General features: G+C 33.8%; 1 protein-coding gene across 1 annotated transcript; it reads right to left on the minus strand.

Annotated features, from left to right (window-relative positions):
• Nucleotides 1-15,825: 15,825 nt before the first annotated feature.
• Nucleotides 15,826-18,359, minus strand: LOC107888872 (uncharacterized GPI-anchored protein At3g06035). Its single transcript, XM_016813120.2, has 2 exons — nucleotides 17,931-18,359; nucleotides 15,826-16,523 (listed from the first exon to the last, which is right to left on the minus strand). The coding sequence occupies exons 1-2, from the start codon at nucleotides 18,013-18,015 to the stop codon at nucleotides 16,018-16,020; spliced, it is 591 nt and encodes a 196-aa protein (XP_016668609.1). The 5' UTR covers nucleotides 18,016-18,359; the 3' UTR covers nucleotides 15,826-16,017.
• Between the last annotated feature and the right edge of the window lie 53,730 nt (nucleotides 18,360-72,089).

Consider the following 72,089-nt stretch of genomic DNA (forward strand, 5'->3'; position numbering starts at 1 on the left):
CTCAGCCGTGTGCGACACACGGTCATGTTACCCGGTCGTGTGTCCTCTAGGGTACCCTTTCAAATTAAGGCAGTATATCCTACATTTTGACACAGTCTAGACATAAATGCGTGTCTATTGGCCGTGTGTGGCACACGGGCTGGTACATGGGCGTGTGGTCGGCAGTGTGACCCAAGTCAGTAACCTCCCTAATTTTCCCACGGCCATGGCACACAGGCGTGTCTCCAGCTATGTGGTACAAGTCAGTATGTATACCCTGTTTTCACACAGCCTGTGACACAGGCATGTCTGGTGGCCGTGTGAGGCACACAGCCTGTTCACATGGGTGTGTGACCCTTATATGTTTGAAAATTTTCTAAGTTTCTCAAAGTTTGCAAATATTATTGGTTTAGTCCCGAACCATTTCTAAGCATGTTTTAAGGTCTCGTAAAGCCTCATAAGGGACATTATGAATGTTTTGAATGGATTTTGAGTATGAGTATATAAATGTATGTGAATGAGGTGTTTTATCTGGTAAAGCCTCGTAACCCTATTCCGGTGATGGATACTGGTTAGGGGTGTTACATTGGCCGTGTTACTTCAATTTGTTTTTAGGTGACAAACAGAGAGTTACACGGGTTAGGGACACGGGCATGTGTGATCACATGGCCTGCCCACACGGGCGTGTCCCAAGCCACACAGGCGTTTGACTCCCTGTTTTAGCAAAAATTCTCTAAGTGTCGTAAAATTCTCTAAAGTTCTCGGTTTAGTCCCGAACAGCTTCCAAAGCATATTTTGAGCCTCGTAGGCTCATTTTTCAGACAATGTGATTGATTATTAAAAAGTTTTAATTTGGTGCCAAATTTACAACTGGAATGTATGTTTGCTTGTGTTTACGTCTGGTAATGCCTCGTACCCTGGTCCGGTGTCGAATACGAGTAAGGGATGTTACAAACATCCCCAATTGGAATTGAGCGACTTAAATCATTCCACAAAACCTTCCTCTTCATTTTATCAGGACTCCTATACACAAAAGCAACAAGGATCGACTTAGGAGTTAAAAAAGAATAAATACGAGCCAAAATGAATTGAGAATGGTTGTGTTAGCTTTATTCCCACTAATTCTTGGCTCAAGTAAATTGACTATATTAGGCTTATACTGATTATTATACTCACGAAAAGCTCGCAGAAACTTATCAGACGCACATCCCTCTACATTCCAAGATAAAATAGACAAATTCATATTAATAAAATAAAAAATAAAAGAATAGAAAACTTATCTCATTGAGGAACGGAAGAAGAAAGTTCCACGTCCTCCCCAAGTTGCCTCTACAGATCTTTAGCAGATTTTCCATCAAATTTCGAAGCAATAAGTTTCGCTGCTCTCTTCATAGAATCAGCAAATGAAGCTCGAATATTTTCAAAATTTTTAAAATGACTTCCTGGTCCTTTTAAGGTTTTATTGAGCTCCCAACCTCTTTTAAAACCATCCCCTTTGGAATTTTGACCCTTAGGAGCCTCCTTAGATAAATTAATTCCAACTGATTGACTACCCGTCGATTCCCCAGACACATTCTCCAGCATACTTTTGTTACAAAACACGACTGTTGAATTATTTTTGGCATCCAAAACACCTTCCTTCACCTCCACATTAACAAAAGAGTTTTCTTCAAAAGTAGGATTAAAATGCACAACATGGTCCGTGTAACAGCCCGATTTTGGGCCTAGTCGAAACAGTGGTTTCGGAACCACTAACCTAAGGTCAGATAAATTATTTTTAATATTATTTTATGTTGTATCATGATTATATGAGTGCATGAATATTTTGGTGAAATAATTTTAGTGATTGCATGCTTAATTGCGAAAAAGGACTAAATCGCATAAAGGGAAAAAGTTTTGTTTTTCTAAAAAATGGTGCTAAATAGCTAAAGAATCATAATTAGGGGTCTTTAAAGGGTAAATAGACATATTTCAATAGGGTGGCTGGCCATAGAGACAAGAGGAGTCAAAAAAGTCAAAAAATTTAGTAGGGTTGGTATTTGATAACATTAGCTAATTGAATAAAATAAAGAAAAGCTATCATTTTTTTTCTCTTCTTATCTTCTCCACCAAAATTTTCAGCAAGCAAGGGGTCTTGAAAGCTTGAAATTTTTAGCCATTAATTTCTCTCCTAAGTAAGTGATTTTGATGACTTTTCTTGATAATTTTTGTACTTTTGGGACCCTTGTAGCATAAGCTAACTAAAGAGTGGAATATTTTGCAAAATGGTTGAGAGTCTAAGGTTTTTCCATGAGAGTATTCATGTTGATTTCTAATTTTTTATGGAAGAAAATGAATCTTAGTTGTTAAACAAACAACCTTTGTAAAGTAGTTTTCATGGAAACCCTAACTAAGGATCATTTTGCGTAAGTTATAAATTTTGTGGTAAATGTGTGAAATAATGGGCATTGTGGACTACTTATAGTATAAAAAGAATTCGTCTAGGCTTGATTAGTGAGAAAATTTGATAAAAATTGATTTACGAGCCTAGGGGTAAATTAGTAATTTTGTGAAAGTCCAGGGGCAAAATGGTCATTTTGCCAAAATAAGAATTATGTTATGCATTGATTAAAATGATGATTAAATTAGTGACTTTTTTTTATTATTTTACATCAAGAAATACGAAATTCAGATCTAGACCGGTGGAAGGCCAAGCAAGTAGATTAAATCTAAATAGTCGTCCACTTTTTGTATACCGATGTAAGTTGTACGTAAGTAAGGCAACTTTATCACTATTATGTGTTGAATGATTAATTTTGCATAATATGGTTGAAATTGCTTATGAATAATGCATGATGAAATTCAATGTACTGGAGTCCCGATTGAACCTAGGAATAGATTGGATATCTATGCTATGACATTTGGGTGATATGTGTGCCAGTGTAAGACCATGTCTAGGACATGGCATCGGCCACGATATGAGAGCCAGTGTAAGACCATGTTTGGAACATGGCATCGACTATGTTGTGAGAGCCAGTGTAAGACCATGTCTGGGACATGGCATTAGCATTGATATGTGCGCTAGTGTAAGACCATGTTCGGGACATGGCATCGACAATGAGACAAGAGGTGTAAAACCATGTCTGAGACATTGCATCGGCCTCGACATGTGAGCCAATGTAAGACCATGTTTGGAACATGGCATCTACAAGCCAATGTAAGACCATGTTTGGAACATGGCATCTACAATTCACCCTCTTGTTTAAAGTTTGTCAGATATCCTTTAATATTTTAAATGGTTTCATGGGTTATTTTAAAAAACTTATAACAATGATATGGAATGATATAATCATGTTGTGAGTGGTACAGGTTCTTATTTGAAACTCATGAGATATGAGTCTAGTTATGTTGCCTTGATGGTAAGAATGACATGAGTAAGTTCTAGCTATGAAAATGATCTTGGAACGATATTGAAATATTTGGTTTATACTTGTGATATATATATAAGCATGTAGTGATAGTTACCCATGTTCACTCAAGAATGTTGTGTTGATTTATAATATGCATAGTTGATGTTGTTACTTATTTATATGCAACTTAAGAAACATTATGCTTACTCCCTCTCCTTTCCATTTTCTTATAGTGCCACCAAGCTAGTATCGGGGATCAAGGGATGTCGGAGGCATTGATCACACTATCACCTGAAGTTTTGGTATAGCTAGTTTAACATTTGATTTTGGCATGTATAGGGACTTGAATCTTTTGTTTAGTGTCTTGTTAGTTTGGCCACAAGGGTTGGCTCATATGAAGGATGTGATATTCATTTTGTATAGGCCATTAATGTTGGCTAATATTGAATATTATTAAATGCACTTGATGTAAATTTCTCATGGTTGTGGTTGATTTGGTTATATGTGTTATGCTTGGATTGGTTTTGGTTGATATTGTGTAGGTTTGTGCAAGTAAAGGTGGCAAAAAGGCTTGGTAAATAGCTTTATTTTTGTCCACACAGGCAGACACACGGGTGTGTGTCTAGGCCGTGTGTGACACACGGTCTGCCCCAAGAGCGTGTAGTCTGGCCGTGTGTCCCTTGCACCTCAATTTTACAAGTCAGTATGCATGGTAGTAAACACATGGGTAGAGACACGGCCATGTGTCTCAACCATGTGGAGGACACGGCCTAACACACAGGCGTGTGCCTTGGTCGTGTGCCCTTAATTGGTTGATAACGTCAGAAATAAAATGTCAAGGTTTTTGTACATGAGCTAAGACACGGGCGTGTCATGGCCGTGTGAAGGAAATGGGCCATGGATACGGGCATGTGTCAGGACGTATGAAAACCCCTGTAGATTCGAATCAAAAAATAAATTCGCACGGGATAGGGACACGGGTGAGCCTCTATATGTTCAGGCTGTGTGAGTCACACGGGCCTTCAACATGGCCATATTAATAAGACACATGGGCGTGTCACCCTTCCACATGGGCGTGTGCCCCTGTGAGCTTGAAATTTTACAAAGTTTTTTAGAGTGCACAGATTAGCCCCGAATCAATTCCAAAGTGTATTTCGGGCCTCGTAGGCCTATAGTAGGGACATTAAGGTGTTATGAAAAGTTTAAATTTGGAGCGAAATTTCATATCCAGGAAATGTATGTTTGCATACTTGTGTAATGGGTGTTATAGTCCACTTGTTTATGAAGAGATAATTGAGGTTCCACTTGTATTTGACCTATACCATCAACATTCTATGAATTTAAAATTGATGGAAAAATCGCATTAGAAATACCTGAAATTAAAGGCCTATTATTTTCTTCAGCATTTGGCAAAGAAATAAACGAGGTAATTGAGTCTTTCAAAGGTTCGCTTGCATGTGCTTCCAAATCCTGGACTCCCTACTGTGGCCTACCATAATTTTTATTGGAGGCCTACTTACTGTTGAACAAAAGGGCCAAGTTATTATTAGCCAGATCCAATTGCTGACCCAGGCCCATGTTAGGTCAAACAATGGACTGACTAGCTTGAAGGGAAAAGATCATTGAGTCAAAGGCATGGCCATTAGGCGAATTCATCACCGAAAAATCCATTGTGGATTTCTTAGAACTATTAATCGATCTCTTGCTCGTTGGAGCCTTGATTTAAGAGTTAATTAAAGGGGATTTCCCTTTATTCTTCATAGCCAACTGTTCACTATTAATCACACCTGCTCCTAATGAAATCGCCTCTTAATCAGCTAAATCAGCTAATGAATGGAATCGCGATCCATGAATTTTCTCTCCTTTCAAATTATGTCCTTTTTTGTTTCCTTCCAGATGGACGTGCTTGAACCTCCTCTCCTCCAGCATCTAAGGTCCATACTCCTTTTCTCTAGTGGTCGCAGCAGTGGTAGAAACACACCCCAATGACTCACCCTTCTCAGTCTCCCTTGAGGTCCGTATGTTCGATGAACAGGTTTCTTTAGTATGGCCATAACAACCACATTTAAAACATACCACGGGTAATTTTTCATATTCAATCCTCTGTGGGTTTCCATTAATAGGAATTTTAGGGACCAACAACCACCCTAAATTGACAAAAATAGCCATACGATCATATTGTCCCCTTGCTCTATTGTCTGTGTTCAAATCCAACTTAGTGACCTTGCCTATCATACCCCCGATCTCCATGAGAATCTATTTCTTATAAAAATGACTAGGCAGACTGTAACACCCCTTACCCGTATCCGAGGCCGGGCTAAGGTACAAGGCGTTACCAGACAAACATACAAACATTAAACTAAAATACGAGCCATAAAATTTTATTCATATTTCAAAGCGTTCATTCTCTTACACGTAGTCCCTTATTTGAGTCTACGAAGCCCAAAACATACTTTAGAAAGGGTTTGGGACTAAACTGAGAACTTACAAAAATCTTGGAAATTTCATGCTTTAAGGCTCCACACGCCCGTGTCCCAAAGTCGTGTTCCATACACGGCTGAGACACATGGTCGTGTCTCTGCCTGTGTGGAATATACCTAGGCTATTTTCCAAGTTTTGGTCAACCTTGATCTCTTACACACTTATACAAAATCAAAAGCATATAACATGGTATTCATTTAATGATTAAACATCCTCAATTAAACCACAAACATAGCATTTGTATGTCATCGTGCATGTGTCTCTCATACTCATTTTACCTTGTTTATTATAGTACCACTTATACATTTATACCAAGATTATCATCTTACCAAATATCTTCAGCTTAATCATCAAGCATTCATATTTAAAGCTAGATCATATCTTTATAAAATACCAAGATTCAGATGCGCAGAATAACATGTTTGCCTGAAACATTTCAATTCAATTCCATACCCAACAAGCATTACATTGAGACTAGTCATATATATATATACACATGTCATGATACATAACATTCTCTTTTTGTTTTCTTATAAACACATATCATTTATTTCATTATATCAATATTTCATATACCATAGTTTCCATGTATTCCACATATATTTATTTTCCTCCTCCTCCACTCCATTCCACATCCTTAATGTATATAGCATTCTTGTAAGTACGATTTCACAATTTACTAATAAATGTTCACATCAAACTGTCCACACGAGTCATAGTCACTTAATTATTTATAATTCGAGCTACAGAGCTCCAAATTAAGATCTGTAAATTTCCCCTGAAACTAGACTCACATATCGTTCCACCATAAAATTTTCATAATTTATGGTTTAGCCAATTAGTACATTTTATTCATTAAAATTTCCCCTGTTTCACTTTCTAACAGTTCTAACTTCTCTTCACTAAAAACTAATTATCTCAAAGTACAAAACTCGGATAATGTTCTTGTTGATTTATATTGAAAATAGACTCATTATGGATTTTAAAAATATAATTTCGAGCCTCTAATTATTTTTCTCCAAATTTTTGTGATTTTCCAAAGTCAGAAAAGGGGATCACGTAATCATTCTGAATCAATCTCATGAAAACATAAATATCTAAAAATATAGAACTCTTTTGCTTTCTATGTTTCTTTTATATGAATATAGACTCGTTAAGCTTTAATTTTATATCTCATTCAGTCTCTGATTCAATTTATACTATTTTTGGTGATTTTTCAAAATCACGTCACTTCTACTGTCCAAAACAGTTTTATTGCTAATTCACTCTTTCACACTTTCTTTGTATTAACCTCATTATATCATACATATCACAAATCATTTTCACCACATATCATACATCACAAGTATAGGCCCATGATCACAAGGTCACCATAAAATCATCCTCATGTATAACTTACTTGTTTATAACCTTACCACATCCTGGTCACTTAGTGAACACATCACTCATATTACCAAGTTCCTGCACATATTCATCACAAAACTTACAAAGCAATACATAGAGGGTCTCCCGTTGAACACTTCGGATCAATCCTCGATACTCGGTGGTTTCAGCACATAGCTCCACCCATCATATAGTTCGGCTCTCTTGTACATATGGTGAACACTTAGTACCACCCATGTGACCTAGCCAGTTTATCTCGTAGCTCTCTTGTCTACATGGTGTCCTTCACTTGGAACCACGCATGCGACCTAGCTACATATATCCCGTAGCTCTCTTGTCTACATGGTGTACACATAGTATCACCCATGCGACCTAGCTACATCGTAATGTCTTGTAGCTCTCTTGTACACATGATGTGCACTCAGCACTATACATGTGACCTAGCTACAGACCATCTGTATCATCCAATCTTTCCGAAGGTTCAACCGGGATTTCTCTCTCTTTTCCAACAATTTCACCAATCAAGTAATTATCCACAAACATATTTCTAATATTTTTATAAAATATCATAATACAAGTAATAGTGATGTATTACTTACATAAAAACTTACATCTTATTTAATATCAATGCAATAACATTAAATTACACATTGTCTTATTAAAAATCATATGAACTTACAATTTCCCATAATATCCATAATCATAGAAATCACATTTATGTATGATAATTCAATGCACTTCATGTACCATAGACATATTTTTAAATCAATTCATAAACTTGGCACCATAATCATTTAATTTAACATAATTCAATTAATTCGCTAAATTTAACTTTCAAATATAAATTACAGCATTATTGTTGTATTATTATCATACCAACTTACATACTTTCAACACCTCGGAGATCATAGTAAATATATCAATTTTACATTGAAACATGCATAAATTAATGCATATTATACATATGAACTTACCTTGATATTAAAACGGCCATTTTACCAACTTTCCCAATTTTCAATTTTTCTCTCATTCTAGGTTCAAATCTCGTTTTCCAGGATCTAAAACATCATATTTTACTTATTTAATTAATTTACTATTCAAAACAGTCCTTAACTCAAACTTTGGAAAAATTACAATTTTGCCCTTAAACTTTTGCATATTTACACTTTTTCCCCTAGGCTCGGGAATTAAACTTCATCCCTTATTCTTATTTTTTATGACATGATGATCACTTTTCCCTTCTATGGCAACATCAAATTCTCACTCTAACATATACTTATGACTATTAGGTATTTTTACCGATTAAGCCCTTTCGCTCGTTTTCACTTAAAACCGAGTAGCACAAGTTGTCTAACATAATTTAAAACCTCATATTGTATTATAAAACACCAGAATACACAAATTTTACCTATGGGTATTTTTCCAAATATGAACCCTAGGTTGAATTATTGCTAGCATAAGCTAAATCAAGTTACCGGGACTCCAAAAACGTAAAGAACTTGAAAAACGGGGTTAGAACGGACTTACAATTGAGCTTGGGAAGCTTGAAAACCCTTGACATGGAGTCTCCCTTGGTATACACGTCCATGGTGAAGAAGATGAGAAAAATTGGCTTTTAATTTTGTATTTTAATTCATTTTACCCCTAAATGACCAAAATACCCTTACTACTAAACTTTCCAAAAATTCCATCCATGTCCAATTTTTGTCCATAACTTAGAAATTGGTCAAATTTCTATTTAAGACCTCCTAATTAATATTTCAAATCAATTTCATACTAGAAACTTCTAGAATGCAAGTTTTGCAACTTTTTCAATTTAGTCCCTAACTTCGAATTAAGCACTTTATGCATAGAATTTCTTTACGAAATTTTCACACAATCATGAAATCATATCATAGACCTCAAAATAATCATAAAATAATTATTTATATATCAGATTTTGTGGTCCTGAAACCTCTGTTCCAACTAGACCTAATTTTGGACTATTACAACTCTCCCCCCTTCAGAGATTTTTGTCCTCGAAAATCTTACTGGAGTGAGGTTTAGTATCTTTCTCATAATTTCCAGCATTACTAACTAATTATTTTCAAGACGGTACTTTCAGAAACACTCTGTCATCAATTTAAATCCCAAGATAACTCAGTAAACTCTGATATTTCTCTAACTCTGTCCTTCACTTGTCAACCATTCTCAGACTCTGGTCATATCTATAATTATTTTATCACCGAACTCTTTGATTCCACACTTAGGAACATAGTCAACATGATTCTCATGAATTTCCGTTATATACACCTCATCGGTAAGGGGGTGAGGTCGTACAGTCTCTAACTCGATTCTGACATATATCTATATGACACATTTTTTCATTATCCACATATGTCATTATAATCATACTATCCACTTCAAACAATTTATTATTCATACCTGTCTTACATAAAATTTCCAATTATCTCATTTCAAACAAGTGCACTCACTCATACATTCTATGAATTTTGAATAACTTTAATCATCACATTTACTAATTAATTTAGTCAAGCATGCAACAGCATATGAAGACCAAACAAATATGAATAAATATATCACTATATAAACTTTCATCTCACATATTATCACATATACATATATCATGAATTCTTATTCATACCTTTCCGAGTTTAACACATCATAGTTACACTTTATTCAAATACTTCAATATCGCTATCAAATGGTCAGATGTAGCTCGGTTGGAGAATATTTCATTTTAAACAAAATAGTCCTTATTAGTGTCGGGAGACATCACACTATCACATATTTGTGGCATGTATAACTAAACTCTTACACTTGCTATGCTAGTCCGAGAATCAACTAAACCTGCTCTGATACCACTAAATGTAACACCTCTTACCCGTATCCGAGGTCGAGCTAAGGTACGAGGTGTTACCAGACAAACATACAAACATTAAACTAAAATACGAGCCATAAAATTTTATTCATATTTCAAAGCATTCATTCTCTTACACGTAGTCCCTTATTTGAGTCTACGGAGCCAAAAACATACTTTAGAAAGGGTTTGGGACTAAACTGAGAACTTACGAAAATCTTGGAAATTTCATGCTTTAAGGCTCCACACGCCCGTGTCCCAAAGTCGTGTTCCATACACGGCTGAGACACATGGTCGTGTCTCTGCCTGTGTGGAATATACCTAGGCTATTTTCCAAGTTTTGGTCAACCTTGATCTCTTACACACTTATACAAAATCAAAAGCATATAACATGGTATTCATTTAATGATTAAACATCCTCAATTAAACCACAAACATAGCATTTGTATGTCATCGTACATGTGTCTCTCATACTCATTTTACCTTGTTTATTATAGTACCACTTATACATTTATACCAAGATTATCATCTTACCAAATATCTTCAGCTTAATCATCAAACATTCATATTTAAAGCTAGATCATATCTTTATAAAATACCACGATTCAGATGCGCAGAATAACATGTTTGCCTGAAACATTTCAATTCAATTCCATACCCAACAAGCATTACATTGAGACTAGTCATATATATATATATATGTATACATGTCATGATACATAACATTCTCTTTTTGTTTTCTTATAAACACATATCATTTATTTCATTATATCAATATTTCATATACCATAGTTTCCATGTATTCCACATATATTTATTTTCCTCCTCCTCCTCTCCATTCCACATCCTTAATGTATATAGCATTCTTGTAAGTACGATTTCACAATTTACTAATAAATGTTCACATCAAACTGTCCGCACGAGTCATAGTCACTTAATTATTTATAATTCGAGCTACAGAGCTCCAAATTAAGATCTATAAATTTCCCTGAAACTAGACTCACATATCGTTCCACCATAAAATTTTCATAATTTTTGGTTTAGCCAATTAGTACAGTTTATTCATTAAAATTTCCCCTGTTTCACTTTCTGACAGTTCTGACTTCTCTTCACTAAAAAATAATTATCTCATAGTACAAAACTCGGATAATGTTCTTGTTGATTTATCTTGAAAATAGACTCATTATGGATTTTAAAAATATAATTTTGAGCCTCTAATTATTTTTCTCCAAATTTTTGTGATTTTCCAAAGTCAGAACAGGGGATCACATAATCATTCTGAATCAGTCTCACGAAAACATAAATATCTCAAAATATAGAACTCTTTTGCTTTCTATGTTTCTTTTATATGAATATAGACTCATTAAGCTTTAATTTTATATCTCATTCAGTCTCTGATTCAATTTTTACTATTTTTGGTGATTTTTCAAAATCACGTTACTGCTACTGTCCAAAACAGTTTTATTGCTAATTCACTCTTTCACACTTTCTTTGTATTAACCTCATTTTAACATACATATCACAAATCATTTTCACCACATATCATACATCAAAAGTATAGGCCCATGACTACAAGGTCACCATAAAATCATCCTCATGTATAACTTACTTGTTTATAACCTTACCACATCCTGGTCACTTAGTGAACACATCACTCACTTTACCAAGTTCCTGCACATATTCATCACAAAACTCACAAAGCAATACATAGAGAGTCTCCCGTTGAACACTTCGGATCAATCCTCGATACTTGGTGGTTTCAGCACATAGCTCCACCCATCATATAGTTCGGCTCTCTTGTACACATGGTGAACACTTAGTACCACCCATGTGACCTAGCCAGTTTATCTCGTAGCTCTCTTGTCTACATGGTGTTCTTCACTTGGAACCACGCATACGACCTAGCTACATATATCCCGTAGCTCTCTTGTCTACATGGTGTACACATAGTATCACCCATGCGACCTAGCTACATCATAATGTCTCGTAGCTCTCTTGTACACATGATGTGCACTCAGCACTATACATGTGACCTAGCTACATACCATTTGTATCATCCAATCTTTCCGAAGGTTCAACCGGGATTTCTCTCTCTTTTCCAACAATTTCACCAATCAAGTAATTATCCAAAAACATATTTCCAATATTTTTATAAAATATCATAATACAAGTAATAGTGATGTATTACTTACATATAAACTTACATCTTATTTAATATCAATGCAATAACATTAAATTACACATTGTCTTATTAAAAATCATATGAACTTACAATTTCCCATAATATCCATAATCATAGAAATCACATTTATGTATGATAATTCAATGCACTTCATGTACCATAGACATATTTTTAAATCAATTCATAAACTTGGCACCATAATCATTTAATTTAACATAATTCAATTAATTCACTAAATTTAACTTTCAAATATAAATTACAGCATTATTGTTGTATTATTATCATACCAACTTACATACTTTCAACACCTCGGAGATCATAGTAAATATATCAATTTTACATTGAAACATGCATAAATTAATGCTTATTATACATATAAACTTACCTTGATATTAAAACGGCCATTTTACCAACTTTCCCAATTTTCAATTTTTCTCTCATTCTAGGTTCAAATATCGTTTTCCGGGATCTAAAATATCATATTTTACTTATTTAATTAATGTACTATTCAAAACAGTCCTTAACTCAAACTTTGAAAAAATTACAATTTTGCCCTTAAACTTTTGCATATTTACACTTTTGCCCCTAGGCTCGGGAATTAAACTTCATCCCTTATTCTTATGTTTTATGACATGATGATCACTTTTCCCTTCTATGGCAACATCAAATTCTCACTCTAACATATACTTATGACTATTAGGTATTTTTACCGATTAAGCCCTTTTGCTCGTTTTCACTTAAAACCGAGTAGCACAAGTTGTCTAACATAATTTAAAACCTCATATTGTATCATAAAACACCAGAATACACAAATATTTACCTATGGGTATTTTTCCAAATATGAACCCTAGGTTGAATTATTGCTAGCATAAGCTAAATCAAGTTACCGGGACTCCAAAAACGTAAAGAACTTGAAAAACGAGGTTAGAACGGACTTACAATTGAGCTTGGGAAGCTTGAAAACCCTAGCCATGGAGTCTCCCTTGGTATACACGTCCATGGTGAAGAAGATGAGAAAAATTGGCTTTTAATTTTGTATTTTAATTCATTTTACCCCTAAATGACCAAAATACCCTTACTACTAAACTTCCCAAAAATTCCATCCATGTCCAATTTTTGTCCATAACTTAGAAATTGGTCAAATTTCTATTTAAGACCTCCTAATTAATATTTCAAATCAATTTCATACTAGAAACTTCTAGAATGCGATTTTTGCAGCTTCTTCAATTTAGTCCCTAACTTCGAATTAAGCACTTTATGCATAGAATTTCTTTACGAAATTTTCACACAATCATGCAATCATATCATAGACCTCAAAATAATCATAAAATAATTATTTATATCTCAGATTTTGTGGTCCTGAAACCTCTGTTCCAACTAGACCCAATTTTGGACTATTACATAGACCGGGAAACCGAATCCATGTGAGAACTGAATTTGGATAGGGTAGGTTAGGGTTGAACTCGATGGTCCAAGGTTGGACAGTAAGGTAGTGACCAAAAATAACCCATGGTCCCTGAGAAAGGATTTTGTCATAGTCTTCAGTATTCTGAAACTTTGCAAGAAAAAAGCCATTTTCAACATCCTTTAATTGAAAGGCTTGACGGTCTCCAAATCCTACATAACCTATTTTGCAAGGTCGAGATTCCAAGGTTTTTTCCCAGCATCTTAAGTACCACCGACGTTGACATTTCCTTTTCCAAGAGTTGATAAACTCTTTCCGAAAAATCAATGGAAGGAACCCCATCAATAAAATATTTCTTAACATTCTGCTTCGTAAGGGCGAAACTATCAACAAAGTGCTAGCCATCCTTCTTATTATTCTGATCTAAAGTTTCCTTTCCCACTAACATATCCTTCTATGACAACAAAGGCTCTGATATAGGATCCACAACCATCACATCATCAGAAGACACATTCAAATCCTTGAAGCGAAACTTCTTAGTGCTAGAGTCATCAAGAATAGAGGCATCATCTTCATTCCTATTAGCAATATCAACCGACGAAGACGAGAGCATTTTTTTGAAGATTTTCAACATTCAAGAAAATTTCTTGATATTTCAACTTAAATTCCCTAAGTGATTTGAGAAAAAAAAACTCAAGATTTGATCGACAAAATCTATAGTTGCTAGATTTCCTAATCAATTAACTCAAAGGGATAAAATAAAATAAAATAAAATAAATGTAAAAGGCATCTCTTTGGTTAGGAGTGAGAAAAAAAACACTGAACAGAAACTTGATTCATGCTTGAACGATTTTAGTAAAGCGGAATCATGTTTAAACAATTTTTATTTTACAAATTAAAAAAATTGTAATTACTCGAATTAAATTGATTTTTATTTTTATTTAATTTATAATTAATTTTTATAAGGTAAAAATAAATATTTTATATTTAAAATACTATTTAAAATTTATTGTTCAAAAACATTTTATAAAAGATAAGATAAATTACACCATTAGTTACTAAGCTATATATAAGTTTTTATTTTGGTCACTTAACTAAAATAGTTACAATTTTGTTATTAAATTATTTGAAAGTGTTTCATTTAAGTCGCTAAACTATTCAAAAAAATTTATTTAAATCACTGGGTTGTTAAGTTTTTTTTTCTTAAAGTTCTAAAATCCAAGTTGACCTGACGATTAATGTCGGAGATTGAAAAAAAATTGTTGAATTTTGATTTGCAGGTTCGTGACATTCAAAATCAAATGAGCTGTAGAAGAGAATAAGAAAGAGAGCTTTCGATTGGTGCAAGCAATGCGAGCAAAAAAAGACATATAACATTGTTACTATACTTACTATTACCGACCCGCTACCTGATTACCCGATTAGATCCTAACTCATTCTCTACACGGTTCCCACTTTGGGTTTGCATGGAAGGTGCTCGCACCCTTCTATGAGACAGCACGATGTGGGTTCGCACCATCATATAGGCAAACCCACATCTAGAAAACACATGTTAACCCTAGAGTAGGGTACGTGTCGACATGCATGGGAAGCTACCTATGATATCACATCCATGAACAATAACCATATTATATAAATATACAGTTTAACCCATCACACTCTAAAAGACTCAACAAGGATCAATTTAACAACCTAATGATTTGAAATGAAAACTTTTAAATAGTTTAAAACTAAATTGTAGTTTGTTTTAGTTAAGTGACCAAAACAAAAACTTACCCATAGTTTCGTGATTAATGGTGTAATTTACCCTAAAAGGTATTAATTATTTTCTATTTATTTGAAATTTTAATATTTTAAAAATGTTAATAAAAAAACTTGAAAGCTTAATCTAATAATATCCAAAATTCAACCTATTTTTTGTTAAAATAAAATAAATTAAAAACCCAAAATTTATATGAATAATTGAGAACCAAACTTAATTATTGTAGATGATTCGAGAACTCTAAAAAACACGACTTAACTAACCAAACCGAACTTAGCCATATCTTTGGCTGCTAATATGGAGATGGAAAAGGGAACAAGCATTCCCAGAACTTGAGTAACAAGACAACATACAATAACAACATGATGCAAAGGAAAAACTGAGTAGTACAAGCATATAATATGATGTTGTGTAATCCAATCCAACCATTCAAACTACAAAGGACTGTCTTTATCTAATGAAAGTGCGTATATTGTGGTGATATATATAGTTTCTCTATATGATCAAGTAATGGAGTATGGTCAATTTCTTATCCTCTGCAAATGAATAACAATGTCGTAACCAGAAGCTTGGTGCTTATAACAAGTAAAAAGCCGCCATCACAAGGAATAAAACGTGATAAATTAGACCAATCTTGGAAGCCACACTGGCTGCACCAGTAGCTGGCGAATAGCTTCCTTCAGGTGTGCCTGTTGTGAGAACAACTACTATCCAGTCTCCATCGGAACCAATCCCAACTCCTGTATACTTGGTGTCATTGAGGTTATCATTATACTGAGACTGTGTAAAGTTAGTGAGTACAAGATTTGGAACTAGGTTAGGAACACAAGCAGGCATTACTGCTCCATCCCTTGTGTTGGAGACATTCAAATGGCATTTGGCCAGAAGGTTTGGGTAGTTGGCAAACTGCGGTTCAGTGCCTGGAACGGTGTTGGCACCGGTGGAGTTTGTGCAAGGTTGGTTCTTAAATTGATCTGCTAGTTCATCAGCAAGGCACTCGGCATTGTCATTTTTCTTCAGAATTGTCAAGTTCAATGAAGCCCGGTAATCGTTTATGCCTTTAAGAAGATTATCCTCCTCATCTGTAAATGGTCAAGAATAAAGTCGGTGATTACATATAATATTTGACTGCCATTTCGTATTAGAAAGAATAAACAAAAAAGTTCTATTTTGGGTGTGAACCAAAATGCAAAGAAGATCGATTTTCTTCGCCTCTTGAAACAAAAAGAAAATCATAGTTACATGGCAGAAAATTTCCAGCAAAATAAGTTTATATCCTCCCATGTAGCTAAATTGCTGAACAGCTAAACATCAGAAAGATCCAGTACTGCAACTCATGAAGTTACTCAAAATTCAAACCAAGTAATCCATACAAAAGCCAAATCTCATCAGTCAGCTTAGGATATCAGAGAGAAAACAACATTTTTATTCAAAGGGGAAACCATACAGGCTAATAAAACCCAGATTTCTAGCTATATGACTGCACTCTAGACCCTCCAAACAAAGTCAATCTGAACCCGCATCTAATTCAAATTTGATGGCTCATATTAGCCATAGTTATGATGGTCAGAGCTCAAGGTTAGGTTTAGGACTGTAATACAGCTGAGTCAAAAATCGGATCCAGCTCAGTTAAGTACCATTTTTTGAGATAGAGCTTTGCTCTAGATGAAATCGAACTATTTTTCATACAGGAAGGACAACTTGAAATCTGCATTCTGCTGGAACAGTGAGTCCGAAAATTCTAAGACATATTACATGAAAAATTAGGGAAGTGTTTAGGTTTAGGGTTAACAAAAGGCGAATCCAAAATTCCAAGACATATTACTCCAATTTGGGTGTGAGTATTTCACGAAGATTTTCATGTACTTAAAGAGCTTTTGGTAGAACATATCTACGTACCCATGTCCGGAAATGCTTTAGATATAGATACTTCAAGAGAAAATAAGAGTCAGAGCATGATCTTCTCAACAAGAAACCAAAGATACCAAATAAGCATTATACATGTATATGTTTAAGAATGGGCAGATCAAGTCATTATTTGGAGATCAAACTGCCATATAATTTTTATCAAGAACTAGAGGTGGGATCAACAGCAACTATCCACAAGTAAAAGGATCTGTGAAGTTGAAACTTGAAAAGACACTAAAAAAAACTATAAACAAACAGAATCTTCAATTACATTAAGTTAATTGCTAGCAAAATAAGAATAGAAAATTCTACTACAAGCATCCAATTGAAATCTAAAATGGGTTCATGTACATGGAAGTACCAAGTCCGAAAGAGCAAAAAAAATCTACATTGAATAACCATATAAACAAGCAAAAAAAAATATTTATATCCAATTCCAAAACCCAATTAGCAAATAAGAAGAAATATACAGAAAAGAAACCCCCCCCCACACCCACAAGTTGAAAGCTGAAAACAAAATTTGCTTAAGCAACAAAAAGAAAGGCAGATCCAGAGTTAAAAAAAAAGGAAAGGGAGGTTACCAGTGTCGCAGGAGACAAGGGAGTTGAGGGAGAGAAAGGAAAGGAGGAGCAATGAGAAGAAAAGGGAGAGCTTTGAAAATGCCATTGGGTTGAGGGTGAGATTGATGAATGATGGGAGTTTGAATTAAAAATGGGATATGAGAAAGAAGAATTTGGAAGACCGAATGTAGCTGTCGCACCACTCCTTCAATTCAACAACCGGTAAGTAGAGTGTTTCATGATTTTTTTTTTTAATTATAGGCGCTTGGAACCAATTCTATTTCCGTCGAAGTGGGCATTTAGATAAACTTAGAGAAACTTTTTCCAAGAACCGTAAGTACAAAATAAAAATCTAACATGACATTATTCATTATGATAATATATTTATTAAATTTTAAAAAAATTAAAATAACTAAATTAGAATATAAACACCTATATTGTCCGTGACGTAATTTTGAAAATACGTAGGAGTTGAGAACAAAACCTGTTTTATTATTATAAACTTAAATAAATATTAAAAATTATATTACTTTTTATAGTTAAATTTAAATATAATATTAATTTATTATAAAAATTGTAATTCGAGATGTACTAAACCAAGTCAATTAAAATTCTGTATTGTTAAACTTAAAACAAAGTTTTATATAGTGTAATTCTAGTCCGACATGATTTGGTAGAAATAATTTTTGGGGTAAATTATACCAACAACCACTTAATTTTGGAGTAATTGACAAAATAATTTCATAAGTTTAATTTTAGTCACTCAACTTTAGAAAAATAACAAAACAATCACTAACGTTATCAAAAAGTGATAAATTAGTCACTTATTAACATTTTTCGTTACTTCTTAATTGGACCACTGATGTGGCAAGTTAACTAGCTAATGTGGCCAATTAACTTACCATGTTGGAAATCCAATTAACCCGATTAGTTGACGTGGCAGATTGACATGAAATTTACCCAAAATTTACCTAAAAGAGGGGCCCTGGATGGGAAAAAAATTGGGAAATTTTTTTTGGCAAACGGAACTTGGAAAAGCTCTTGGCTACCATGAAGCTTGGTCTTTTTCTATGGTAGTGAAAATTAAAAATTGACAGCAAAAATGTTGAGGCTGGCATAAAAAAGGTTCCTTGAGGTTGGCATCACAGCCTGTTCATCGGCACCGGTTTGGTCGGAGCTCCTGCTTTTGGCAATGCTATGAAGCTTCAAATCAAAATCAATGACAAAATAATAAAAATCAACAAAAACAAAAATACCGAATATCAAGTATCCAAAATCAAAACAACAAAAAAGGAACAAGAATCCCAAATTGGTATCATCAAAAGAGAGAAGTAAAAAAAAAACAAAAAAACAAAAACTAAAAAAAGGAGAATCAAAACAGAAGAAACCCACACCCATCTCACGTTTTGCAAGTTGGAGAAGTCAAGCCACTTGTTCGATGATCCGAGTGGTCAAGAGTAATGGTTGGTCGAAGAAAAGCTGTGGTCGGAATATAGTGGTGATCAGATGGTGGACAGCGAAGATCTGTTGAAGCCTTGTTTGAAGCTTTAAGGTCTTAATCTTGGGATTTTGAAGGCATTTGGTGATGATGATTGGCCAAAGAAGGCCATGAACGACGACTACTAGAGTTAAGAAAAAGAAAAAGAGAGGAGAAGAAGAGAAGAAAAAAAGGGATCGAGATTCAACAGATAGTAGCGAATTACGTGGTCGCTCCACCTTGAAGGAACAAAATGGTCGTAGCTAGGGTATGTCCATTTCTTCTTCTTCTTTTTCTTCTTCTTATCCTCTCCTTTTTTTTTCCTTCTTTCCTACTGCCCAACTAGGGTTGTAAGACTATTTAAACGATAGCTAACCCTCAGTTAAATGCCATGTCACTTTTTCGTTACGTCTATAACAGAAAATGATTAAAAGGACTGTTTTGTTATTTTTTGAAAATTGAGTAACTAAATTGAAACTAGAGTGACTGTTTTGTCAGCTACATCAAAGTTGAGTGACTGTTGGTGCAATTTACCTTAATTTTTAATGCATAATGATTTTTTTATCTTCCAACTATATAAAAAAAAGTCCTTTTAGTCCATATAATTTTTCCTTCTTTTTTTATTTTATTTTTGAACTTGTATTTTTTGTCAAATCACCGCAAATGAACGAAAATGTTAACATTTGTTAGCTTTGTTGATGTAGCATACACATGTATTGCCACTTAAATGACATGCCATCAATTAATTAATTTTTAAAATTTTTAAAAATATTTAAAAATATTTTTATAAATTTTAATAATTTTAAATAATTTTAATTTTCAAAATATTTTTATAATTTTTTGAATTTTTAAAAAATTAATTAAATGTTGATGTTTCATCCACGTGGCAATTCACATGTATGTAGTGTCAACTAGGGATGAGCAAAATCTAATTCTGTTAGAAAAACTTGATAAAAAATTTAAATTTTGAATTAAATAGTTCAAATTATTTGAGTTAATCAAGTTATTCGGACCAACTCAGATAAAAAGTTAAGTTTTTTGGTTTAACTCGAATATGAATTACACAATTCGAGTTATTGGAAAATCCGATTAAGAAAAGACAAAACTATGTCGTTTTGATAAATGCTTGCTTTTTTTAAGTTAAAAGTCAAAAAAAACAAAACTATGTCGTTTTAATAAATGTTTGCCCATTAAGTTAAAAGGCAAAACTATGTCGTTTTAATAAATGTTTGCCCATTAAGTTAAAAGGCAAAACTATTATATTGTTCATCTAGTTAAATAATCTTATACTTCTCTACTAGTTAAATAATCAGTTTATGTAAACGCAATATTGAGTATAAATAATAAGATTCGTTAACTCGACTCGACTTGACTTGAAATTATTTGACTTGACTCGCTTTGATTCGAAAAAAATTCAAATTAAATTTGATTGCTAAAATAGGATTCGTCAACTCGACTAACTCAAATTTTTTTGACTTGATTCAAATCTACTCGATCGAATACTCACCCCTAGTGTAAGAAAAGTTAACAAAAATTAACGTTTCTACTCATGGCCAGTTCAACAAGAAATACATATTTAAAAATTAAATAAAAAGTTAAAATATATATATTTTTTTATAAAAGTAGAGGGTAAATAAATATTTTGCCTTGTTTTAATAGAAATGTTAGACGTTTGAAAGCATTGTTTCACCAAGCAGTGAATGACACAGATAGCAACGAAACTTGATTAACGACCACGTTTTAATAAAAAAACTCTTTTTTCTTTTGTACTTGTTCTTTTAAAAGTTTGTATTTATGTTTTTTTTCTTTCTTTTATATAATGAATTCTAGGTATAATAATAAATTTCACTGTTTGCATTTTTTTATCATTTGATAATTATTTATTCTTTAACTAAATTTAGTTATTAACCTTTTAAAAAAAATTCAATCATTTTTTAATAAAAATGCTGACAAAACATTAAAATTTTAATGTTATTGACATGATACTTGCACAGTGGCTCACATGTATTTTATGTTAATATGACAATATTTGTTTTATGTGACATATCAACAAATAATTTAAAAATTAAAAAAATATTCAAAAAATAATAATTCATAATTCATAAAAAATAGCATGAAATACTCATGTATTGTCATGTAGACTACCATGTGTTAGTATTTCTATTAAAAAAATCAATTCAACTCTTTTTGAAAGGTAAATAGTCAAATTCAACTCTTTTAAAAAGGTTTGAGCCAAAGTTTGATAAAAAAAGAATAAATGTCAATCTGATAAAAGATATAAATGTTAATGACTAAATTTGTCATTATACTTAATATTTATGCTTAAAGCTATAAAAAGACCTTAAGAAAAATATTAATAAATTAATTACGACATCAACTTAATTGGCATCCAATTGAGCTCTTGTTATTAATAATAAAAAAATTAATTAAGCTCATTTGTTAACAGTTTTTGACTTTGACCACATTTAACATTAAAATCAATTAACATGTAACCCGCCAAAAATTTTCGATAAGCCACGTGGCACTATTCTAGGATCGAGTACAATGAATTTGCAAGAAAGATGGAATAAGAGTTAGATAAAGGATTTTATGAAAGGAAATATTCATGTTAGAGATGGAAATCAAAGAAAAGTATTGTGGATATGAGAATATAATAAAATGGAGATTGCAATTTCGAGAAAGTTAGAGCATTAAAATGCAATTTGACCAAAAATAAATAAGAACTTTTATTGACTATTTGACATGAGAATAAATTATAATATATAATGGTATGGTGAAAATCACTTTTGAAACCAAATTAGATAAGATTTGAAGAAACGAGGACTAAGTTATAAAATTTTCATTTTTTCCAAGAAAAGGGTAAATATATGATTTTCATTACCCAATTATTTTTATTAAGCATTAAATGAGAATTATGGAATTTTGAGTTGATTTATAATTATTTGTTGTGAAGAAATTGTATTTAGAGGCATAAAGGGGAAAAAAGATAATTTGATTCTATAAGATTATTTTATTATTTCTCGAGAATTTTATGTTGAAAATATTATTTGGATGATACTTTTGATATATAAAATTTATTTTGACATTTGGATTTTAACACCCCTAAAATTACCAAGCTATATAAGTTGTACTAAATTGAGAACGTGCATGGTGGATTTCTTGATTAAATAAAATAAAGTATATTAGTGGTAGTAGAGAAAGAAAATTTATATTGAAGAAATTTGAAACAAGTAGTATGCTGTGAGATATTGAGTTGAGGTATGAACTATATAAAGAAGTGAAAAATGAAGGGGTCAAATTGTAACACCTTCTACTTGATCCGAATAACCGGCTCCTGATATCAGATTTACCACTTACAAATATTTAACATAAACTTTAACAAAGCTATGAATAATTATTTTCCAACATATTACTTTCTATTTTATTTTATTACATAAGATATAAATAATAATATCCAAAAGTACCACAAACATTTAAAGGTGATTTAAAACCTTATTTCATGACAATTTATTAATAACAAACTCTCATGGCGTAGAGAGCTATGCGCCCTACTCCTAAGATATTCTGTAACACCTCAAACTCGTCCTAGATGTTATGGTCGAATTTCACAAATTACATTAACGACGCTCAAATTTATTTGCTTATTGAAAATCACTAGGTTTGAGTTGTTTTGAGAAAACCTTAAAATTTAAAAATCAAATAATTTTACTTCTTTGAAAAAAAATTCTTAATAATATATATTTATTTGAAAAAGGTGACATTTATCAAAATATTGTTTTAAGTTATAAAGAATTTTGCATTATAGTTATAAAAATGGTTTTTGGAACAACTTCGTAGCGGATTTCAATAAAACTATTTAGAAATTTTACGAGTTCTTATTTTGTTTAAAAATCAAGTAAAATAATAAATAGTTTAGATGAATTTCATAATTTAAAAATACTTGAAATTTCATAAATTTGCATGCATGTATGATAGTTCTAAAATTGTAAAAAAAAAAAAAACCACAACCCACAATAAAAGTAATGTCCAAAGTCCACAAACCAAAGTCCAAATAGTTTTTAAAATTCATAAAAATGTTCATAAGATAAAAACATCCGAGAGGCTCCACCGAATGCTAAATCCAAGTCCTATATCTAAGTATTACCTGAAAGATTATAACACTAATGGGGTGAGCTTTTTAAACTCAGTGTGAGATTAACATAAACACAATCACATACATATGAACATATACATTATACGTTCATAATAATCATATCAATTTCATATAACTCAATATTTCACATTTATACTATGCATGATCATGTCAATGCACATCTCGTAAAACGATGCAGGTTTTAAGAAAATGGTCCTACCCATTTCCGTTACACACCACAATTGAGTTCTTCAAAACTTGTCCATCCGATAACACACCAAGTTGTGAACAGTGTCACAGTAATGCAGATAAACTACCACATAATCAAATTGTGGACAAGCCATCACTTTTGCATATATACTGTCACATAATAAAATTTGTGGATAAGCCACCACTTTTCTAGATAAACTACCACATTCTTCCACCTTTCACATATCCCACCCCATGCATGTGATATGACCACAAAATCACTTTTTACTTAAAAATCACTTTTCACTTTGGCATGTGAGGCATGCTCATTGTATCACTTTTCACTTAAAATCACATAAGCATGCTTAACATGCAAATCACATATATACACTTTATACCAATATTTTACATTTTATAAATCATATGAAAAGCACATATGTCATAAGATCACATAACATGAGAATGAGATTTTCATACATTTCATATCGATAATAATAATCAAGAAATAACATGTTTTTTCACAACATATATAGTTTGAAATCACTTGACATAGTCCATATCTATTGGTTTTATCTTTCTTAATGGATAACTAAAGTATCCTCATTAAACATAATTTAAATAACAATGATTTTAATCAATATAAAACATAGATTTATTTTAGTTTAATGTTAAAACCCACACCTAATTATAGATTCAATGTGTTACAACTCTCTAAGACGCCTAAACTTGGATCTATCCAATGGATTACAGTCATTCGTTAAAGTTTACCATGATCATCACAAGAGATAAGTTTATTAAACGAATCTCCCATTTGACACTTTCCCTTATGAATTAAAAATCGCGATTCCTTTCACAAGGTTGACAATTTTCTGTGTTGATGTCAATCGGCCTTTATCTCGATCGAAAAGGAGAGATCGATAGATCGTCTTGATTTCGATCTGAGAAAATTGAACGATCTAAAGAATGGGTTGATTAAGAGTAAGTTTACGAAATAAAAGGCTTAGAATTGAAGAAAGTAAGTGAAAAAATAGTGCAGAATTTTATTTACTAAAAGAAATGATGTCGGTTGAAAAATGATGAAGAAAAGAGTAGGAAACACAACCATCGGCGGTAGTGCTACGGCAACAGCGGTGGTCTGGTAATGGAGACGACAGTCTGACGAGGGAGAAAGAAAGGAGGAGGATTTCAGTTACTAGATTAAAGGAGAAAGGAGAAAAGAAAAAACATAAAGAAAAAGAGTGATGTTTCGAGGTGGCGAGCAGTGGTTGTCTCGATGGTGAAGGGCGACGTTAAAGGTGACGATGGAAGAAAAGGAAGAAGAAAATTGGTGGTGCAATGGAGGTTTGGTGGTGGTCAAAGTGGTTCAAAACCAAAGAATGGTAGAGGAGAGGAGGAATTAGAGAGAAAATGGGTGGTTGATGGCTAAACAAAAGAAAGAAAATGAGAGAATAGAGAGGAGCATTAGGAAGGTATGGCAATGAGAGGAGAGTGATAAGATGGATGAAGAGAGTTGTGGTCAATAAGTCTAGGTCCAATAAATCATTCAAATGGAAAAAATGGAGAGAATGGTAAGTTAGGGGGAAAAAGGAGTGAAAATGGGATCATGATCTCCAAAAATAAGGTATGTTGACCAAAAGAAAAAGAAAGAATCTCCCTCCACTATGGCAAGAAAGGTTGGACGGTAAGGGGCTTTAAGCACATAGGAAAAATCACAAAAATTAAATAAAAAGGTGGTAGTGAGGAAACTTGAACCTAGGAACTAAAAAAATTAATTAAAGCTTTTAACCACTCTACCATTCACTTCCTTGTTTTTATTTTACCAAGAAAATAATTAAAACATGGGATGTGACTTTTGCTAAGGTTGGAAGCAAAATTGCACCACATAGAAAAATAATGAAAGGGAAGGGATTTGAACATTGATCATTAAGAAAGCTCCACTATTACTCAATCATTAAAAAAAATTTTAGGCATAACCACTCTCGATTCATTAACTCATTTTCTACTAACCTGATTTTTGGGATGTGGCATATTCCCTGTATACATAATATCCTAACTCGTCGTGTCTCTACTGCGTTCCTGGCTTGACTCTCCTGGTGCACTCATTCATACATCAACACTTAAAATAAGAACAAACATTTGTAAGATCAAAAGAACTTAGTGAGCTTCAATACAATATACATTGGCGAGTACTTTCATATTATTAGATATATGCCTATACACCAGTTTCCATACTTAGCATATCATTTTTGTTTTAGGTGGACATATACATTAGATCAGACTTGCACTTCTATGCCAAATACGATACTTAATGAACTAACTTTCACTTTACTACTTGGCAGACTTCAGAAAGTACTAGACAATATTCTATTAACTTCTTTTTCTTAGAACAAAAAAAGGTACTACTCAGAGGAATATCTCTACAGAGGCCACTTCTTATGAATTTTCTCTTCAAATCAACACTTAATAATTTTCCCAGAATGGTTATTTACAGATACTATTCACGGGAAGATACTTAATATATGAATTCACATTTGGTGGATCTCCAAACTGTGTTTTATACTATCAGTCTACCGACCAAATGATATCCCAGTTTCGACCCAACACATGCTCATACTGATTAGAAGAATTCCACACTTCAATGTTACAATACACAAGAATATCTAAGATATCAACAGTTCAGATTCCATAAAATCCCAAAACAAGACGTAATATTATTCAGATTTGACGGATACTCGATAATTCAAATTTCAACTTTACATAGCACAGACAAACACATGCCAACAAATTATTATATATTTCATAACTACAAATACACCTATATTCTAAACTGACAAATTACCGTGGCAGATACCCTATTTAAATCATGTAGATACATACTACCTTTCAGGAGACCTCCTTTAAGACTCATTTGATTACATCACAAAACTAATCAAACCAAAATAACTCTAGACATACCATGTTCTTATCATAGAATTATTCATCACAGTACTCTCAGACTTGCCCAAATCTTACCACAAAGGCGAATAACCATATTATACCATACAAACCTAATCGAATATGCCAATGAGACGAAACAAAACCTACCACAAAAACTGTATAGTGGACTCCACGAATAGCAGATCATGCCACATAGGCAACATACAGAACCACGTGTTTACTGTCCCGTCAAGCTTTCACGGAAAGTGCCATGGGTTACTCCCTTATGGACTTATACATAACTCCTTTTTACATATTGCCGAAGATATCACCATGAATATTCTTACTATCATATTATGCCATGGGTCTCAGCCACATGGGCTTACACATTCTCATGTTGTGATATACCAATCCAGTCTTTATCTTACTAGAGGCATCACCATGAGTATTTTCATAAAACACAATACCATGGGTCTCACCCACATTGTCATACACTTATTTTCATATCATGATTCACCATTCTGGTTAGCAATATAATTGTCTTACTAGAGGCATCACAAAGGAACTGTAGCACCCCCAAACCCGGCCCAGATGTTAAGGCCGAATCTGACGTGCCACATTGAAGTCAAAAACTCGTGTTCCCTTTTTAGTGTTTTAAAAGCCGACTTTTGTTAAACTAACCAAGTGAATGGAAGCTGGGCACCAGGTAGGTATCCATAATAGAGGAGGTGAGCCATGAAGGCTGCTTAAGTACCAAGCTCTCCGATTGGATCCAATCCTAGACATGTCCACATCCATTGCCACACTTGGTTATAACAAGTTGAAATTTCTTTGAGTGGTTATCTTTGGTAAATCGAGTATTCGTGACGTCGTGTTATTTAAAAAAAAACAAGTATCGTTTTGAAATCACGCCCTAAGTCTAGCCCATTTGAATTATTATCCATCAATTCAAAGTTGTTTAAAATAATATAATCCCAGAAAATCAAAGAAGAAAATAAAGTTAAAATGGCCTTATTACAACCCAAAAATTAAATAGTAATTAAAAATAACTTAAGAAAACCAGTCTCTATTTCAAACCCAAAAGTATTCACCATGGCCACTCTGAATCCCCTCCGGCTCCAAGTCACCTACATCAAGGCTCACCTGCAAGGTTAAAGAAGGGGTGAGTTTGGGGAAACTCAGTGTGTAAGGAAAACCCATTCAAAGCCCAAGTCAGCTCAAGCCCATTGGGCCTAAGCCCATTCAGGTAACAGTGATACTGGGCCAAAGCCCTTTTCAGATTACAATAAACTGGGCCTTAGCCCCTTATTCAGATAACAGTATGGCCCATAGGCCCATTTCAAAATACATGCAACATCAATAACATATACAAGCCCATTTGGGGAGACTACTCAACCTACCAACCACTACACTCCACCCGTACCAGCCATACACTCCATGTGGGGAATAGCTCAACCCACCCAGCCCAACACTCCACAGTTGCAGCCTTGCTGCTCAGTTAATAGTAAATTGAGGCAAAGCCTCCAGTACGTGGATAATCCACTTTCAGTACTTCCTCCGTCAATATCCTAGTCCCATGCATCAGATAATAACAACATGGTATGCAGTAAATAACAACAGTCAAACATGCATTTAGGTCAATTTAACCCTAGGGGTATTTCGGTAATTTATCTCCTAGGGGTAAAACTATAAATTTTCCACTTTTAAAGGTATTTCAGTAATTTATCTATTTTAGGGTTTTTCATGCATATTCCTACCTTTCACGTACTAACAGAATCACTACTGAGAGTTCTTACCGAATTGGGCCCGTTGGCCCATCATTCCAATTTTGGCCCATTAAGCCCAAAAATATCGAGGGCACAGAAATCATGCACTTTGTAGTCCAAACATTGCAGCTTACCAAAAACATTAATCGATTTACCTCACGAGCATTCGCACACTCACAAATCTACAAAATACCGATTTTTGGCATTTCGGCTTTTCAACTTTTGCCGATCTAGACTAAGAAAGAGGGTGTTAGTTACACACCTGTTTGCAACGATATGCTGACGAGATCCACACACGAACCGCCTACAATTGGATTACTAACACGTTAATCTAACTATTCAAATACAAACTACGTATTAACCCCTTACAATATTCGGCCAACCACACCTACAGGTCATAATAAGCTTATAAGAAATCAATAAGCAACTCATTAACAAATTTTTGTCAATGTTTACCACATAATCATAATTTCACTGCAAGCTATCTTCCTAAGCAACAGCCATTAAATCATTTATAACTGGAGCTACGAAACTCCAAATCAAGTGCCGTTAATTTTCCCTGAAAATAGACTCATATATCTTCTATCCATAAAATTTTCAGAATTTTTAGTTTATCCAATCAATACCAGATTTTTCTCAAAGTTTCCCATGTTTCACTGTTTGACTAATCTGACCATTCTTCATTACGAATCAAATTCCTCATTGTACAGAATTCAAAATATGTTCTCATTTATTTCATTTGCAACTAGACTCATTAAGATTTAATTACATAATTTATTCAGCTTCTAATTCATCTCCCACAATTTATGGTGATTTCCAAAGTCACGTTACTGTTGCTGTCCTAAGCAGATTTATTACCAAATCACTCTTTCACACACCTATCTTGCATGCATGTTATTTAAACATGTATATCACCAATCAATCATCACATATCTATGATTTTTACTTAAGCATAATCTCCATTTCATCATTTTAAAGCACAACATGTTAGCCGATTTTTCCCTTTAGAATCTAAGGCACATGCATGATCATTTGTTTTGCTCAACTTCAACTATCTTCCATTTTTCATCAAAAGAACATGAAACAACAACTATTTCCTTCATTTTAATTCATGACCAAATGCTCACAACACACCCAAAAACCAAAATATGCTTCAAGAGTTAAGGTAGAATTAAGAAGAACTCATGAACATCAAGATAGAAGCAAACTACCATGAACTTACCTTCAATTTTCTTCCCCAAGTGACCGAACATTCAAGAGCTTTCTCTTCTCCTTTCTCTTCTCTAACTTTCGGCTATGATGAACAAAGATGGACAAAACTTTGTTCTTTTCACCCCTTTTTCTTTTAATAAAATTTCATATTTCATCCATTTAATTCTTTAATACAAAAGACATGAAATGCCCATCATGGAACATTTACGTAACCCATTATCATGGAACATTTACCTAACCCATTATCAATTTTTATCAATTTCTACCATAAATTATGGATATTAAGTGCACATATTGTCTTCAACAACATGATGGCCGACCACTTCATGTAAAATGGGAGGTTTGTCATGCAAATCCTCCTATTTTGCACTCCTATTTATTTGGCCACTTCAATTTAGCATATAGCATTTTCAAACATTTTCACATAGGTCCTATTTCATAATTTCACCCCCTTTTTCTTATGGAACAAAAATTAACTAAAATTGTCGGGTTCTATCTTAAGCTTGGGCCTTCTAGAGGCCCACTAACATAATTAAACCTATGCCAACATTCACAGAATTACCGAAAATTGGGGCGTTACAGGGACGTTTCCAATCAAGAGTTACTTTCCCAAATCTTATTCACATACCTGATTGATTCTTACCTTCTCATAGAAGATCTTACTTGCTTACTTCTTAATTGAATTCTTATTCAAATAGTATCTCATACGTAATCTCATTATTTTACAATCCTTTCAATATTTCCCATATGCACTTACTAGTTGTCCTAGAGATTTTCTTTATATGTATTCTAATCTGAACAATCCACATGCAAGAGTCAAGATAAAGAGACTCACCTTGTAACATCGCTAACCCGTATCCGTCGTCGGCACAGGGTTTCGAAGCATTACCGAAACTTTTAGAATATTTTACAAATAATTTACGTAAATTACTTTTCATTAACCGAGATCATTAAAAACATCCTTTAATTGGACCCTCGAGGCCCAATATGAGGATTAGAATCGAGTCGGGACTTAATCGGGAACTCTAAGAATTTTTCATGACATTTTAAAAATTTTCCAAGTTATAGGGCTCACACGCCCATGTGGTCCAAAGGACACACCCGTGTGACCTTGGGACACGTCCGTGCTAAGGGCCGTGTTCGACCCCTTGTAACTCTCTGACTTGTGCATGCGGCCATGCCACGTGCCTGTGTGCTAGACCGTGTGGTTAATTAATTCATTTCGAAACTAGGTGTAGGTTTCACATGACCAAAACACACGCCCGTGTTCTAGGCCGTGTAGCACATACGCCTGTGTCTCTACTCGTATGATCAATTCTGAGCATTCTGTTTCTCAAATTTTAGGGTACAGGGGACACACGGCCTAACTACACGCCATGTGTCTGCCCGTGTGGACAAAATAAAGCAGTTTCTAGCTTCATTTCTCACCCAAAATCACACTTATGACCTGCACTTGAAACACACATCCAATACCAACCATTCGAAGCATTCAAATTAAACAAATTCTATCGTTCAACATGGCTTACTAATTACATGCATACATGTTCATATTCTTGCCTTGGTTTAATCCATATGATAGGCATAATTTGATCAACTACTTAACACACATGTAGCTACCATAGTATGACATTACAAATATATCAAAACAAACCATTACTAGCCATTCCAATGGCTAGATTACAAGCATCATTTACATTTACATGCCAACATGGCCAATATAACCTATACATGCCATTACAACGATAATTGATTTACCATATTGTACTGACATGGGTCGATGGATAGTGTGAGTGATCTCCGCCAAGCTTCCAATCCAACGAGCTCCCGATTTACTATAAAACAGGGAAATAAAACTAAGTAAGCATAAAATGCTTAGTAAGTTGGTATAACATGGTACTTAACTTGCCATTCATTCTATTTTGAGGTAACTATGTAAGGCATATTCAATCAATTTGCCCTCAAACCCTACACACATCCTCATTGCCTTTGTTAGTCATATAATCCATAATAACATCACAAACACATACGGGCTCAACAACAATCAAGTTTCCATCCATATATGCTTTCCACAACATGTATTCATTTAACATGTATAAATCATCTCTTTATATTACAAGTATAATTTAATAATAGTTCATCTCAAGTTCAGATCATTTCATATCAGAACTTTACCCATATTACTTGAAATATCAAAATCACGATTAGTACACTCAAGGTGTATAAGTCTATAATCAAGGATGTACGTACTTATCAAATAAATTCCATGTATAATATCATCATTTCATATTTTCATATATCAATTATCATGTATCGTCATTTTCATGTATTTCAAGCCGATATATGTACAACTCATTTCTTATTCATATCTTCTCATGTCGAGAAATTTTACTCATTGAATTTATTTGAAATATCGATGAATACACAGGTAGTACACTCGAGGTGTACAAATCAGAATCCGTCAATTCATGTCCAATGGTACCTATAGGGTACTATATCAGAGAGCACACTCTCGAACTACACATGTATACTATAGGATTACCAGTCTAGGCTAAATCCTTTTTATGACATATGGTTTAAAGAGCTTGATCTGGATTACCCATCCGGGCTAAAGCCAATCCATAACATATGCTCGAGAGGACTCATGTCAAGATTACCCGTCCGGGCTAAATCCCATCTGCAACAATGCAGGACCTCATTCATTTTGGGAAATCACATATCCATCGAATTTTTTATTTATTCAAACGGATTTTAGCATCTTTCAAGCATTATCAAGCATGTGGTCAATCTCATATATTTATGCATTTATGCAATTCAAATGTTTAGATTCAACTCAAGCATAAAATTAACTTTTTTATCATTTATCATTTGTCAGACATTAAAATTGATCGAGCACTTTCATTTATCGGGCTTTATCATTTAATTTAAACATTTTTATTTATCGGGTGTAATCATTTCACATATTTATGACATTTGTACAATTTACATAAACACAATCAATGCAAGCATGTAAATAAACACAATTTAGTTACACGAACTTACTTCGACAATGTTCGTGTACGTAAAATCAACCAATTCGATATTTTCCTCTTTCTTCGTTCTAGCTCCGAGTTTAGTCTATCCGGATCTATACGAGTAAACTTAACATCAATTTACCATATTTCACATTCAAGTGGACTTAATTTTCATCCTAGGTAAAATTACCATTTTGCCTTTAACTTTTCCATAAATTCTCATTTCGTCCTTAGGCTCGGAAAATAAAATTTGTGCAATTTACTCCCTATTACAAGCCTAACCAAAATCCTATTATAAAATTTACAGCACGTGTTCAAAAAAAAATTCAACATTTTTCTTCAATTTCACAACTTTACATTTTAGTCCCTAAATCATGTTTTCATCAAAAATCACTTTGTAAAAGTTGTTTATCTATCAAGAACCTTTCATTTTCTACCATAAATTTCTAATTTTCAGCATATACATCCATGACCCATTTTCCATACTTTGATAACTTCTCAAATCAATTCCCTAAATAGATAGATTAGATTATCCCGATTTCAAAAATATAAAAATTACTAAAAACGGGCCAAGGAAACTTACCCAATTTGGCCATGAAAGTTTCTTCTCTCTCTCCTAGGGTTTCCATGTATTATTTTGGGGAAGAAGATGAGAAAATAAGATGATATCTCTTTTATCATCTTTTAATTAATTAAATATTTTCACTTTCCAATTTAGTCCTTGCCCTTTTTTTTCTAAATTTACATGGATGAGTCACCAAAATGTCTACATACTTTCTTTAAGGGTCTAATTACCATATAAGGACCTCAAGTTTTGAATTCCATAGCTATTTAATCCTTATAGCTACTAGAATTCAACTTTTGCATTTTATGTGATTTGGTCCTTCTCGTAATTAAACACATAATCAATAAAATTTTCTTATCAAAATTTTCACTTGAATTTCTAACATAATACAGACCATATAAGAAAATAAAAATAAATTTTATTTTCGGCTCAAATTTGTGCTCTCGAAACCACTGTTCCAATTTCACTGAAATTAGGCTGTTACACACTTGATACTCACTTTGATTGTAGCTTGAACTCTAAACTCGAACACCCTTCTCGAACCAGCAGCAACAACTACTTAAAGAACATAGATTCACTATGAAAACCTATTTTCATACCAACTATTAACATCTCAATCGTAGGCAACCCTCATGCTAGGCCTTGTATTCATAGCCTTTTGTTTATAAGCTTCTTAACAGTCTTATTCTTTCAAAAACTTAACATATAGAGCTCTTAGACTTACTTGAAGTGGAATATCCACTCATAAATTTGGAATCCTTAGCTTCTAGAAAAGAAAACATATAAGTTATAAGAGGAAGAACTAGAGAGTAGATTTTAGAGAAAGACAAACCATCCAGACTAATCCTTCTCACAATATATATTTAATTTCCCGTTAGTAGCGCTCGAAAAGTGTCAATTAAATCCAGAGTTTTTCCTTCATAATAGCCTACAAATTCCGAGATGAATATAAATGAGAATCTTGTATGTTTAATATTTGACCAGTCAATCCAGTTGGCTCTTAACTAGATCATTTTACAAAGCCCGTTTAGCACAGTGCTCAGGTAATTTGGCGTACCATACTTTTGGCAGTAACCTCACCAGTCTTACTCTTCACTTATCACATCATTTTCTTAAATAGTAGAATAATGTATAAATCCTTAATCATTTTATGGCGAATATACTACGCTAGACTCTAACACACCCGAAGGCTATTAATTGGCTGATTACACTACGCCAAACAGATAACTTCACAACTATACGCCTTTATCTTGGATCCATCAAACTTGGGTTGTGACACAAATAGTAAATATTCGAAAGTTGAGGGGTTAAATTCAAATTTTGAGAAAATTTCAAGGATCAAAGTTGAAATTATACAAAAAATGGGAATAGATTAATTGTAAATATTACAAAGTTTTAAAGGCAAAATGATAATCTTGCAAGTAAGATAATCTTGGATAAAATTACCAAAATACCCTTAGGCATGTATATTAAATTTGAGCCATTGAATTTGCATTATGATGAAAGGTTTAACATAGGCCATTGGACCAAATATAATTACAATTATTATATTAATTAATTCATGAAATGGTGGTACAATATGAGCCATTACATCTTGATGAAAAGTAAGATGAAATTATGTCTATTGAATTGAAATTATGGTGTTGGAATATTTTTATTATTCTTATTAAATACTATTTAAAGAAGAAAATGGAGAATTTTATCCATAATTCTCTATCCAAATGTGCATGAAGGAAAGGAAGAAAAAAACTTTTATTTTCTTACAATTTTGTCCTTCTCCATTAAATTTCAACTTTTCAACCCAAAATATTAGGAATTTTTATAGCAACCAAAGAGGAAAAGTGATGTTGAGACCCTAGTTGTAACACCTCTAATCCGTGTCCATCGCCGGAATGGGATTAAGAGGCATTATCAGAAAGATACAACATTCATACATTCATATAGTCACTCAAATCATATTCGAAGGTATACATTTGTAACTTCAGTTAACAATTCTTGAATCATTTACACATAGTACAAAACAATTTTTATTACACTCACATATAATCAACTTGTTAGCTTATAACCTGAATTACTATTCATATGGTCAATTTCCAATACATTAACTGAATATTAAAACATACTAAATACATATGCATTGTTCAATGTTAACTTTCATTTTTCTTTATTACTATATACGCATATAACATTTCTTATAATCAAAGCATTATGTCAATCATCACATATTAAACAATCCACAAACCATTTCAAAGCATAATTACCAAATCAAACATACCAAAATTTAAATGCCAACATCATGACAAAATTTCAAATATATGATCAATTCATTTGCCCACCTATCCGGCCACCAAGATTAATCATATAAGTAATAAAAATTATGCCATTCAACCACAAGCTTAAATAAAGAATTTTCTAATCAAAACAAAGTTGATCATTTCACAACCAATGATTTCATAAGCCTAATTTATAACTAAACCTATGACCACTCAAATATAAACCTGCATTTAATTCACTTAATAACTAGTCATATAACCACTACAACATGTTTATAATATAATCATGAAATCAAATCAGTTTAAACTAATTTATAAGTACAAATGCCGAATCCAATCATGCTAATTACACATACTATGCATTATCCCAAAATTTAACCCAATACCAACTTACTTTATTTCAATTCGGGTAGTAAAGTTAACCACAAAAATCATACAAATTTTATATACTTTGTAATAAACCAAAACATCACTTAATAAGCTAATATATAAATATACATCATATTGAGCATCTTTATTTTCCGAATCATATGATCAACACTACCACATAGATGCTATATATTAAATTTATCAACATGACTAATTTATAAGTCATACATATCAATACTCGACTAAATCATATAACCAAAACACCATTCAAACATGTCATGGAATATATTTACCATAATATATATTTATCTCATGTCAATTTACTAAATCATCAATCAGCCTAATAAACAAGTTGAACCATATAACTTAATAACACATATATATAAACACCATGAAACACACTTCCACCTTGAAATAAGGCATAGCCACAAACAAACAAACTTTAACCTATCAAACTCAAATATTCACACTTCACTTATTATAAATTCGAATACATGAATCATAATTTCAATTTCAGAAATAATTATACCTGATTAGTCATGTATCATAAAAGAGCACATTTCAAAATTCCAACTAATTCAATTCAAACATACATCAAAACCCAATTGAACATGTTCCATAATTGCTAATTTCGAACCTAACTTACATACATCAAAGCCATGTAAACATATTTAATACTTTCATTATTCAATTCCCTCTATGTAATACAATAATAACATTTTTGTAATTAAACCATTACTATCAAATACAAGATATAACCGAAACATTTTAACCATGAATAACATACCAAGCATAATTCATACTTATGCATATACCATGGCCGATTCCAAACAAACCACATCCAAAATCACAATCAAACATAACCATAATTCAATCAAACCTTGAAACCGAACTTAACAAATAAACATGCCATTTTCGCATGGCTTATATATATACACATACCAAAATCATCATATCTAAAAATAATCTAGACTATACATGCCATAGGTTTGAAATTCAACTTATAAAATATCGAAAATAGTCAATAGTGTGATAAGCTTATCTGATGATTCCCGAGTCCGTAACTAGTCTCCAAAATCTATAAGACAAAAGCAAACACACACACAGAGTAAGCTAACACAGCTCAGTAAGTCATAAGCAAATAAAACATTTAATCACATTTATAATTTAATTTAACTAAACTAAAATAAACCATTATAAATTCACATACAACATATACTTTTATATATAAACTTTATATACAAATACCTATTATCAAAATATCATTCAATTTCAAGCCATAATATTATTATATAACAGAATATATATAAACTTATATGCATATACTCATTAATCATCTCATAAGTATTCACATTTTATAATCATAAAATCGAAAATAACCATTCATATATGTTTGCACATAGATTACAAATATGATATCACTTATATATAACCTTTTGTCGAATCATATACACGTATATTTTCATTTGCATCATATATAATTAGTATCAAATATCAAATAACCAACTTACCTTATTTTCAAATAGATAATCAACTATCTCATACCTGATCACTTTAGCTCAATTTACACATTCGGTCATACTTATCATTGCCCGTTGAACCATTTGGAATTGAATAGGATACTCGGATAATCATAAATATCATACAATGCCAACGTCCCAAACGTGGTCTTACATGTTATCACATATCAATGCCACTGTCCTAAACAGGGTTTTACTCGCACACAAATATTAGAATCACATATCGATGCCAACGTATTAAACATGGTCTTACTCACACACATGTATCGAAATCACATATCGATGCCAACGTATTAAATGTGGTCTTACTCGCACAAATATATCGATCCCATAGTCTTACTCGCACATCACATATCAGAATCCTATGTCATGATATATGTATCCTAGCTATTCCTAAGGTTCATACAGGGCTTTCGGACGTCATAACTCGGTTGAAACGAATTTGTAAATATAGCTCCCTAGCATATACACATTCAACTAACAACATATATACTTCACATAATTCATTTCAGCATAATAAGCTCGTAATTATTTAAAGTAAACAACATCTATTTGCTTATCAACTTACCTTGGACAACGATAATCGAAACAGAACGACTAATCGACGATTTTAGTTTTCCCCCGATCCAAATACGATTTCTTTAGTTCTTGATCTAAATATATTCAAATTATACCCATTCAAACATAATTCTATTCAATTTAGTCCAAAAACACATAAATGGGTCAATTACCATTTACCCCTGACATTTTACATTTTTTACAATTTAGGCTAAATTGCACAAAACACAAAACATGCAAAATTTGAATACACTATGCTTAGGCCGAATGTTCTTTATGTTCATACAAGTCCATAAATGAAATTTTAGTCCCTCAATTTATTATTTTTATAATTTAGTCCTAATTACTCAAAATCATCAAAAATTCCATTACAAAACATGTTAATCCAAAACATATATTTCATATTTCATCAACTAACATCACAAAACTCAAATATTCATCAATGGCATAACTCAAAATATTCAAAAAAAATAAAAAATATTATATCATATATATGTTATTAACTATTTTACATATTTAGCCTTTTAAATTTATTAGAAAACCATATAAAACATGTCCAAAACCGTCCACTCATATATTCAATGGCCTAATTTCATTTTAAATGCTTCATATTAATAAGACAAGTTCAATTCAGCCCCTACATATTTAACTACCAAATTTTTATTTTACGCGATTAAGCGGTTTTTATTAAATCGGCACTCAAACGACAAAATTAAAACACAAAAATTTCATACATATAAATTCACACATAATAAACATAGAAAATAATTTTAAAATATTTTTCTGACTCAGATTCATGGTCCCAAAGCCACCATTCCGAATAGGGTCTAAATCGGGTTGTTACACTAGTGAGCTTATATATCACCTTGGAATCAAAATACTTGAAGGTTGGAAGTGAAGAAAATTAGGAGTGTGAGAAATCATGGTTACAAGGTAAGAGTTTAAGTGTTCATTTATGGATTTTATGTTTAGTTGAAGTAGAAACTTGAGAAAGTGATTCCTAGTATAGATTTTAAATATGTTCTTTATGTGTTCATGAAGAGAAAAAAAAAGAAAAAGAAAAAAAGTGTTGGATCAATAGAAAAGGAAGTGAAATCTAGCATAGATTGGTAAGTACTCAAATAATTCATTTTCTACTTAAAGATTAAGTCTAAAACATGTTAAATTTATTTATGTTAATTATATGAAATATTAATGGATATGATAAATGCTTGAAAGGTTAAATTATATAGAAAGAATATGATTTATTTGTGTTAGTAAATTAATAGTAAACTAAAAAACTAACAAGCTGAGAGTTTCACTAATAAAATATGTGAAAAGTGAATAATTAGAATTATAATATGTGAAAAGTAAATAGCTAGAATCATAACATGTTTCCTGTATTAAGTTTTAATATATCATCAGTGAGATGTCTAAAATAAGACATAACATGAATAAATATATTTATGGTAAATCAATGAATCAATAAATTTTATATTAAATAATTAGATAAGTAAAGAATTCGTATGAGTACTTGCTATGTTTTGTAAAGCTTAATACGCTTGTTGTTTAAACACGTAGTGTGTAGAAAGTATTTGTGAGAAAATGACTTGAACATGGCTTGACAAATCACTCATCAATAGCAAGGTATAGACTAAGAAGTGTATTTAAATTAAGGAACTAGTGTGGCATGTACATAGGGATTTAGTAAGTATAAAAGTGTTGAGTAGTTGACCAACAGAATAAGGTTGTAAAGTGATTTAAATGAAAATGTTTTGTAGAACCTTGTAACATATTGGCTAGTCTTTAAATGTAGCATTTCTTGCTTGAGTCTAGGTTTGGGCTCGGGTAAGGGGTGTTACATGGACAATGAATTAGGGAAATGGCCTAGAAATTTTAAAACTTTGGATTTGGATGGAAGGAATTGGGCCTTGGACCCACTTAGATAATTTTTCCATTGTTTTATCTTGAAATTTCTCAAAAACACAACACTCAAACTTTGAGATTTTGTTAAAAGTACTTGGAAAACGACCTTCTAAACTCATTTCCACGATCAGTCTCTCAAACTCTAGCCTAGAGTTTCATGGGTTCTTAAGAGATAAAATGAAGCTCAAGAGAGAAAGTTTCATAAAGGTAAGAAATGGTGATTTTCTCCTCTCCTAACTTAATATTTGAGTTTAGTTGTTTTGAGAAAACTTGGGAAGCTTGGATATTAATTTTTTATATATTTGTTTAGTGTGAATGAAATACTGAAAGATAATTAATAAGGCATAAGAAAAAAGAGAGAATGAAATTCTATTTCTTATTCACCTTCAAACGATACATATATATATTCGTGTAAGAATATACTCTATAAAGAAAGTGAATAAAAAGAATCAAATCAAAACAAATCCCTAATATCTTTCTAGAATCCCTAATAATCAGCTACATTCCTATTTACATATTCTCAACAATCCCCCTCAAGTTGAAGCATAGATGTTAATCATGCCTTGCTTGTTACAAATATAATAAATTCGAGGTCCACTAAGAGATTTTGTAAAGATATCTCTTAATTGATCTCTTGTTTTGACATAATTGTTGATATAAGCTTTTGTTGAATCTTCTAACAAATGAAGTGATAATTGACTCCAATATGCTTGGTTCACTCATGAAAAAATAGATTGTAAGATATATGAAGAGAAGTTTGATTGGCACACCATAATTTTGTTGGTAACAACTTTTTAAATTCCAATTCATCCAGTAACTTTTGTAACCACATAATCTTACACACAAATTGTAACACCCATCACCGGTATTCAATGTTGGAATAGGGTTACGGAGCATTACCGGACTTACATCCCATTTATACATACTTTTATCAAACATTTAACCAATCCATACAATCATCATTCAATCTCAATCAATTCATACAAAACTTTGAAAATTTTTCTCAAAACAGGGACACAGGCCCGTGTGGCTAGGCCGTGTGTCTTACACTTCCACCAGACACGCCCATGTCACAGGCCGTGTGGACATTTGAAATGGGAACACATGGTCGTGTCTCAACTCGTGTCTGACCCCGTGTAACTCTCTAACTTGGGTCACACGACCAACACACACGCTCGTGTGGCTAGCCCATGTGCCCTAAAAATGGCCATACACTCCCGTGTGCCAAATCATGTGCTAGGCCATGCCAAACCTCTAGGGTATACTAACTTATGCCACACGGCCAAGTCACACGCCTGTGTGTGAGGCTGTGTGGAGCATACTGACTTGATTTCTAAAGCCACACCAAGGGACACACGGCTGTGTAACATGACTGTATGCCACACACGGCTGAGACACACGCCCGTATCTCTACCCGTGTAGATAAATATAGGCTATTTACCAAGTCATTTTGCCATCCAAAATTAGGCACAACTACACAACTCATATGGCACACCTACACAACTCATATGGCACATTACATATCATCAATAGGCATAAAATTCAATTCCAAATCAAGCATGATTTATACCAATTCCAACACCAACCAATACAAAACCTAAATACCACAATATATCATCTAAGTTCATACCAATCTTATTCTTCTCAAATCATCAAAATGACCATTAAAAAATATGCATTATTTGATCTATACTCTCAAGTATTTCAACCATTCATTTACCAAGAAACACAAACATATCAAATCTAAAATTTAACCAATAACTACTCCAACTAATAGTCCACAATCAACCCTTCCACAAGTAATATAAACCATATCATAAAATGGCATTAGCACACCCATATACATACATCACCAACCAAGCCAAATAGGTCAGCTTACATAGCCATACACAACGTTATAAACACAACTTTTATAAGTCAACACAAATGGCCAAATTCATAACAACACCAATAGCAAAAAGACCAAGATCCTATACATGCCATATACTAAAAAAATACTAAAGTTCATAGGTACCAAAAGATAGGTGGATAGTGTGAAATAATCTCTGACGATCCCCGAATCTGAGCTAGATGTAAATACTATAAAACATAGAGAAATACACAAAGTAAACTTTATAACTTTGTAAGCTTGTATGAAATAAACTTAATGCACCACATAAATATAATTCAATAATTTGAATACACCAACATATAGCTTACATTAGCTAATAAACCTTTCAAATACTCAATTGTGAGATTATACACTACCTTCACAAGTTTCTTCAATTTGAAACTTATATAATTTATGTACGTACCTGTATCACTTAACGTCAATCTCATACTCCACCTCTTTCATTTACCCTTTGAACCATTTAAAATAAAAGTAGGATACTCATGGGATTAACACGATAAGTACCTATACCATGGCCCGTAGCCAAATTAAGGTAACTTATATCCAAAGTACTGATATCATGGTCCAAGGCCAAATCAGCCGATATTCATAGCTCGAAGCCAAATCGGTATATCTCGCACCTAAAGTGCTATCTCATGGCCCGAAACCAACTCAATGTATCCCCTAATGACATGTCACTAGTATCCTAAACTATTCCTAAGGTTCAACCGGGATATAAAATGTCGAATTATCATCAAGTAAATGTCGAACTTATCTGAAATCTCGTATTCACAACTTATACAATATCAAAGCATTCATAATACATTTATAATGAAATTTATCGCATACGAACTTACTTCGGGTTTGAAAACGATAAAATTGGTCGATTAATCGAGTACTTTAGTTTTTCTTCGATCTATATCTGAATTCCACTTTTCTTGATCTAAATATATTCAAAATTAACTTATTTAATCATCTCTCTATTCAATTTAATTCAAAACACACATTAGAGCTATTTTACACATTGGTCCCTAACTTTTAAAATTTTACAATTTAGTCCTTATTTCTTAAAATCACAAATTAATACAATTCAAAATAGACCAATACTAGTCAAATTACTATTGTGCCCCTAGCAGCCCTGTTTTTCAATTTTTAACCCATTTAACCACACATTTTCACATTTTCACAAATAAATCCCTATTTTGCATTTTTACTAAAAATATCTTTACAAAATATGTAAATCTAACAACAAGATTTTATATTTCGTAATCAAACATCAAAGAACACATATTTTCATTAATAGCAACTTTCAAAATCTTTAATAGTTTTGCAAAATAGTCCCTAGGCTAGCTAGTACTAGATGCAACGATCACAAAAACATAGGAATCATTAAAAACCAAGTTAAAATTACTCACCAATTTAAGCTTAAAGTTTTTGAATGCTTTAAACCCTAAATTGGTTTCTCCTATCTTCAATTTTTGGCAATTGAGAGAAAGATGGACAAAATTTTGATTTTGTTTTGTTTTATTAACCTTTATTTGTTAATTTACATTTTTAACCTTAATTAATAACCATCAAAACACCTTAATATATGTCCATATATGTCCAATCATGCTATTAATGGTCTAATTATATCATAAGGACCTTTACTTTAAGGTTCTATAGCTATTAGATACTTTTAACTAATAGAACTCTACTTTTACACTTTACGCGATTTAGTCATTTTTTATCAAATTGACCAACCAAACGATAAAATTTCTTAACGAAGTTTTCACACCAACATAGTATCATACTTTAGACATTAAAATAATAATAAAATAAATATTTTGACCTCAAATTTGTGGTCCCAAAACCATTGTTCTTATTGACTAAAAACGAGCTGTTATACAAATTATGTTATAGCTCTGTATTCGAATTTCGCACTAGACCACAAAACTACACTATGCTTCTTACTTTTCCAAGAAATTAGATTTCCTCTCACAAACACAGTAACCATTAGTTGATCTCCTATCCATCTTTGGTCCTACCCAATCTGCATCAATGAAGCATTCAATGCTTGTGTGCCCATTATACTAAAATAGAAGACCACAACCTTTTAGGTAACTTAAGATTTTTTCTAATGCTGACCAATGTTTAATTTTTGGTGAAGACATGAATTGGTTCACAGCACTAACAGAATATGTGATATCAAGAGGAGTAACTTTGAGATAATTCAGTTTCCCAACTAGTCTTCTATACCTCTTAGGATCCTCAAACGAAGTGTTATCATCCTTCATAAGTTGAAAATTAGAATTCATTGGTACTTTCTAGTTTCTTCAAGTAAGTCAAGGGTATAATTCCTTGAAGACAAGAAAATACCCTTCTTACTCCTAGTAACTTCAACTCCAAGAAAATATTTCAACTATCCCAAATATTTCATTTGAAATTGAGTATAAATGAATGATTTCAAAGCAAGAATACATGCATCACCACTCTTAATAATAACAATACCATTAACATAAACTACTAGAAGAATCATGCATACCTCCGAGTGTTTGTAGAAAATTTAGCGATCACAACTATTTTTTTGTAAACCAAAATCATGGATCACTAAAACTTCTAAACCACACTCATGGGCTCTGTTTCATGCCATACAGATACTTTCGAAGATGACACACCTTTGCACTCTCCCTTTGGGTAACAAAACTAGGTGATGGCTCCATATAGACCTTTTCTTGTAGATCACAATATAGAAAAGCATTTTTGATATCAAGTTGGTGCAAGGGCCACCCATATGTAGCCACCATAAAAATGAAAAAACAAGCAAAAGCTATCTTACTATTAGAGAGAAAGTATCTGAGTAATCAACCCCATAGGTCTGAGCATATCTTTTACCAAAAAGATCGACTTTTAGTCGAGCAATGGAACCATCAGGATTAACTTTGATCATAAACACCCATTTACATCTAATAGCCTTCTTTCTGGTCAGCAAATTAACCAATTCCCAAGCACCATTACCATATAAATCATATATCTCCTCAATCATTGCATCTTGCTAGCCAAGATGAGATAAAGCCTCCCTAACATTTTAGGAATGGAAATAGAGTGTAATGAAGGAACGAAAGAGTTAGTAATAAGGGATAAATGATCATAAAAGATAAAATAGGAGATGGGATAAGTGCATTGTTTTTTTACCTTTCTGGAGGGCAATGGAAAGGTTGATAGTAGGATTAGATTGACTAGGGACCGAATCTTTCGACGAAACCGCTGGTGACGGACGTGTTTCTAGGGAATTTTTCCATCTCAAATAAACATTAATGATTGGTGATCAAGTTGTTGCATGTTCTAGTATATCTATTTTAGATGATTTGACAGGACAGCTCACTGTATATAACAACAGATCATCATTTTCAAAGGAAGTACTATACGAACGACACAAGGAAAAAGTGTATTTTCAATAAAGGTAATCAACAGACACAAGATACCTCTTAAGATTAAGAGAGTAATATTTATAACCTTTTTTAAGTTGGCAATAACCAAGGAACACGTTCGAGAGACTTTGGGTCCAATTTTGTAACTTGTGGATGAACGTCATAAACCAAACATATGTTACCAAATATTTTAGGCTTAACAGGGAACAAAGGTTTTAAAGGAAAGATGATATGGTACGAAATGTTACCGTTAAGTATAGAAAATGACATACCATTAATGTAACGCCCCAATATTTTTATTTCTATTTCTATAACTGTTAGACACAACTGTGTGTCTGCTTCAGTGGTTAAGTGTTCTTGGTGTGTGTGTGAGGTCCCAAGTTCAAGCCTTGAATTTAGAAAATCATGTTATTTTTGGGTTTAAGCCCTATCTTTGTTCGGTCAGCTTATATTAATGTACCTATAAATTCATATCAGAATGAACCTGCTGGTTCTAGTGGTAAAGAGTTAAAGTGTTGGAGGTTCTGTCTTTGAATTCTTACGTAAGCGTAGGTACTTATTTTTGAACGGTTCTGGGGGAGAGAGTTCTGATTGAATTAAAAAGCTGTGTGAGTAGGTAGTTATCAATTAGTAGTGGATTTAATGGGATTGAAGGGGATTGTGAAATCTTTTTATTTCCTAAAAATCTTTTCATCTGTTTCTTTCGACATTTTTTTTCCTTCCTTGGCAAAATTACGGCTTGTTTTGCTTCTTTAATTTTTCCATCATTCTTAGTTTCTATCGTCATCTTTAGTATTTTAGGGTTTTTCACTCGGTTAAGGTATATGAGCATAGATTGGTTTGCTCGAGTAAGGGTTCTTTAAATCCGTTACTGTATTTTTGAAATATTTGATTGGAACCTTATTATTTGTTTTGGCAGCAGTGAATCAGGAAGATAGGGGCTCTCCTTATTCAGAATTGTAATCGAATCGTTCGGGGTGTTTGAGTAAGTGTTAAACGTCCGATTTGAAATATTATCGATTTCATTGTTTTAGTTTAATCGAGAATTATAACTGATTTTGAAAGGTTTGTGGTATTGTTTTTAGGTGGTGGCCTATTCAAGAGTATTTTTGCAGCGAAACAATACCAGTTGTGTACCCGAAACATAGAAAGACGAGGTTTGACGAAAGTGAAAAAACCCCACTGTCGATGTCACACGGTTGTGTGCGATGACATGACTGTGTGATTGACGAAGGGCAAGCTGTGCACAAGGCATGACCATGTGATGGCTGGAGTGTGGTTGTGTAGGCCACACGAGCTAGACTGAATTGGGCATGTAGGCTAGACGGGCGTGTGAGCCCATACGTGTGTGTGATAACTGGGCTAAGCCGTGTGATCCACACGGGCTAGTCCAATTTGGGCGTGTGGGCCCATTGTACTAAAATTTTCTGTAGGGTTACATGGGTCGTCCTAATCGGCTGTGGGCTTCCCGTAGGATCGATGCAGACTTACTAAACACTAAAATTATGTGTTCTGTTAGACTGATGTATTGTATAAGCATGCTTATGTTTGTTTATCTGTTATCTGTTTATGAAAACATGTTAAGAATGATTTATTTGTTAATTCTGTATGCATATTCTGTTACTCTGATTGGGGTAGGATAATGTATATTGGAGGAAGTGTTCTGAAAGGCAGATTATGCCTAATATCTGACAGCATAGCTGCATTATATCTAATATGTACTGCATCTGTACAGCATGGTGTGTAGGGTTGGGTGGGTGTTTTAAACCCCACATGGCGTGTAGGGATGGTCAGAGATGGTGTGTAGAGGATGGAGGTAGGATTTTGATATCTGATTTGTATATCTGTAACTATATCCATATCTGAAATAGGTTTAGGCCCGAATCTGTATCTGTATCTAACATGTGCCGATTGTGAATCTGTCTGATTTGTGATATTCTGTATGTGTACCTACTACACTCTGCTGGGTTACACACTGAGTTTTACGTAAACTCACCCTTTTTCTATTTTTCTGTATAAGTAATCCACAGTCTTAGACAGATCGGTGCAACGGAGGACTGGACAGTGACCACCTATTTTACTGTTTTATTTTGCTTTTGGTTTATTAAGTTTTGGCGTTGAGGCTGTATTTTCTGGGACTCTGAACTCTTTAAAAATGTTGACGTTTGTTTTGGGTTTTGGTTTTTACCTATTTATAACTGTGATGGTTTTTTAAAATTTTGAATGGATTTTCTGGACACAACATTTTTTTACAAGCTTCCGCTACAATCATGTTTTATCTCTAAATGATTAAATGAAAGAAAGCTTTGAAATTAATAATAGCTCTAAAAGCTAATGAACTAGAAAGGTTTTAACTTAACGATAATGGTTTGTCAACCCATTTCATGTGACACTTTTGGATTCGACCATGACGTCTAGGTCGGCTTTGGGATGTTACATTTAGTGGTATCAGAGTCAGGTCTCAAAAAACTCTACTATAGATTTTTGGGTTCCAAAATATGTTTTAAAGAATTGGTTTTCAAATGGTTTGAAAATATTCCGATTGAGTATGTAGTTCACCGAGTCTCTGGCGCTGATTCTGTAAGTATTTTTGTCCTTAGTTAAGCTATTCTAAAACTTTGAAGATTGTATTTATTGAGACTGTACTAAAATAGTTAGAGACTGAAATTTTTGAAAATGATTCTGAATTTTTGATAGTTTTTACATAAAACATTTGTGATAATAAACTGAAACTGATGCATAAAATTTTAATGTTGATAAAACTCAAATTGGATAATAAGTGCACGAGGTGTCGTAGGGGGCCAAGGTAAGGGCCGTAGGGGGCTCGAGCTGAGTCCTCATCTCTAGACACATGCCAAATTTGGGCATTAGTGAGACACCTGTGTCACCTGCTACTAAGACTGGGTCTTAAAGTCGTTTAGCTGGGGAAGACGCACTATCCCAAGCCTTGCTGAGGATATTAGAGAAGGTCGCTGGACCCAATTATGGATCTAGGGCCGAGGATCGGTAACTGAGCGACTCCGATCCAATAGAGCTGAGTTGTTTAGGGGTGTCAAAAGAGTTGCCCCTAATGTGGCTGAGTATTGGTTGGAGGCCACTGAGAGGATTATAGATGACTTGGACTGCACTCTCAAGCAGAAATTGAAGGGTGCAGTCTTGCTTCGCGACAAGGCATACCAGTAGTGGTTGACCGTTAAGGAGGGCACTCAGTCTGACCGTCTGACTTGGGAATTCTTTAAGAATTAGAGCAAATATGTAGGGGCCAGTTACATTGATGCTGGCAGGCATGAGTTTTTGAGTCTCACGCAAGGTAATCGATCTGTGGCCGAATATAAGGCTGAAACGCTATGCTCGAGGTATGGTGGCACCAGAATATGATAGGTGTATTTGCTTTGAGGATGGACTGGAGGATAATCTGAAGGTTCTGATTACTCCACAAAGGGAGCGAGAGTTTACTGTACTGGTGGATAAAGCTAAGATCGCTGAGGATGTTAAGCGTGTGGAGCGCTAGAATAGGGATCGAGAGAGAGGCAGGAACAAGAGGGAGTCAGAACCCTTTAGTTCAGTTCCGAGGTCTAAGAAAAAGGCCAGATCTGATGGACCAGTTAGAGTGGGAGGCCCTATTGCTTCTATTATTCCTACTAAGTTACAGGCATGCAGTGATTGCGGGAGACACCATTCGGGCAAATGTTAGAGGAGGATTAGAGCCTGTTTAAGATGTGGATCGTTAGAGCACCGTATCAAAGACTGTCCACAGCGGCCAGATCAGATGCAGGCTCCAGGTTTTGTTCAGCCTCCAAGAGCAGTTCAGCAACCACCTAGGGGCCGTGGGTAGGCTAGGGGTGGTAACGGTTTGGGTTATGACAGAAAGCACTGCGCAGAGGTACTGGTCAAACCGAGGCGAGGCAACCTGTTTTGGTTTATGTTGCACGCTGTCGAGGGGACAAAGATGCTCCTAACATCATTACTAGTATGTTCCTTATATTCAATGTACCTTACTTTGCTCTGATAGACATAGGATCTACTCATTCCTATATGGTCTTTTCTGTTTTTGAAAATTTTGGGTTGTCAGTTGAGAGCACTTCTAATGTTGGGGTAGTCTGTTCAAGTTAGTAAACTGTATAAGGATGTTCCGTTAAAGGTGCAAGGAGAGATATTTCTGGCTGATTTAATAGAGCTTTCGTTTGGGGAGTTCGACCTAATTCTTAGTGTGGACTGGTTGGTTAAGCATCAAGTCAGTTTGGACTGTGCATCTAAGAGGGTCGTTCTGAGGACCAAGGATGATGTGAAGGTGGTTATGATTGGTGAGTGTCCAGACTATCTGTCGCATGTGATCTCCGACCTAGTAGCTAAGAAACTGGTTCGGAAAGGATGTGAGACGTACTTGGCCTATGTAAGTGTTCCTGATTCTGGAGACTCTTCTGTTGGAACATTAGAACAGTAAAGAAATTTCTAGACATCTTTCCTAACGAGTTACCAGGATTACCACTGAATCAAGAAGTGGAATTTGGGATTGAGCTTCTTCCTGGTACAGCTCTAGTGTCCATCGCTCTCTACCGTATGGCAGCGAAAGAGTTTACAAAGCTTAAGTGTCAACTGCAGGAACTTTTAGACCGTGGTTTCATTCGTCCTAGTGTGTCTCCTTGAAGAGCACCAGTTCTGTTTGTTAAGAAGAAAGATGGGACCATGAAGATGTTTACAGATTATCAGTAGTTGAACAAGCTAACCATTAAGAATAAGTCTCTACTTCCGAGGATCGACGACTTATTTGATAAGCTCTGAGGGGCTTTTGTATTCTCTAAGATCGATCTTTGTTCAAGGTATCATCAGTTGAGGGTTAAGGAGGTAGATATGCATAATACTGCATTTAAGACTCATTATGGACATTACGAGTTCCTAGTGATACCTTTCGGCTTGACAAATACACCGACTGCATTTATAGATATGATGAACTGAGTATTTTAGCCCTATCTAGATCAGTTCATTGTGGTCTTTATCGATGACAATCTGGTATACTCTATGACTGAGGATGAGTATGGTGAGCATCTTAGAGTACTGCTTCAGATTCTGCGTGAGAAGCAGCTGTACGTTAAATTCAGCAAGTGTGAGATCTGGCTTCGTGAAGTAACTTTTCTTGGGCACGTAGTTTCTGCTTAAGGGATTCATGTAGATCTAAAGAAGATTGAGGTTGTACTAGATTGGAAATAGCTTAAGAATGTGTCTAAGATCCGCAGCTTTCTAGGTTTAGTGGGATATTATCGATGGTTTGTCGAGGAGTTCTCACTAATTCAGCTTCCTTGACTATGCTTCTATGTAAACGTGTGTTGTTTGTCTGGACTGATGCACAACAATCGATCTTTGAGAAGCTCAAGCCTGTTCTAACTCATCCTCCTATTCTGATACAGCCTAAATTGGGTAAGGAGTTTGTGGTCTATAGCAATGTGTCAAACATTGATTTAGGATGTGTTGTGATACAGGATGGTAAGGTTGTGGCTTATGCGTTCTGTCAGCTTAAGACACACGAAGGAAACTATCCGACGCACGATCTCAAGTTGGCTGTGGTGGTTTTCGCATTAAAGATCTGGAGGCACTATCTGTATGGTGAGAGCTATATTGTCTACACTTATCACAAGAACCTCAAGTACCTTCTTACTCAGAAGGAGTTGAATCTTAGGCAGCAACGATGGATTCAGCTGCTTAAGGATGATGACTGCACAATAGAATATCACCCTGGTAAGACCAATGTGGTGGCTGATGCTCTAAGTCGTAGAGCGGTGACTGATCTGAAGGCAATAGTTGCTCGTCTTAGTCTATTTGATGATGGGGGTCTGTTAGATGAGTTGCAAGCTAAGCCGACTTGGATTGATCAGATTCGAGTTAAACACTTAGGGGATGAGTCTTTGGGCTTGTGGTTCCGTCAGATTGAGAGTGGTACTACTATTGATTTTGGGTTAAACAGTGATGGTGTGTTATGTTTTCGAGGGTGGGTTTGTATGCCGAACGATTCTGATATGAGGCAGTCTATTTTGAGGGAGGTGCATAGTAGCCCTTATGCTATGCATCCCGGTGGTAATAAGATGTACCGCAATCTTTGTGAGTTGTACTGATGGCTAGGTTTGAAGCGTGAGGTTACAGATTCTGTGGCTCAATATCTGACGTGCCAGCAAGTTAAGGCTGAGCACCGGTTGCCTTTCGATTTGTTGCAGCTAGTCAAGATTCCTCTATGGAAATGGGAACGTGTGACGACTGATTTCATTAGTGGGTTGCCCTTGACACCCACTAGGAAGGATTCTATTTGGGTCATTGTAGATCAATTGACCAAGTCTACTCACTTTATTCCAGTTCGGATGGACTTTTCTCTTCAGAAGTTGGAGAAGCTGTATATCTCTGAGATAGTTAGACTGCATAGGGTTCCAGTGTCAATTATTTCTGATAGAGATCCTTACTTCATGTCTCAGTTCTGGAAGAAATTACACGAGGCCCTGGGGTCAAGATTGGGTTTTAGTACTGCGTTCCATCCTTAGACCGATGGTCAATTTGAGAGAGTGATTCAAATACAAAACGATATGTTTTGGAATTGTGTGATCGATTTTCAAAGTAGTTGGGAGGATTATCTGCCGCTAGCTGAGTTTGCCTATAATAATAGTTTCCAGGCTAGTATTCAAATGGAACCTTACGAGGCTCTGTATGGTCGTAAGTGTCGTACTCCACTGTGTTGGACTGAGTTAGGCAAACGTCGAGTGTTAGGTCCTGAATCGTTTTCCGAGTCTGAGGATAAAGTTAGACTGAATTGGGATCATCTGAAAGCAACTTTTGATAGACAGAAATCGTATGCAGATCTGAAGAGGCGTGAGATTGAATATTTTTTTAAGGGACTCTGTTTTCCTTAAGGTCTCTTCGTGGAAGAAGGTTTTAAGGTTCAGTCGTAAGGGCAAGCTAAGCCCTAAATTTATTGGGTCGTATTAAATTTTGAAACGTGTGGGACTAGTTGCCTATCAGTTGGAGTTACCCCTTGAATTGGACCGTATTCATGATGCTTTTCACGTTTCGATGTTGAAACAGTATCGATCTAACCCATCTCACATTGTCTAGATTAAGGATATTGAGGTTAGGCCGGATTTAACCTTTGAGGAGGAGTATGTTCAGATTCTAGAGCGAGATGCTAAGGTTCTGCGGAAAAATTCCATTCCATTAGTGAAAGTGCTGTGGTGGAATCATAGCACTGAGGAGGCTACATGGAAACCTGAAGATTTGATGCGTCAAAAGTATCCTCTTCTATTCTGGTCAGGTAAATTTCGAGGCCAAAATTTCTTTTAGGGGCTAGAGTTGTAATGCCCCCATATTTTTATTTCTGTTTCTGTAACTGTTTGACACAACTGTGTATCTGGTTCAATGGTTAAATGTTCTGGGTGTATGTGAGAGGTCCCAAGTTCAAGCTTTGCCTTTAGCAAATTATGTTATTTTTGGGTTTAAGCCCTATTTTTGTTCGGTGGGCTTATATTAATGTACCTATAAGCTCATATCAGAATGAGCATGTTGGTTTTAGAGGTAAGGAGTTAAAGTGTTAGAGGTCCTATGTTCGAATCCTTGCGTAAGCGTAGGTATTTATTTTTGATCGGTTCTGGGAGAGAGAGTTCTGATTGAAATAAAAGGCTATGTGAGTGGGTAGTTATCAATTAGCAGTGGATTTAGTGGGATTGAAGGGGATTGTGAAATATTTTTATTTCCCAAAAATCTTTTAATCTGTTTCTTTTGACTTTTTTTTTCTCCTTCCTTGGCAAAATTTCGGCTTTTCTTGCTTCTTCAATTTTACCATCATTCATAGTTTCCACTGTCATCTTTAGTATTTTGGGGTTTCTAGCTTGGTTAAGGTATGTGATCATAGATTAGTTTGCTCGAGTAGGGGTTCTTTAAATCCATTACTGTATTTTTGAAATATTCGATTGGAACCTTATTGTCTGTTTTGGCGGCACGAGTTAGGAAGATAGGGGCTCTCCTCGTTCAGAATTGTAATCGAATCGTTCGGGGTGTTTGAGTAAGTGTTAAACGTTTGATTTGAAATATTGTTGGTTTCGTGATTTCCATTTAATCGAGAATTATAACTGATTTTGGAAGGTTTGTAGTATCGTTTTTACATGCTGGTCTATTCGAGAGTGTCTTTGTAGCGAAATAATACCAGGTGAGTACCCGAAACACAGAAAAATGAGATTTGACGAAAGTCGAAAATCCCTACTGTCGACATCTTATGGCCATGTGGTAGGCCGTGTGATCGATGAAGGCAAGGTCGTGAACAAGACATGACCGTATGATGGCTGGAGTGTGGCCATGTGGGCCACACGGGCGAGACCAAATTGGGCATGTGGGCCCACACAGGAACGCCACACGGGCGTGTGATAACTGGGCTAGGCCGTGTGATAACTGGGCCAGGTCGTGTGATCCACACGGGCTAGGCCAATTTGGGCGTGTGGGCCACACGAGCAACCCACACGGGCATGTGGGCGCATTGTACTAAAATTTTCCGTAGGGTCGCACAGGTTGTCCTAATGGACTGTAGGCCTACTATGGGGTTGGTAAAGACTTACTAAACCTAAAATTATGTGTTTTGTTAGACTGATATGCTATATGAGTATGCCTATGTTTGTTTATCCGTTATTTGTTTATGAAAGCATGTTAAGCATGATTTATTTGTTAATTCTGTATGCATGTTCTGTTACTCTGATTGGGGTGGGATAATGTATATTGGAGGAAGTGTTCTGAAAGGCAAATTATGCCTAATATCAAGCAGCACAACTGCATTATATCTAATTTGTACCGCATCGGTATAGCGTAGTGTGCAGGGCTGGGTTGGTGTTTTAAACCCCACATGGTGTGTAGGGATGGTCGAAGATGGTGTGTATAGGATGGGGGTAGGATTCTAATATCTGATTCGCATATCTGTAACTATATTTGTATCTAAAATGGGCTCAGGCCCGAATCTGTATCTATATTTGACATGAGCCCAGGTCTGATTGTGAATCTGTCTGATTTGTGATATTCTGTATTTGGACCTGCTTAACTCTGCTGGGTTACACACTGAGTTTACGTAAGCTCACCCATTTTCTATTTGTCTGTATAGGTAACCCACAGTCTTAGGCAGATCAGTGCAGCAGAGGACTCGATAGTGACCACCTATTTTACTGTTTTATTTTGCTTTTGGTTTATTAAGTTTTGACATTGAGGTTGTATTTTCTAGGACTCTGGACTCTTTTAAAATTTTGATGCTGGTTTTGGGTTTTGGTTTTTACCTTTTTATAACTGTGTTGGTTTTCCAAAATTTTGAATAGATTTTCTGGACACAACATTTTTTTACAAGCTTCCACTACAATCACGTTTTATCTCTAAATGATTAAATGAAAGAAAGCTTTGAAATTAATAATAGCTCTAAAGGCTAATAAACTGGAAAGGTTTGAACTTAACGACAATAGTTTGTCAACCCATTTCATGTGACACTTTCGAATTCGGTCATAATGTCTAGGCCGTGTTTGGGGTGTTACAATTAATAAGAAAAGTGGCTATTGAGATGACATCATCCCAAAAACATTTAGATACACTCATTTGAAAAAGAAGGCCTCGAGCTACTTCAAGAAGGTGTCTGTTTTTTTTCATCTACTCCAATATGAGGAGTATCAACATAAAATGATTGGTGAATAATACCATTCTGAGTCATATAGCAGTTAAAAGTATCAGAAAAATATTCCTTAGCATTATCATATCATAAAATAAGAACACTAGAATTAAATTGTGTCTTTATTTTAGCACAATAGACACAAAAAATAGAAAATAACTTAGAACATTTTTCATTAAATATAACCAAATGGCTCGCAAATAATCATCCATAAAAGTAACAAAATAACAAAACCCAGTTTTGGAAGTAGCAGGACTCCAACCCAAAACATCATAGTGAACTAATTCAAAAGGAAACTCAACTCTTTTATTAACTCTAAAAACAAAAGCTAAACGATGATGTTTAGCAAATTGACATGACTCACAATTTAATGACGACAAACTATGAAGCTGAGGACACAACTCCTTCAAAGATGACAATGAAGGATGACCTAACCAACTATGTACCTCCAAGGGAGACTCCATACTAGAACAAGCAATAGCTTTTAGCATTTGTGCATGAAATACATAATGTCCTCCATACTCATGACCTCTACAAATAATTTTCTTCGTCATAAGATCTTAAAAGAGAATATGAGCAGGAAAAAGAATGAGACATAATAGTTCAGAGCACATGTAAGCTTACTAAAACATAATAAGTTGAAAGAAAATTTGAGTAGACTTAACATAAAATTGAAGGAAATGAATTATGTAAGATTAACGGTGCCAGATCTAAGAACATGAGAGGTGAATCCATCAGTAAAAATGACGTTAGGAGTATGTGTATAAGCTTTGAAGTTTGAAAAGGGATTTGGATTACTTGTCATATGATCTCTAGCACCGGAGTCAATGACCCAATTGAAGAATAAGGAGATGAGGCACTATAAGAGTTACTTGACTCGAAAATAGTAGTGATAGGATTGGATTTTTCATATGAAATGGTCTTAGTACTCGTTGCTACAACATGTGTCATCTCTGTTCTCCTAGCCTTTTCCTGAAGCTTTTGGAAATAACGCTTAATGTAGTCAGGCTCATGGAAATAGAAGCACACCATCTCCCCTATCTTGTGGTTTTCCCCACTTTTGTCACACTAGTTGATCCTCGTGTCTTATTACCATGGCTCAACAATGCATTGTTATGAATCTTAGTAGAATATTTGTTCTCAGTTTGTATTATCCTTGTAAATACATATTATAAAGATAAGATTTCGACACTCAACAAATTATGGTATTTAGCAACCTCAAGTTTTGAAGGAAGAATAAAAAGAAAAATCATGACCACCATTTGTTCCCTATGAGATTATTGCATTTTAACATCTAAACTGAATGGCAACAGCATATAGAGTTCTTCATACACTCTCTTGAAATCCTACTAGTAAGCTGTGAAGGATTTATCTTGCTTCTTCAGACTATAAAATGCCTGGAAAACTTCATACATGTGAGAGATATCACCTTTCTCAGAATACAATAAGTCCAAACACTCATTTAGTTGTTTAACAAATTCGTATTAATTAATAAAGGAAATTACCTCACTATCAATAGAATTGCAAATTTGTAAAAATAGTTTGGCATCGTCCTTTAGCCACACTTGTTTTTCTCATTAATACGTGCATCATTAGTTAGATGATCATCCTTATCAATGTTTCTCAAATAGATTCAGAAAATCTTACTCCAATTAAAGTAATTGGTTCTATTGAGCTTATGCTCCATAATTTTGAACAATACAAGAATCATCTCACTCATCATAACTTTTGTCTCAATCCTTATCATATTCCTCAAATCAAGTTAAGAATCCAACTCAAGCAAAATAGTAGCAAGAAAACAACAACAAGAAAATAGCCTTAAAATGCTTTAGGCTTTATCTAAGGCTAGGCATCCCCAAATCCTAAAATGCTTTAGACTTGGCTTCTTGCTATGCCACAATTGGTATGGATTTTTAGATGCAGCCTTAGCTGGAACATCATTCAGAATATAGAAAATTGTTTATAAAATATATCCCCAAAAAGAGATTGTTAGCTTAACATTGATCAAACTATGTCTAACAAAGTTTGATTCCTTCTTTCTGCCACACCATTCTATTGTGGAGTTCTTAACGTGATTAAACAGGAATTAATTACTGTAAAACAAACTTAATGTTAGAAAATTTATTTTTGGAAGTAGAAACTATATTTAAAATTTTAGAATTATTAGGTAATGAATTGGGCTGTGATAAAAAAGAAATGGAAATAGATGACTATTTTAGTATTGGGACTAATTCAAAAAAAGGAGAAAATAAGAGTTTTAAAAAGTAATAAGCCCAATGGCTTAATGGCCAATTGACCTGTAACATCCCTAACTATTCTCTGTTACCAGGTTAGGGTTATAGAGTATTACAACATGCATTCAATCAAATGACATCATTAAATATTTAAATATTAATTTAAATATCAATATTCAATCCACCTATTAAGCATCATATATATACACTTACAGGCCTTAAATCAAGCTTATGTGTAACGACCTGAACTTTAAGGTCATCGGAAAAGTGAGTTCTCGGGTCTTTGATATTGAAAATTTGATTCGTAAATATTTATTAGAAATATTTACGACGTTAGTAGTGTGCTTAATTATATTTTAACTAAGTAAATTTAGCTTAATTATGGTTAATTAAGTATAAGGATTTAATTGAATAAAGTGTGAAAGTTTAATTATAAACTATAGAAAAGCTAAAGGACTAAATTAGAAAATAAGCCTTAAAGTGACAAATGTGTGGTAAAAATTAATTACATGTGTATAAAGTATAATACATACATGTGTAGTATAAATATATGTTTACTTATATTATAAGTAAATAATAATAATAATAATTACTAAAATATAATAATAATAATCTAATATAATAATATAATAAAAGAATAAAGAAATAAATTAGAAAAAGAAAGAAAGAACAAGACAAAGTGGAACGAAATAGGAAAGAAAAAGAAAGGAGAAAAGAAAAAGGGAAAAATTAGGGTTTTGAAGTTTCAAGCTTGATTGGTAAGTCAATTTGACCTCTTTTCTTGTAATTTTAGTGTCTATGAAATCCTAAGAAGAAATAATATTTGAGCTATGTTGAAATTTAGAAAGTTATTGAATTTTTAGATGTTTATTAAGTTGAATAAATGGAAGAATTAAGTGCAATTTGATGAAAATTTAAGTTAGAAGTGGGAGAAGGATTGAATTGTAAAGATAGATATAAGTTTTGTTATAGTAGGGATTAAATTGTTTAAATTGTAGAATTGATGTTTTATATTGAATATTAAGAGTTGAAACTTGTTAAAAGTACGTATAAAATGAAATATGGAAGGTTATTTGAAGAAAAAGAATGGTTACGGTGGTAGGACCTAATTGGAAATATAGTAAAAGTTATATGGAAATTAAAGAGTGTGTTATTAAATAACATATATTGATAATTTTAAATGATAAATTTTATGTAGCCAACGTAGCATCGAAAACGTCATCGAAAAAGGGAAAGGAGAAAGTGAACAAGGATATCGAATAAATCCAAGAATTTCGGTTTGTATTTCTATAAACTATGCTTAGTGATTTAATACAATGTAATTGTTATTTTAATAGTTTGAATGTATGATAAATGATATGATGGAAACTGTTACTACTTCTGTATTGAAATGAAACAATTTGAATACCCTATTAACAGTGTTGGGCTAGTCGGATACAGTTGGCATGCCATAGGATTGGAAGTGTTCAGGGATATTCCGACTGTGTGTCGATGAGACTGATAAAAGGTGAGAAGGATGAACGCGAAAGCGGATCGTAAAGTTTGTCAAAGTCGCGGATTTAACTTAGGGCTCTAGACGTTTGGAAAGAAACTTGGATTTTTTTTTTGACACAACCTGAAACGAAATTAAATCCAAGTTAGATAAAATAATTAAAACAAATAATAAATCAAAGATTCAGGAAGTGAATAAAAAAGATAAATGGAAAGATAGAACGTGGCGTGTAAAAGTCCTAAGAAGCCTTGGAAACACGAAGAATCTACAACCTCCTTCAAGCGGCTCTAATTTCCCCTCCAAGATAAAAACCTTGGCAAGAAAAAGTTTGAAGATGATCCCCAGAATCTAAAAAGATTGTTAAAACTCTTCTAAAAGAAACTCAAGAGAAATTCTTGAAAAGAAAAACTCAGAGAGAATTTATTAACTCAAAAGAGAAATTGAATAATAATGAATTATCTGTTTTGTGTAAATGCGAAGGCCTATATATAGGCTAGCTAAATAAATCTAAATAAAACTCCTAAGTATGCTAGAACTCTAATTTAATCTAAACAAGAAGTAGTTTTAAATTAAACTTTCTTGTTAACATAAAATTTCTAAATAACTTTAAATACTTAATAATTATCAAAATTTCGGAATAAAACAATAATAAAATAATAAGGGCTGATAAATAAAATATTGGGCTCATATATAATAAAAATTAAGCCTAAAACCCAAACCCAATATGATTTAAACTCGAATTAAAAGCCCGAAACTCGTAATTCCCGTCATAATCCCGTTCAGAAATTCTGCTCGCGCAGTCTTCACTAAAATAGTCATAACTTGAGCTCCCGAACTCAAAATCGAGTGATTCAAAATACGTTTCGAAGTTAATAGAGAGATCTTCAAACGCCATGAGACATCTTAACCCAAAAATGCCAGGATCCCATCCAAAAAGTCGTCGAAAGTCTGCTGATTTCCCAAGCCTGAAAATTGGCAATTTTGATGATTGAAATCTAATAAATTTCACCCCATCTGTGCATGTATCATTCTCCCTTTCCTCAAAAAGATTCATCCTCGAATCTTGTCTTTGATCAAGTCCTGATTTGATTTGCTTAGCCTTTGACATTGTTGTTGAGCCTTGAAATAGTGTGAATCCATCACATCCATGGGTCTGAAATTATGCCTTGAGACCTGCATCAGAGACACTATATGTGTCGACTACAGTGACTGTTCCGGATTCGTTCCGAAGAGGTACTTCGTACCTGACTATGATTGCTACTGTTACTATTACTGTTACCCTATGGTGTATTTCGGTTTCGACCGATGAAACACTGTATATTATCCCCAGTGTGTGGGTTGGATCCGCGTATCCGTTTAGGTCTGAGTCATGTTAATAGGGATAAATGAAAATACTGAAGACTATTTTCTATTGATTGTGTGACTGTGACTGGTATATGATACTGAAAGAATTATGAAATGAATGTAAAAGATTAAGCTGTTAAGATTGTGAATGTAAAAGGATTTAAACTACAATTTATATACATGGTTTATATTGTTCTAAGCATTAGTCTATAGAAATGGTTTATTTCCGTATGGTTTATTTCTGTACGCAGGATTAGGTACGATAGAAAGCTAAGGACTCAGCATCTAAGCCAATCCTGGACTCAAAGTGGTGAATACTTTTCTTTTGGTAAAATGGCATGTACCTAGGTTGTTAAGGTGTTATTTTGTACATGATCGTGAATAAACATGAAAGTTGTTGAAGCATGGTATGAAATATGCATATTTTGGAAGTTAAACTTACATGAGTTTGACTAGTATGATAATGTAGTATAATTTTGATATAAATTGTGGTACATAATCTTTAAAAGGTATTGAAGTGAATGAATGAATATTTGCTAAGTTTGAATGGCATAATGAAGGAAATTTGATTTAAGAACTATTAGTAAATGGTTGGGTATGAATTAGATGTATTTAGCATGTGAAAATAGCTTAAAAATGGTCAAAAATTATGTTTTCACCCGGCCAAGTCACATGGGCATGTGCTTAGGCCATGTGGTTCTCTGTTTATGTCACACGAGCTATCTCCACGGCCATGTGTGCAAGTCAGATCTGCCCACGGCCATGGGAACCCCACGGGCTGGCCACACGGCCATGTCCTAGGCCACACAGGCGTGTGCCCCTATCTTTAGGACTTTATGATGAAATTTGATAAGAATTAATCTAGAATACAAAATTTATAACTTGGTTTTATATAAATGTTAAAGTATAAGTTTGGTAATGCCTCGTAACCCTATTCTGATGACAGACACGGGTTAAGGGTGGGACCTTAAAAATAGTTTGGAAATAATTAAGGACTAATTTGAAACAAAACAAACTAACATGGAAAAAATTGAAAACATTGAAAACAGGGTCACATGGTCGTGTGGACAGGCCGTATGACAGCACTCAGACTGTGTGGCTCAGAAACATGGTCATGTGGCCAAACCGTGTACAATTTGAAATTTGGGTCACAGGGTCGTGTCGCAGACTGTGTGCTAGACCGTATGAGATTCTAAATAATATCACACGGCCATGTCTCTAGGCTGTATAAAAGCCTGATGGCATGTGGAAAAACCTACACTTAAAATCAATATGGCACATTGCCGTGTGAGGAGACCGTGTATGGCATACAGCCATAAGACAGCCCGTGTCTCAGGTTGTGTGCACCTAAAATCACTTCGAAATCAAGCTAAATCATTACCCATTTCTTAGGTACCAAGCCAAACCCAAAATAGGCATTCTTATACCTTTAAAACACATTCAAACAAGCTTAAAACATACCAAAACATACAACCTAAGTGCCTAACCAATATGCCCTTAACGACACCACATTTCATATACCAACCAATTTATATTCAAAGTTTACAAGAACTTATTTTAAACACATACCAAACTTACAATTCATCCATTCCATTCATATCTAATTCTACCATAACCTATTCATTCATAAGTAGCTTAAACAAAATGACCAAAACCTATACATATGGACCTTTACAAGCCAAAAGCCAAAGACATATATACAGGTGAGCCAAAATCAAGGTTAAACAACATCATCCATGTATAAGATAAATCGCAAGTAATAAGTATCCAAAACATATACAAGACACACTTATTACATGCCATATAACCCAAAAGTAAACATGTCAAAATCTACCAAAAGACATCTGGATAGTGTGATCTTCAAGTTGATCCAATCGCCCGATTCCACAAAATGTTATCTACAAAGAAACAAGACAATGACACAAGTAAGCTTCAATAGAGCTTAGTAAGTTTAACGATTGAAACGATAAAACTTACCATTTAAACATAGCAATTATACATTAACATGATTAATAAACAATAATCCTATCAACCACGATCATTCAACAAGTAAGTTATACATATATGAGTTGCATAATCTATTCAATCACACTAGATCATTCGATATCAAGTCACTATAATATCGAAAAACCATGAAAACATTTATATAATACAATAACAAGTCATCTACCACTAGAAATTTCCCCAATGAACGATATAATGAATACGAATACGTAGTTATCCACTCGAAACATGCTAAAAAACTAAAATGAGCCAAACCAATCGAGAACACGCCTTGGCACCAAGTGCCTAGCCTGTAGGCTAACATCCCATCAGAAACACGCCTGGGCACCAAGTGCCAAGCTTGAAGGCTTTACATCCACCGCTGGTAACACGCTAGAATCACCGTAAATATAACATGATAGTCTGCAACGAATACTGAACTCTGGTATATTTAGTGGAAAATAACAAGTTAGGAATCATTGTCTCATCACAAGTCAATTCCGTACAGCGTGTAATATAACCTATTGGCATGTCAATTGTACCATATCCTACATTCATTTAGGCTCAAAACATATCACCATGTTAACAATGTTCAAGTCAATTATTTTCTCAACTCACAATAGTTTATAACAATTCAATTATACCAAAAATATTCAACAACCACAATTCACAATCAATATAAAATTTCAAATTATACTAAACTAAACCAAATCAACTTATCAGGGCTAAACTGTAGAGATAGTAAAAGTTTCAGGGACTAGTCAACAACTTTCTATTTTCCACGATTATCTACTTGTTCTTGATCTATAAAATAGTTTATTTCAATTTATTAGCTTCAACTTCATATAATATTCAATTTAATGCATATGACTTCCTATTTACAATTTCTCACAATCGCCCCAAACTTTTACATTTTATTCAATTTGACCCTTAAGAGCAAAACATGATTATTTTCACAATTAAACCCTATACCTATTAAACCTAATTCATAATCATTCCAAATCAGTCCTCACATGCTAAAATTTCACAAAAAAAAACATGTTATATTTACTTTGTTTTCAATTAAATCCCTAAACTTAAAAATTATACAAAATTACTTTACAAACTAGCTCAAAATCACCATCAAGTTTCCAACCAAAACATTTATAATTAAAGGGCTTTAAAAACAAAAATGATAAAATTTCTAAACTCCGCCACCTTCACAAGATAGTCCTTAAACTAGCTAGATATCATGACAACAATCACAAAAACATAAAATTTATAAGAATCGACTCAAAACGAACTTACTGCAAGAGGAAAAAGTGACTGAACATTTAAGCTATTATTAATGGTGTTTTTGGTGAAGAACAAACAAGAATGAAGAAGATGCCATCATGTTTTCATTTTTTTTACTTTTAATATAATTATTATAATAACATATAACATATAATATTATTTAACTATTATGTATAAACTGTCCATCGTGAAAAATTATGGTTTATTTACCTCATAAACCCATGCATGTTTATTAATTAAACCATCAAAGTAATAAAAATTTAATAATGATTAACTTTTACAACTTGTATGATTTAATCATTTCTTAATTAACTATCTAAATGTTACAATTTTCTAACCAAATTTTAATATAAAATTAACGACCTCGTAAATATTAAATAATTAATATTTACAGACTAACATGTCAAGATTTGTGGTCCAGAAGCCACTGTTCCTGACAGCACTGGAAAATGGGCTATTACATGACCACAACCTTTTTAAAACACGAAATCATGTTCTTTTTCATTGTGGTGTAACCTACCACCAAATGTGGTGGTAGTTTTTGGTACATTCTGGAACTTTAGGAACTTGTTTTCTAAGCATTGTAGGTTTAATTATGTTATTTTCAACATTAGTAGCTTAAGTACACAAATAAGTGTTTTCACACATAAATTGACGTTTATTGATCTATTAGGCCAACTTGGGTCTTAGGTAGTTTTAATGTGTTAAACTGAGTGTACAAGATGATTATTTAGCAACCTAATAGCCTCACGGGCAACACCCGAGTAGAGCACAACTTCCCAAGACGCTACATGCAAAGCCGGAAGACTAGGCATGAGATGACGGTGTCATGTCACAACATAAGCAAGGTGTGTCATGTCACATGGTTAAACAAGAAGAGCAATGACCGAGAAGGCTAAATTCGTTCATATAATCGATATTTTTCGAAACTAGGGCTTCCAATTGACCTAGTTAGGGTTTCTAAATGTTTCTATAAATAGTAAGGTTATTCCTAAGATGAAGGAGGTCGTTAGGAGCCGTAGTTAGTACATTTAGATTTAGGGTTTAAATTTTACGTTTGAACCTAATTCTTTTCTATTAAAGTATTCAATTTTCTTTCATGGTTCTTATTCAAACATCGAAGATCAATTAACGATTACGAGATTACGCAGCTCCAAGCACATCCAATTGAATCAATTAAGCAATTTCTTAATTTTCTCTTATTTAATTTATTTGTGTTCTTTTGCAAGCTTAAATAAAATTTAAGAGCTATGGCATCTAGATCCATGAGAGGCTAAATCTCTAGGAAGATTAATAAGTGTATGTGAGAGTAATTAATGAATGGATTAGGGTTTCCTGAGAGAAATTAACTGGTTTTAAATCATGTGTGCTTAAACCCTAAAAGTGACGACCCTAGGAAGTAATCTAGGATAAGCGAGGTCGGGAGATAAGTTTACTGAGTAAATCACAAATTATCCCAGTAGGGAAAATGAGGTCTAGAGATAAGCGAGTACTTGTCGATTAGTTAGTTAGTAGAGATTGGGAGGTAATACTAGTTAATTAATAGTTAGTTCCACCTAAACCCTAATTCTAAAGTTAGTTATGACCACTAGAACGAGTTAACCTTTTGATTTAGTTGTTTGATTATTTCTGTTTTTTTAATTTAGTTAATCTAGTTATAATTGATTCTATATTTTATTATTCAATCGTAATATAATTTTTAATTAGTACTATTTAGACTTATTATTGTAGAAATATATTTTTAGTTTAATTCGTCCTCCCTTGGGTACGATCCTAGGAATACTTCCTTGTGTTTCGTTATAACACATATATACTATAATTTGACTAATATACTTGCAGACATCGCTGATCTAATTTTGACGTGGTATTTGTACTCTAAACGATAACAAGTTTAGAGGCGGTCATGATGTTGTGTTTATTTTCACTTTATGTTCCCATTAGCTGCAAACCATAAATTCTCTACCACGATTTATCATCATCGTTTGCCTTCAAAAATGGCTTCAATTCACTATAAGGTGTTGCCATCGTTTTCCTTCAACACTACCTATCATATGCCGTCGAAATAGTTGTCACTTATTACCTCCAAAATACTACTGCCGCCTATTTTCGCTTTAGGTAAGTCAAGGTATTTAATTTATTACTAGATTGATGAATCATTTAAGGTAAAGGTTGTTGAGGATTGATGACTTTTAAGCAATGAATGTTTAGAATTACAATTTGTGATCCATATGTTTTAAATTATTTAATGTTGTAAGTAATTTATTAGCTTTGTGATGTTGATATTGTTAGCTCGAAAGACCAACTCAAAACCAGCAAGAGGGAAGGTGGATTGGCCTTTAAGAAAAATGGTAGAAGCAATGAAAGAATATGAAACAATGAACACAACAATTTATAATGGTTCAGACTCAATTACCCACTCCACTACCTTATCTTTTCACAACTAAGGATTTTTCCCAAATTCACTAATGTGACAACCTTTGAGGACAAGGTTTAACCTTAAAATTTCCTTAAGATTTCTACCCAAAATCTTAAGATTGCAACTCCCTTAAGGTTTCTATCCAAACCTTGAGATTCAACCCTCTCAAAGAGATACAAAAAAAGCAAACAAAAAAAATCCTTACAAGATCAAAATGTTTTCCAATTAAGCACAAATAACAAGGATACACTTGAGCTAAAGAGTAACAATGAAAGCTCACAAGTGTGTACAAGAAAAGTATGAAAGAATTAAGCACTAAGGTTGTTTTGATTGATCTTTAAGCTTGAAGATCTCTCTTGTTGTTGTAGGACTTATGAAAGATGGTATTTATACCCTCTAATTCATTTCCAACCATTGGGGTGTTGTGGAAGTTAATAGAGCCATTAGGGATTAAAATATCATATCATTAAATTAACCCGCAACAACGAGTACCGATACTTGCCAACAAGGTATCAATAATTTTTACATTCAATACAAAATTCAGTGATCGTTGGAGCTAAAGATATCAATACCAATGGGCTTTTATCGATACCATATGAAAAGTATCGATATTGGATCAATACTTAGCTAAATTGGTTGAAAGCAGAATATCAATTTAGTATCGATTTTAGAATAAGTATCGATATACTTTTTGGCCTGGAGCAATATTGACTTGTTTTAAAACAATTTTAAGTTGATTGAAAATATTTAACTCAATTGAAACCATTTTAACTTGATTGTATTATTTTGCCTATTTTATTTAACTTTAACTTTTATTCAAAAACATTTTAATTTATTATATCAAAACATATTATCAAATAAAGCTAATTTAACAATCTCCCCTTTTAATATAACAAAACATTTTTAAAATTTGTTCTTGAATAAATGGCTCCCCTATATAAAAGTCATTTTTAATTTAAGGTTAAAAAAATTGAAAAAGATCAAAGTTGACATTCATTTTACTTTGAAAACATGGTCTCTAAATTTTGCATAAAATTAATTTATCGTAATTAATCAACCATTAAATTTACTTTTCTCTTCAACCCTTTTTGTTATATCAACAATAAAGCTTAAGAGAAGCCTGTCTACTGGTAGGAGAGTGTTGAGAAAGCAGCGAAGCGCGTTTAGTGAGAATGTAGTTGAATGATTAATATTTGGAGAAATAAAACAAAGAAAATGATAAAGAATATAATGGAGAAGAGAAATAAATTTTGTATGAAAAAAAATTATTTCAAATAATCTTTTATTTCAAGCACACAAAGTTAATAATTCTTCATCACATACAACTCTTTATATAGGAGTTGTAAGTGACTATTCATCTATATCACTATATGCTAGGAGTTGTGACTATTCATGCATGTGTGTATCTTTTCATATTCAAGCCTCTTAACTTTTCATCTTCAAGTCTCTTCACTATTCATATTCAAGTTTTTTCACTTTTCATATTCAAGTCTCTTCACTCTTCTAACTTTTCATAATTTATTTGTGCAAGGTTAATTTAATTATGTGCCAACAATGCCTCCCTTAAATTAAACTTGCTTTGAACTCCCAACCTTTCAACATTTTTCTTGAAGACTTGTCCACTTAGAGGCTTTGTGAAGATATCAGCCATCTGATCTTCCGTCTTGCAATATTCAACTTGAACATCACCATTATTCACTAGTTCCCTCAAGAAGTGATATCGAATGCGAATGTGTTTTGTCCTTCTATGAAGAACTGGATCTTTTGTGACCGAAATAGTAGAACTATTGTCACAAAACAAAATTGTTGACTTGCTTTGCTTCTGCTTAAGACTTTCCAAAATTCCACGTAACCAAATCAATTGACATCCTGCATAAGATGCAGCGATATATTCAGCTTCTGTAGTCGAAAGCGCCACAATTGATTGTTTCTTTGAACTCCATGAAACTGCACCATTACCAAGGTGAAAAACATAACCAGAAGTGCTTCTGCTATCATCAATGCTTCCTGCTAAATCACTATCCGTATAACCAATGAGATCAACTAATGTATTAGCTTTATAGAAAATTCCATAATCAATGGTTCCCTTCACATATCTCAATATTCTCTTGGCAGCCTCCTAGTGATTGGAGTAAGGTTTCTCTATGAATCTACTTACCAAGCTAACAGCATACACGATATTAGGCCTTGTCGAAGTCAGATACATCAACTTCCCAACCAAACTTCTGAATATGGTGGAATTGACAAGCTTTCCTTCACCCTCTTTAGATAACTTCAGACCTGTAATGCATGGATTAGAGACTGGATTCGCATTTTCCATCATGAATTTTTTTAGAACTTCCTTTGCGTAGCTCTCTTGTGAAATAAAAATTCCTTTCTCGGATTGATGAACTTCAATGCCAAGAAAATGATGAAGTTCTCCCAAATCTGTCATCTTAAATTCTGCCATCATTGAGTGCTGAAATTCTTTCAACATCTTCACATCATTTCCTGTGAAAATAAGATCATCAACGTAGAGACTTACAACCATGAATCTTCCTTGATAATTGCCTTTGATGTAGAGAGTATGCTCATATGGAGATTTCTGGAATCCACACTTCTGAAAATAAGAATCGATGCTGCTGTACGATGCTCTAGGTGATTGCTTCAACCCGTACAAAGCTTTCTTCAACTTGTAAACTTTTTCTTCTTCTCCTTTTTAGACAAACCCTGGTGGTTGATCAACATAGACTTCTTCTTTGAGAACACCATTCAAAAATGCAGATTTTACGTCCATTTGGAACATTTTCCAATTGTTTTGGGCAGCAAGAGAAATAAGTAACCGAACTGTCTCAAGTCTTGAAACTGGAGCAAATACCTCTGTAAAATCTTCTCCTTCCTTTTGCTTGTATCCTTTTGCAACCAGTCTTGCCTTGTACTTGTTGATAGAGCCATTCGGATTCATCTTTGTCTTGTACACCCATTTGACTCCAATTGAATTCTTGTGCGGCGGTAAGTCTGTGAGTTCCCATGTATCATTGTTTTCAATTGAGCAAATGTCTTCTTTCATGGCTTTCCTCCATATTTCTTCTTGATATGCATCATCAAAAGAAATTGGATCTTCTCCTGCAAAGAAGGCAAAAAATACAGCATCATTTTGCACAACTTCATCCGTTACATCATATAACTCTTGGATGCTTCTCGTTTTTCGGATCGGGCTGGATGAAGAAGAATTTGATGAAGAACTTGGGGAAGCAGGAGGATTTTCTACTTGAGCATCATCTTCAGCATTCTCAATTACTGCCTCTTCTTCTTCTTCAAGTTCAAAAGGAAAAATTGGCAAATTTTCCTTTTCAACTTCCATATCTTCAAACATGGAATTTTCATCAAACCGAACATCTCGGCTTATCACAATCTTCTTTGTCACCGGATTATACAACTTGTATGCCTTACTTCTTTCACTATAGCCAATGAAAATGCATTTCTCTGACTTGTCATCCAACTTGCTTCTCATTGCATCTGGAATATGAGAGTAGGCAACACTCCTAAATACTCTAAGATGGCTAACACTAGGCTTTATACCATACCACGCCTCATGTGGTGTGCAATTCTCCAAGCTTCTTGTCGGTGATCTGTTTATAAGATAAACTGCACAGGAAACAGCTTCAGCCCAAAATCTTCTTGATAACCTCTTCTTCTTAAGAAGACATCTAGCCATTTCCATAATTGTTCTGTTCTTTCTTTCACACACACCATTTTGCTGAGGTGTATGGCGGACTGTCATTTCATGCCAGATGCCACTATCTCGGCAATATTTCTCAAATTCTTTTGAAAAATATTCACCTCCACGATCTGTACGCAAGGTGTTAATTTTCAACCCAGTAAAGTTCTCCAGTTCTGCCTTAAAATCTTTGAATCTCTGAAAAGCCTCTGATTTTTCTTTGACACAATACACCCATAACTTTCTTGAGTAATCATCAATGAAAGAGATAAAGTAACGATTACCTCCTAAAGATGAAACTGTCATTGGACCACAAAGATCTGATTGAATAAGTTGCAATAATCTTCTTGCTTTCCACGAGGATTGAGAAGGAAAAGCAATTTTCTGTTGCTTTCCAAGTTGACATGCTTCACAAACATCATCAAGCCGATCGATTTTTGGTAAGCCTCTAACCATCATCTTCCTTGAAAGCATCTCCAAATTTCCATAGTTTAAATGTCCATATCTATCATGCCATAACTTTGAAATTCCTTTATGAGCACCAATAAAACAAGACATATTCTGATTTTGAAGGGTAAGAGAGAAAAGATTATTTGATGCCACTCCAACTCTAGCAACAACCTGATTTTTCTTTGATAAATAGCAAGCCATGTCTCGGAAATGAATATCATACCCCTTCTTCAAGAGATGCCCAACGCTAAGCAGATTATTTTTAAGACCAGGAACAAAATAAACTTCAGACATTTTCTCTACCCTTCCTTGCTTTGTTTTGAACTCCAACTCACCAACACCGCTAACTTTGTAAGCTTTTCCATCTCCTACTTTTACTTTTCCACAATCAGATTCAAAGAACTTCGAAAATAAATTTTTGTTACCTGTCATATGCTTGCTAGCACCACTGTCTATGTACCAGACATCATCAATCTCTCCACCATGAGATACGAGCAACAAAGTTTCTTGCTTTTGCTCTTGATTATTTTGTACTATATTAGCTTCATTTTTCTCTTCTTTTTTGTACCAGCATTCACTTGCCAAATGACCAGGTTTGCGACAATTATAACATTCAAAATAGCCACGACCTCTTCCTCTTTGATTTCCACGTCCACGTCCTCTTTGTGATCCTCTAAAATTTTGACTTTGGTTGGCTTCTTTCCATCCATTCTCCATGCTTACATCTTCACCTCTTTCACGAGCATTTGAGCCTCTTCTTCTAAAATTTCTTCCTCTTCCACGACCACGATCTCTCCTTCTTTGATTTTTAAAATCTCCCTTATTCTCATTTAGAGACAACTTTGACTGGAGTGCTTGATCTAGATCTACTTTTTCTTCTTGTTTAATCTTTCTTCATGGGCTTGCAACGAACCTGTGAGTTCATCAATAGTCATGGTACTCAAGTCCTTTCATTCTTCAATGGCAACCACAATGTAGTCAAATCTGGAATCTAAAGAACGGAGAATTTTCTCAACACCACGAATATCATCCATAGTTTCACCATTTCTTTTTAATTGATTGACTATGGACAAAACCCGTGAACAGTAATCAGAAACTGATTCTGACTCTGTTTTTTGCAATCTTTCAAACTCTCCTCGAAGAGTTTGCAACCGAACTCTTTTCACCTTTTCATCTCCTTTGAATGAATTTTGTAAAAATTCCCATGCTTGTTTTGCCGTGGTGGCACAAGCTATTTTTTCCCAAGCCGCTTCATATGATTGAACTCCTTGATATATCCAAAATAAGGCTTGCTGATTTTTCTTTCTTGATTTTCTTAGACTCTCTTTTTGAACTTGTGTTAATCCTTCCTCCTCTTCAGCCTCAACTTCATTATAACCTTTTTCAACAATCTCCCAAACTTCTAGAGATCCAAGAAGAGCCTTCATTTGGATACTCCATTTGCCATAATTTTCTTTGGTTAATTGGGGAACAGAAGAAAGAGGAATAGAATTGTTCATTTCGATCGAACAAGGCTCTGATACCAATTTGTAGTTGAATGATTAATATTTGGAGAAATAAAACAAAGAAAATGATAAAGAATATAATGGAGAAGAGAAATAAATTTTGTATGAAAAAAAATTCTTTCAAATAATCTTTTATTTCAAGCACACGAAGTTAATAATTCTTCATCACATACAACTCTTTATATAGGAGTTGTAAGTGACTATTCATCTATATCACTATATGCTAGGAGTTGTGATTATTCATGCATGTGTGTATCTTTTCATATTCAAGCCTCTTAACTTTTCATCTTCAAGTCTCTTCACTATTCATATTCAAGTTTTTTCACTTTTCATATTCAAATCTCTTCACTCTTCTAACTTTTCATAATTTATTTGTGCAAGGTTAATTTAATTATGTGCCAACAGATAATTCTCCAAGATTGATGCAATTTGGTTCTTGTTTTTTCTGTTCGTGAGTCTGCCTTTATTCATTCGTGAATAATTGGGCAGGAGAGGTGGGGTGTGTGTGTTCCGGTTGGTTTTCAATGGGACTGGGGTCTGCTCAAGGGCGTACGGTGGTGACTGCAATGTGGGGCAAGGTGCCAAGATTGAGCAGCGTTCTAAGCGGTGAATCTTGTCCTTTGTTCCGTGTTGTTCTCCTCAACTGTAGATTTTTGTACTATTTTTTCTTTTTCTTTTTTCGTGACATAAAGAAATCTACGTAACTTTTTGGATTTCTTGTTTTTTTAAGTTCTCATGAAAATTAATGGTCGAAAAGATTAGTTTGACTTTTCTACGAAAGGTGCATGAAAATAGGTTTTTCTGTGTTCTTTATCCTTTGGCTTTTTACGTACAATTCCTTTATGTTTTGCATGTGTTTTCTTTAATATCCTTTTTCAAGAACGTAAAACTTATTAGTTCGGTTTTAAGGTTTTCCTCTGTATTCTTTTATAGATTATGATTTA

Source organism: Gossypium hirsutum, chromosome A09 (genome assembly GCF_007990345.1).
Source record: "Gossypium hirsutum isolate 1008001.06 chromosome A09, Gossypium_hirsutum_v2.1, whole genome shotgun sequence".
NCBI classification, from domain to species: domain Eukaryota; kingdom Viridiplantae; phylum Streptophyta; class Magnoliopsida; order Malvales; family Malvaceae; genus Gossypium; species Gossypium hirsutum.

Excerpts from the sequence above, each read along its gene's own strand:
- LOC107888872 (XM_016813120.2), bottom strand. The coding sequence starts at position 18,015 with ATGGCATTTTCAAAGCTCTCCCTTTTCTTCTCATTGCTCCTCCTTTCC. Across the intron at positions 16,524-17,930 it reads CCTTGTCTCCTGCGACACTG|ATGAGGAGGATAATCTTCTT; the intron begins GTAACCTCCCTT and ends GACCATTTACAG.